Source organism: Vigna angularis, chromosome 3 (assembly GCF_016808095.1).
Source record: "Vigna angularis cultivar LongXiaoDou No.4 chromosome 3, ASM1680809v1, whole genome shotgun sequence".
NCBI lineage: Eukaryota > Viridiplantae > Streptophyta > Magnoliopsida > Fabales > Fabaceae > Vigna > Vigna angularis.
Window position 1 is genome coordinate 14,153,837 of NC_068972.1, and position 72,089 is coordinate 14,225,925.

The 72,089-nt window shown below is 34.7% G+C and overlaps 4 protein-coding genes across 10 annotated transcripts in view; 2 read left to right on the top strand and 2 right to left on the bottom strand.

Annotated features, from left to right (window-relative positions):
- Nucleotides 1–10,289: 10,289 nt before the first annotated feature.
- LOC108323112 (probable inactive ATP-dependent zinc metalloprotease FTSHI 5, chloroplastic) lies at nucleotides 10,290–38,864 on the top strand. Of its 2 annotated transcripts, XM_017555459.2 has the most exons (19): nucleotides 10,291–11,331; nucleotides 13,890–14,361; nucleotides 16,971–17,171; nucleotides 17,269–17,562; nucleotides 17,651–17,932; nucleotides 19,158–19,247; nucleotides 19,338–19,469; nucleotides 20,808–20,981; nucleotides 21,654–21,775; nucleotides 21,867–22,068; nucleotides 22,979–23,107; nucleotides 33,618–33,800; nucleotides 34,006–34,125; nucleotides 35,022–35,207; nucleotides 35,340–35,414; nucleotides 36,995–37,054; nucleotides 37,125–37,232; nucleotides 37,974–38,054; nucleotides 38,507–38,864. In XM_017555459.2, the coding sequence occupies exons 1-19, from the start codon at nucleotides 10,451–10,453 to the stop codon at nucleotides 38,567–38,569; spliced, it is 3,855 nt and encodes a 1,284-aa protein (XP_017410948.1). In that variant the 5' UTR covers nucleotides 10,291–10,450; the 3' UTR covers nucleotides 38,570–38,864. The 2 variants fall into 2 exon arrangements, with proteins under 2 accessions (XP_052730352.1, XP_017410948.1); XM_052874392.1 differs by lacking the exon at nucleotides 33,618–33,800 and having other exon boundaries at nucleotides 10,290–11,331.
- Nucleotides 38,865–39,523: 659 nt separating this feature from the next.
- Nucleotides 39,524–43,903, bottom strand: LOC108323074 (leucine-rich repeat receptor-like protein kinase PXL1). Its single transcript, XM_017555416.2, has 2 exons — nucleotides 40,111–43,903; nucleotides 39,524–39,975 (listed from the first exon to the last, which is right to left on the bottom strand). Exons 1-2 carry the CDS (start codon nucleotides 42,797–42,799, stop codon nucleotides 39,563–39,565), a joined length of 3,102 nt encoding a protein of 1,033 aa, XP_017410905.1. The 5' UTR covers nucleotides 42,800–43,903; the 3' UTR covers nucleotides 39,524–39,562.
- A 7,872-nt stretch (nucleotides 43,904–51,775) lies between these two features.
- Nucleotides 51,776–66,592, top strand: LOC108323072 (inositol phosphorylceramide glucuronosyltransferase 1). 4 transcript variants are annotated; one of them, XM_017555409.2, is made up of 11 exons: nucleotides 51,776–52,114; nucleotides 52,334–52,454; nucleotides 52,615–52,800; nucleotides 52,933–53,096; nucleotides 60,335–60,442; nucleotides 60,601–60,738; nucleotides 60,815–60,946; nucleotides 61,143–61,428; nucleotides 61,554–61,677; nucleotides 62,415–62,564; nucleotides 64,558–66,592. In XM_017555409.2, the coding sequence occupies exons 1-10, from the start codon at nucleotides 51,860–51,862 to the stop codon at nucleotides 62,548–62,550; spliced, it is 1,650 nt and encodes a 549-aa protein (XP_017410898.1). In that variant the 5' UTR covers nucleotides 51,776–51,859; the 3' UTR covers nucleotides 62,551–62,564; nucleotides 64,558–66,592. The 4 variants fall into 4 exon arrangements, with proteins under 4 accessions (XP_017410898.1, XP_017410897.1, XP_017410896.1 ...); XM_017555408.2 differs by having other exon boundaries at nucleotides 64,562–66,592; XM_017555407.2 differs by lacking the exon at nucleotides 64,558–66,592 and adding an exon at nucleotides 62,639–63,006.
- Nucleotides 66,593–70,170: 3,578 nt separating this feature from the next.
- The window catches only part of LOC108323119 (bifunctional TH2 protein, mitochondrial), a 4,683-nt gene continuing 2,764 nt past the window's right edge, over nucleotides 70,171–72,089 (bottom strand). For 2 of the 3 annotated variants that reach the window (XM_017555467.2, XM_052874685.1), the window contains exons 5-6: nucleotides 72,001–72,089; nucleotides 70,171–71,074 (exon numbers count right to left, since the gene is read on the bottom strand). The exon at nucleotides 72,001–72,089 is cut by the window's right edge and continues 178 nt beyond it. In XM_017555467.2, coding sequence (XP_017410956.1) covers nucleotides 70,662–71,074; nucleotides 72,001–72,089 — 502 coding nt within the window. In that variant the 3' untranslated portion in view covers nucleotides 70,171–70,661. The remainder of the gene's footprint in view (nucleotides 71,075–72,000) is intronic. The other variant, XR_001831646.2, reaches the window with a different exon arrangement.

Here is a 72,089-nt window from a genome sequence, read left to right on the forward strand (position 1 = left end):
AGTTGTTTACATTGAAAATTTTATATTCACCTTATACTAAATCTTTAAATGTTTTCAGTCTATTTTAAATAAGGTAAAATTAATATTTTAATAGCCTGTTGTTTTGATTTAATGGTTAAAAAAACGTTGTATTAAAAAAATATTATTTATCAATATGAATATTTTAAAGTATAATATTTAATGATAAAATACATATGCCTTGATTTCATATCATTAAAAAAATAAAGTTGCTAGTAACTTATAAATTGATTTTAAAACTTGATGTGTTTATGATAATTGTATTGTTTAAAAAATGACTGTTTTATCTATATTGCTAAGATAACAATGATGAAGATAAATATTGTATTTCAAATATTATATGTTTTAGAATGTGATATTTCCTTCGTGTTTTCTTTTAAAGACACATCAACAAAGAAATGGTGTTTACAAATTATCTTTATCAACCTGTGAACAATATGAAACTTTTTAGAATGTTAGAAATTTATTGTATTAATAAATTACTTGTTTTAGCTTAGTATTAATAATGCAGCTATCTGTAGGCTAGAAGAAGTACAAAGCAAGCTTAACATTTTAAGTAATAGTTTAGATTGACTTGCCCTTTGTAATAGGTAGCCCATACAGGCTGGCCACTAACGAGTTTGGAGAAGACGAGTTAATTCACATAACCCATAACAGAAACAAACGTTTCAACCATTCAATGTTTTTTTTCTTCTTTTGACCAAAATACTAATTTAGTTTATATTTTTATTGAGTCCCATTTAATATTTTTTTATCAATAAAAAATAATTTTCATTATTTTTTATTAATTTAGTATTTTTTTAATATTATTTAAATAGTTAAGAGTATGTAAGTATATTCTATCATGTGTCAGTTTAATTTTTTTAATTTATAAAAATACTGTATATGTATTAAGTCAACATTATAACAACAATAATTATTATTAACATTCTCTTAAATTCAATTTAATACGTATATTTATTATTTTTCAGTCAATACAATCTTAAACTTCTTTTAAAAAGAATTATAGAATTATTGAACATTCACTTCAGAGTCTCAGACACTATAAAAATATTTTATTTTAATAAAGATTTATTAAATTTAATTTATTTTTTATATTTATTATTTTATTCAATTCAATCTTAAAGTTTTTAAAAACAACTCTAAAATCATTAAAACTTGACAAAAAATCTCAAACATTATAAAAATACTTTTTATTTTAATAAAAGTTCATTAAATTTAATTTAATTCCTATATTTATTATTTTCATTTGATTCAATCTTATATTTTTTTAAAAACAACTATAGAATCATTGAAAGGAGTCTCCAACACTATTAAAATATTTCATTTTGACGAACGTTTAGAGGTTAATAAACTCGGTAAAAAGTAAAACATAATGAACATGTTGAATTGTTGAGTTTTTGGTAACTATCTATCCACTTGTATAAATTTTAGTTTTCTTGATTATAATTTAATTATTTTTTAGTTATTTTGGTAAAACCTTCATTTTCACTTTGTTTACAGTTAGATTTATCTAAAATTTTAATATATGAATTATAATACTTATTGTTTCATTTTGACCGTTTGGATCATAAATTATATGTTTATATTTAGAGGAGATTAATTATATGTTTATATTTAGAGAAATAAATTCTTCATGTTTAAGTAAATTAAATACCACTTTATAACTGCTACTAAACCCTATCGGTAAAAACTAAAATCTCACCTATTTAACCATTAGATCAACCTAAAATTTGGATATATGATCCCTAAGATATATTAATACACTTTGACCAATTGGATTTTAAATTTGAGGTTTGTTTTTAGAGTAATTAATTTCGCAATTTTGAAAAAACTGATGAACATTGTATTTCTATCCTTAAGTACCTCGGTAAAAACTTCAAATTTCACTTCATTTACCATTAGATTGACCTTAAATTTTTATATGTTGTTCATAAGGTATATTGATTCATCTTGGTCGTTTGGATTTTTAATTAGATGTTTATGCTTAGATGATTTAATTTCTCATTTTGAGTAGAGTTAAATTCCACTTAAATTTTTTCTTTAAGTTACCTCGGTAAAATTTCAATTTAACTTCAATCTAGTTAACCGTTAGATTAACCCGAAATTTGAATATGTAGTTTCTAAGACATGTGTCATTTTACGGTTGGGATTTTTAATTGGATTTTTATTTTGGGAGAAATTATTTTCGTGTTTTCTAGGAAACTCAATATACTTAAATTTTGATTTTTATCACCTATAAAAAGAATTACGATTTATGTTTTATTAACCGTTTAATCGAATTAAAAATTTTACTGTAGGTTCTAAACATGTAGTTATTTACTTTGATCGATCATGTCTTTAACTAAATGTATGTATTTAGAACAATCTTTCCACGAAATATTCAAATTGATTAGTATTGGTTGAAATATTGAGTAATTGTGTTATGGATTTGTATGTGTAGTTGTATGATGATAGTTCTGGATTGGCATATGAGTTATATGATCTAGTCTATACGAGATATTAAATTATAATTGAGCATGACTATGTTTGTAATCATTAGTTGAGTTAATTCATGAACTGGAAATCAGTTGATGCTAAGTTTGGATGTGTATGATATGCATTTTTGCTGTAACTGTAAAATTGAGTTTCAGTTATTTTCTTCTCATGCAGCGTTGGTAAGTCAGGAAAAAGGGGGTGGTTCAGAGCTAGACACTGCTTTGGTAAGTAAGACTACATTGATAAGTATGGATGAGTCTAAATGGACAATGCTTTGGTAAGTAGGACAGCATGGCATGCATGGATAATTACTGAGTTTGGACTCTGCTTTGGTAAACAATACTACTTTGTTAAGCAAGGATAATGAATCAAACAGGATTACTTTGATAAGCAGGATTTGTATGATGGTAGGTTACGGAAGAATGACATAACTGGTATGAGATTGAGATTCGTGAATGATGTTGTTTTGATTGAGTTGTGTAGGTGAGTAGATTGTGATATATGCTTTCATTGTATTTGGTTAGCTCACTCTTGCTTGTTATGCATGTGACTACAATGATCGTATAATATACGAGAGCATGTGATATTTCAGGTAATGTATCAGGTGATGTAGGTGATGTTTACATGTGAGAAGACGAACACAAAAAACTTTTGGGGATTTTGAAATGTATTAAAAAAATAAAATAATAATATTGTTGTAGTACTGTAATTTTAAACTGCTTTTCAATTTGATTTGAAGTGAAACATTATGTATTTTGAAAATTTGAATTTAGTATGCTATCAAATGTTTTCATTGTGAATGTTTTGAAAAAATAAATTGTTATCGTGATACTCTAAGAAAATGAGTGTTACAACTATGGATGGTATTGCAAGCCCTCACGTCTTTAACCTTCTTTAACGTTGTTGCAACTACAAATGGAGGATCTCGTCGGCCACAACTACTCATGCCATCACTGTCTTTGCCTTGTTGATGCCAAATAGAGTCGTCATAGGTTCCCTTCTTCCATGCGTAATGTCTTCCCATTTCAAATCTAGTTGTGCATCAACACTCATTTTAAGTGACGAGAGTCAAAGGAATTTCATGTTTAAGACTTACTTAATACATTCTAAATTGTTATAATTTATATATTTATAGACTCACAAGAGTGTGAGAAAGCATTCCATTTAATAGACGAGATTATTATCTCATACAAAATAAGTACCCCATAAAGTGTATTACATTGATATTAACCCATCATAAGAAAAATGGGCAAAATAACAAAGAAAAAAAGTGTTCACTAACAAAGCCAGGTGCATAATGACTTACAACCATAAACACTTACGACCACGAATGCAAGCGCTTTAAAAAAGTGTTCCACTTTCATATAATTCTTTCTTACTCAGCAAAAGGAGAGAAAAAATGCAGTCAAAAGGAGAATGAAGCAACTAAAAGTGATGAAATAAAAAATTATTAAACAAAACCACAAGTTGCTCACCATACAATATTTATGCAACAAAACAGGACAACACAACAATTTAAATTAGATGTTGAGATTTAAATATGTGTTAGGGCGAAATATAATCAAGTAAGTATTAAAGATGAAGAATAATAAACAATTCATAATACTAGAGTCAGAGATATGAGTGATAAACTTACCAAACCTAAAGGCCACAATGTTGAAAAGATGAAACCAATGAGAAAGAGAGATGAATTTAAGGGAGACAAAGTTGATGGTTTTAAAGTAAGTGAGTATGGATTTAAAAGTAAAATTTGTAAAAAATTAATGTTAGATTTGACTGATAAAAAAATGTTGAAATTTATAGAAAATAAAAATCACCAAAATACAAGTAATAAAAATAATATAAATGATATTTATTAATAATATACTTATTGATAAAAAAAATATTACAAAAGAGGAAAAAAATAAAAAATAATTTTTTAAATAAAATAATTAAAACAATATACTTTTAGGATTATTATTATTATTATTAACCACACGCACTTGAAGTTCAGTATTATTAAAGACTATTTTGTAATTTTGTTTTTTCATTTTTATCTTAGTAGGGATTGTTTTTAATTTTCATCTTTCAAATTCTGATCCACAAATCCATGCAAATCATATGAGGTGAACAACATGAATTCACCCTTTTTCTTCCTTTTCTTTCCTCACCAACAATGCATTCCTCCAAAGTGAACACATCATAAGTATGCAACGATAGAAGTGATAAGAAAACCATTCATGAGAAAGAAGACGAAGACAACATTGTGGTATGGTGAAAAGGAAATTGATGGTGAGGAAAAATACAAGATTGTACCTATGCAATTACAAACCTGCATTAAGACTCTCAATTGGCAGAAAAGAGAGAGATGTGGATAAAGGGAGGAGAGAGACAGGGAAAGATAAAGAAAGGAGCGTAGAGAAAGAAAGAATGAGAGAGTAAGAGAGAGGAAGGGAAAAAAGATATAGAGAGAGAATGGGAGAGGGGAAAAAAGAGGGGGAGGGAGAGAGAAATGTGTATATATATATATATATATATATATATATGATGTTTATTTAGTGTTGTCAAAATGAGTTGTAACCTGCGGGCCAACCCGGCTTACCACGGGTTTGAGCCGGGTTGGGTTTGAAAAATATGTAATTTTTTTATGCGGGCTAGTTTTCAACCCAGCTCACTTAGAACTCGGCTCACCAGGTTGAACCCGTGGTGAACCGGGTTGGCTCGCCAACCCATCTAATTTAATTTAATTATTTATTATTTTATGTTTTAATAATATTTGTTAGCATTTTTATTATTATACTGTAGATGATGATAAAGAAGATGTTTCAAGAGAGAAAAACATTATAGATTTATCTATTCAAGACTCTAATATTATAAATGGATAAGTGATACAAAAATCATCAATATAAAAAACTTATCTATTCGTCTTTTTTACATATTTTTAGATTACGCTTGGATTGTATGATAATGTTTTATTTATTTTGAATTATTTTTGGAGTTTAACATCATTTTAGTGTGACATTTATTTAGATTTGAATTTAAAAAAAATGTATTTATTTTAAAAAAAACTAATAATTAAATGAGCCAATAAGTCAACCCATTTAACCCACCAACTCGTGATGGGTCGAGCCGGATTACCCGATTTGACAACTCTATATTTATTATTGCTTAATTTCGAATTAGATTATTGCATACAAATTGGGTTATTATATATATATATATATATAACCAAAAATATAATTAACTCTTTTTTTTTCAACTTTAATCTTATTTTTTCTCTAATAAGAGATATTTCCATAAATTGATTTTGAGATAAATTCATCCTTTATGAAAAAAAATTGTATAATTATCTTTAGAAGAAATTTTTTTCTTTAAATCCTCTTAATTGGTCCAAAGTAATATAATGATAACAAGCATAATACATAAAAAAAAAAAAACTTTCAAATTTATTTAATAAGGTTGTTATTGACATGATCAAATAAATACTATTAAATTATAATAATTTCAGTATTATTAACATAACAACTTTATTATAACAACCTAAAAAATAGAGTATTAGAGTTGGATAGATATTTTTAAATAATGAAATCGATTATTTTATTTTAAAATAATTGAATATTATAAATAGAAATTTTTAAACTAGTCTCATTACTTAAAACACTGTTTATCTCTCTAAAATTATTTCTCTTTGTTTCCTTCCACATCTCTCTAAGATTTATCATCCCTTGATTATATGTTTGATGATGAGGAAGTTCCTAGAAGATCACAAATGAGTTATCTTCACATCTAGCCGATCAATTTAAAGAACAGAGTAAGTAAGTTTCAATTCCTTTTCCTCTTTTGTTCCTAATATGTTTTTAGAAGAATCAAATCTCGTTGCATGTGTGATCATGTTTTTCTTACTCATTATTGGTTAATCTAAAGTTCTAAGGATTTTATCCGCTTCCAATTTGGTGTTTCATATTTTCTTGCGTTTCAAGCAATCGGCGAAACCTTTTAGAATCGAGCAGTTCCTGTGAGGTAAGGGAAGCTAGACTTTGTAGATTATGTTTGTAGTGTGAAATTTGTGGTCTGGTTGAATGATAAATTGATTTGAGTAATAATTACTAAGTTGATGTCCATGTTATTTTTCCTTCATGATGATAAATGACTGGATGATGTTTAAATGCTTGGTTTGGAGTGTTTAAAGGTTTTTGCTGCCTTGTTTATGTATGATGAAGATGTTTGATGGTTTGAAATGGAAATCAAAGGGGTTGAATTGAAAAAGAGTCGGTTACTTGAGTTTTAAGCATAAAAGGGGATGTTGATAAGTGAATTTTTTAGGAACTGGTTGGTTGAAGGGAACAACAGTTTGATGTCATTTGGGAAGTCATTTGGAACTTGTGTAAGCTTTCAAACTAGTAAAAAATCTGGTGTAGGAGGTTGTGAATGGTTTTTTAGTGAGTTTTTACATGTTTTTGGTTCAAACTTGGGGTTTTCGGTAGTGAAATATTGAGGGAAGGGTTGTGAACTATTTTGGAGAATTTAAAGTATGTTATGATATCAATTAGGACTTGTCTAGAGGTTTATATCATAAAAATTTGTCATAAAGTGATAATTGCTTCATAGGTTAAGTTTCTAGTCCATTTTGGAGATTTTAGGTGTTTGATATTGAGAGTAGGATGGTTGAAGGTGTTGGAGGGTGATAATAAATGTATTTAAACTTGGTTATCTAGTTTGTAAACTGAAAAGGGGGTTAAAAATGTAGAATTGAGTTTGGGTAGCTTATAGGAGTGAAGTTGAATTTTAATGGGTCATTTTGAGTTACAATTGTGTTTTAAGAGTTTTCTCAATATCTGAATGGTCTTTAGAAGTTGTGGGGTAAGTGAGAGAAAGAATTTAAGAAGAGTTAAAATCTGCTGATAATGCCCAAACAGAGCGTTGAACGCCCCATTCCAAGGGCCATGGCGCTAAGCGCCACTGTACCAATTTTGTTTTCTTTTTTTCAAGTTTTGGAAATCTCAAATTTGGGGTTCCAGATATCAGTTTTGAACGTTCTTTAGGTTGTTTTAGAGGTTTTAGACCCTTCCAGAGTTGTTGTGAGGGTTTCAAATCTGTTTTCCTTGGCTAATGTGAGTATCAAGTTGCTATGATTTTGTTTTGTTATTGTGTGATTTCCAATGACTTGCAAGGGTGTTTCTATTTCTTTAATACATGGTCAATAGTCTTGTGTATTGGTATACTATGTAAGTGTGAATTGATCTCAATGGTTTCAAGGTTTGGATGGTTAATTCCAAGGTGAAACTTCTTGGTTTGATTTAAGTGTATAATAATGAATGCAAATAACTCAGTCTTGAGTTTTCCTAACACTCTAATGATCATACATTCTCACACGGAGAGGTTTGACACATGTGGTGAGAGTAGCAGGAGGTCTTAGTCTTGGGTATTTCTAGTATGATCCAAGGTGTGGAACAGATTAATTTTGCGAGCGTGGTAAAATTAAATCCATTAACAATGGCTTTACAAAGCAGTAGAAGCTACCACAAGTGCATAACCCGCCATAACTCGACATTTATTTTAAGTCCGAACAGTCCATTCATAATAGTGTCTTGTATAAAGTTGTTTGGTGATTGTGTTGTGATAGGTTTGTCTCATGTGTGTGTATATATATATACACAAATATCATTAATTATTTTGTAAACTAACTTACCCTTTTACTTTGTGACTGTGTTTGTATGTTTTTGTGTCTATCTTCTTTGCTATGATCATCGGATGAGTGTGAACCAAGGGAGATGATGTCTCTTTGGAGCAGACGTTGGACGGGGGAGCTGTAGATGTGTAGTTGGCTTTATATTAGTTTTTGTAAATAATTTTGTTTAGTTTCCTTGTATATAAAGTGTAAAATTTATGGTTATTTTAGATGATATAAATCTTACTTTATACTATTGTCTATAACTAATCTATTATATTAAATATGTGATGACTATTATATAGTTAAATGTTATATTTTGGAATGTTACATTCACAATTGCCAACAAATTAAAAAGAGCAAATTCAGCTATAAATTATCTCCCAACGAATATATAATTAATTATTAAGAAATTAGTTTTTATGAAAACTATATAAAACGGTTAATAAAATAAAAATAATAAAAAATATAAAGATAAATAAAAAATTTAAATAATGATAAATAAAATAGGTTGATTTCATTGTTTTTTTAAATAAGATCTACGATTGATTATTTAAATATTATTGTTCAAATAATTATTATCTTATATTTTTAAATTAATTAATATAACTTTTTAATTAATTTATTGAAGCAAAAACATTCAGATTAATTATATTCTTAATTAAATATTATGTCTAATAATGTGTATTTCTTTAATCAAAATACATATCAATTCCAAAAAAAACATTCAATTATATGAAAGTTTATAACTATAATCAAAATAAATTTTCAATTAAAACTAAAAAACGCTTAAACTCGTATGATTGACGTTGTGTAAATTTAATACTATATTAACTTATTATAATGTAAAAATCACTACTTCTACTTATTTAAAAAGAAAAAATATAAACAAAAATAAATCATAAAAAAATTATTTATTTAATCTCATAATCCAATTAAAAAATTATAGCAAAACACTCTATCAATGAAATATATAAATAACATAAAAATAAAAAAAAGTATGAAAAACATGAGAGAATGTAATGATTTTTATTAAGAGACAAATTCTGATGATTTTTTTGTTCTTTCGTTTTGTTTAGTTCAGGATGTGGAAAACGAATAATTGATTTTGCGTGATTTGAAGAAGAAATGACATCACTTTAATAAAAATATTTTTGGCTTCGAGAAGAAAAATGATTGGAAATGTAATCGATTTAATTAAATAGATGAATATTATAGGTTGTTTTATAGTCATAAAATTGTCTTTAGAGTGTGATTTTTTTAAAGATTAATTTTTTTTTGAATTTTAACACGAAATTAAAATTTATTTATATTCAAAATTTTAATATATATTATTCGAAAGCTTAAAAATAAATATATATAATCATTTTATTTTAACTGTGTTATTATTTTTACATGTCAAATACATTTTAACGTATAAAAAAGAATTAACATATTTAATAATTTTAAAAATTTTAATTTTATTAAAATTTGAGGATAAATTTTAATTTTGTATTAGAATTTATGAGTTAAAAATATATTTAATATTGTTTTAAAATTTAATTTTATCAAAAAATATTAATAATTTAATAATATATTTATTAATTGACTATAATAATTATACAAAATTAAAGGAAAAACCATTCAATATAATTATTTGTAAATCTTTGACATTAAAAAATACCACGATTCCTATTGAGAGTAATCTCAAGTGCATAATATTATGTGGTGTGAAAATGAGTCATAATCAAATACATACTTATAAGTATTTAAATTATGAACTATAACACTAAAAAGGTAAATTGATGTTTAACTCATCCACAACTAAAATTTCATACGAACGTCTTGCAATTGCAAGTTGAAATACAGATTCGTTTTATTAACGATAATAAATTATTAAGAGGAATTACTTTGCCAACTTGTGTATTTCACATGCATGTATTATTGAAGTTAGAAATGTAATTAGCAACAATCCACACAAATCCTTCATCTTCTCATTATCTCAATCACTCACTTAAGAATTTCCAACAAATCATCCATATCAAACACATAATTTTCACAATTCAAATCAAATCCATCATTCTAAATGATAAACTACTCCAAATAAAAAATTTTACTCGCTAGATAGTATTCGTTTTATTTTATCCAATAGCTACATATTTTTGTCTTAAGCCTGGGAACGGAAATATTGGCTAAAACCCAATAACCAATTCATCAATCCCTTTCGCTGTTCCTGCAGCTATGGCAGGATAGCGCATTTTTCACTTCATTGAATTCAATGTCTATATCATCCTCCCTCGTTCCTCTTTTTTAAACTCAACCACATTCATGGACTCCATTATCGCTTCTTCGCCACTTCAATTTCCCCACCGCCCTCTCTTCACTTCCATTCGGCCCATTCATATCCGAACTCTTATCTCCAATTCCCGCCGAACACCACGAACCCCACTCTCACTCGCTCCCATCGCTTTTACTCCACCAATCACTTCTGCCGCCAAGTCCACCACACTCGCACCCTCTCCGACCGACGACGTTTTCTTGAAGCAACTCGTTCGTGCGCTCTTCTGCTTCGCGGTTGGTTTCTCCGCGCTCGGCGCATTCCGCGCTACTCCTCCCGCACTTGCAATTGCAGTTCCGTGGAATGTATTCGGAACGAGAGGCGCCGAGACAGAGAAAGAGAAAGCGAAGAGTCACAAGTATTCGGACTGTACCGATAAGTTGTTGGAGACGGTGTCGTTTTTGTTGGGAGCCGTAGATGAAGCTAGGAAGGGGAATGGTGACACGAGCGAGGTGGAGGAGGCGTTGAAGGCCGTGAAATTGAAGAAGCAAGAGATGAAGAAAGATATTGACAGGAGGCTCTACCCGGCGTTGAAGAAACTGAGGAACGAAAAGAAGGCGTTGTGGAAACGGTCCGGGGAGATTCTTGGCGATATATTGAAGGCGACGGCGGAGTACGATAGATTGAAGGCGAAGGTGGCGGCAAATGAGAAAGAGAAGGCAAGAATGATGGAGTTGGAGGTGATTGTTGAAGATATGGAGAATGAGTACAATGGGTTATGGGAGAGAGTTGGGGAAATCGAGGACCAGATTTCGAGGGAGGAGACGGTGGCGTTGAGTTATGGGGTGAGGGAAATCAATTTCATAGAGAGAGAGTGTGAACAGCTGGTGGAGAGGTTTAAACAGGAAATTAGGCGCAAGGACTTCGAAAGGTCACATCTCTTGATAACTTGAATGAATGCGTTTTGTATTGTGATGTTTTTGTACGTTTATTCGTTAATTCTGAGAGCGATTTTATGTTCTGGTTTTGTCTTCATAGAGGAGATCAAGGTAGGATGCGGGTGAGGTTTTTTGTGTTACTTGTGCAACTTCTGTACGTTTGAAGATTTTGGGTTGTTTGCCGATTCTTCATGCTCCTGCTGCTAAAACTAACATTATTATTATTGTTGTTGTTTTCTTTTCTATATTTGATTTTACTTGGCTGATGAACTCAATAGAAGAGGGGATGCCGATAAATTTTGACAATGATGGGATTTTATCTCTTGAATTTTTTTTTGAATTGGCAAATCTGCTTAAAGCATATAACAATGTTGTCAGCTTAATCTATTCGATTGTGCTGGAATTTGTTGTCAATTTTGGATGGAACAACTTTATTAGTTGCATAATGTTCTTGTTGAGTATTATCAATTATTGTAATTATTTCAATAAATATATTGTACGGCTATGAAAGGCATTTATTAATTCTTGTTATTATTTATAGGGTGTTGGAGTTGTATATAATGTACTCCCTTGTACTGGTTTAGTATCAATTAACTTGAATAATTTTTCTTCTTCTTAGTGATCAAGTATTATCAACTTAGTATAAAAGCTTCGTATTTTGGGACTATGCTTCTCCTTAAACCCTTGGTGCCTTAGTTGTCCGAACAAGTTGTTTGTCATTGTTTTTCTATCACTGTTGCCACTTTTGCTGCCATAGTGTTTATGTTATGGCCAATGACTGTACCAAGAGGTTCATCTTCCCCAAATCGGCTTGTTCCTGAGTTGCACAGCTGGAGGACGTCCCATGCCCACTCACGCACATCCTTTTCCTGAGCATGCCAGTTTCACGTGCCACTGTTTGATGGTGCGTTAGGGCACATTCAACTGCTGTTCTTGCCCCTGTTTATGTTGTCAAAGTTACCTTGAGATGGTGGTTTCTGATCTGCCTCTGTTTAGTCTATTTGACTTGATTTGAGTGCCTCGTCTTTGTTCATGCTATTGATCACGCCACAATTGACACCATTGTTCACGTGGCTGATACTTTTCTTTTTCTTGTGAGTTGTTTTATTTCCTTTTAGGCTCCTGATTTATTAGGCTCTTGTTTTTTTCTTTTATACACACACACACACGTGTGTGTGTATGTATTAATCTTCTAGCATGACATTTAGTTCCTCCTTTAAAATTTCCGTGTGTGTGTATGTATTAATCTTCTAGCATGACATTTAGTTCCTCCTTTAAAATTTCCCTAAGAAGTAACGCTGATCTTCTGCATCTACTTGAAGATAATCATCTCAATGGACGAAACTACCTCTAATGGGTCCTCTTCATTAGGAGCACATTGAAGGGTATGGGGATGCTTAATTGTATCGAAGGAGGGGTAATATCCTAGAATAATCATTATTTTCCAACTTGGGACAATGATGACTCTTGCATCATAACATGGCAATGGGGTTCCATGACCACAAAGATCAGTAAAAACTACATGTTCTACTCTAGTTCCTGAGACATTTGGGATAATCTTTTAGATACTTACTCTGACACAAGATATCTCTTCATGTTATGACTTAGATGGTAAGATCTTCAATGTGAACTAGTATCAGGAAAGAAGGGATTTTCTCTTGTTTTTAGTCTTGTGCTAGTTCTTACCCTTTCAAATTTGGTTTCTCCTTTATCATCTTGGAAGTCTGTCATTTCATGTCCTTAAAATAGATATAATTTTTCCCATCCTTTAAGTTGAAAAGTTTATACCTATGTGGATGTTGCTTTTCAAGAAACAAAATCTTTTGACATGTGTGCTGAGCTTTTGGGAAAGAATTCTAGAGAAGCTAAGTCGCTTGAGTCACTTGAGTTGTCTTTTGTCTCTATGTTGCAAAAATCTTATCATATTGATACTACTCTTGTACACCTCACAAAGATGCTTCTATTAAGGACAAATATGTTACTGTGTCAGGATTAACGCTAAGTATTAGTGGTTTAGGGAGTCTCTTCTATGCTTAATACCAGAGGAAACAAAAGGAATCTAACTTGATCCAAGTATAACTCCAATCGTCTAATGTTGAATGTAAGTGTTCATAACCTTTAGAAAATTCCTTGAATAATAACTACGAGCCTAACCTTGATAGCTTATTGCCTTAAGAAAAGGAAAATGGTTTTGTGCCACATTTTCTATTTTTCTATTTGTGTCCACTAAATACCTTTGTGGGCAACACTTAATTTTCTCTTTGCTATCAATGCAATTATAGTTTACACATCAATGCAAGAGGCATTGAAGGTTAAAATTTTGGTTCAAGCCATGAGTGACAAGAGATATTAATCTCATACATAATTTTTCACTATATTCAACATATATAATACACTCTCTTGTACTGGTTTTTTATTATCAATGGAAATGAATAATTTTTCTTCTTCTCAGTGTTAAAGTATTATCAATTGTATGTCCTGTGAGTTAGTTTTAGCATAATACCATTGAATTTGTATGTCATTATGCAAACATCTTGTCATGTGGTTGCAGTTTGCCTACTGGCTCAGTTACCAGGCTCTCAAAAGCTGTCATTCAAAAAGATTTGGAAACTGTGCATAGAAAACATGCTGAACAAATAATTCTTCCTAGCATTTTGGATGTTGAAGATCTTGAACCATTCTTTCACCAAGAGTCTATTTATTTTGCCCAACGTTTGAAAAGAGTTCTTAAAGATTCCAGGGAGAAGCAAAGGAATTTAGAGGCTCAGATAAGAAAGAAAATGAAGAAGTTTGGCAAGGAAAAGCGTAGTATTATTTACTCACCACACGAAGATGTGGTTAAGGGCTTTCCTGAAGTTGAGTTAAAGTGGATGTTTGGAAATAAGGAGGTTGTGCTTCCCAAAGCTGTTGGTCTCCATCTATACCATGGTTGGAAGAAATGGCGTGAAGAAGCTAAGGCAAATTTAAAACAGAATTTGATAAAAGATGCTGAGTTTGGTAGACAATATGTGGCTGAAAGACAGGTTCGGAGGTTCCATTTCACTTTTTCACTGTATTTCTTTATTGATGCAATAGAATACCAAATAAAGTGATGTTTGTTATTATTGAACAGAGTTACAAAAACTACAGCAAGAATTATGTCCCAGGGTTGAGAAACTCCAACAAAAATTCACCCTTTCCAAACTACACTGCCTTGTGATCCTACTCAGACCATATATTAGGATACATAGCTGCTACATAACTACACTGCATTAGACAAACATGCTAAATAACTGTCTGGCAGAGTTAAATATAGCTATTATGCTGCCATTCTGCATAACTAAATGCATAACTGTCCTACAGAACAACCACACGATCTTATTTCTACATCCTATGCCTCCTCATAGAGTATACCTTCCATATAGATGGATTATTAGACTCTGTAATCCCATCAATATGTTTATTATGCATGCTTGCCAATTTCTGTTTTTTTATCTGGTAACTTAAATGGTAAAATAGACCTTATCATGGGTTCAAACTTTAAATAATCAAGTCAGTTATTTTAAGATTTGATGTCTGTTCTCTTCAAGGACATCTTGAGTAATATTATTGGCATACATTATTTTAGGAAAGCTACGTGTGAAAGTTCACTCAAAATGTCAATAATACTAAGGGTTAATTGTTTTTGTATCTTTGAATTATTCACTAGAATTGTAGAAACATACGTGTATCATATACCAATGTTTCTAAAATCAGGCAAGTCATTGAACCAGTCAAGGCACTGAATCAAGGTTCAATGGTTCAACCAAGGTAGAATTAGAGTTGGAAAAATATTAATGAAATTATTATCATAATTAAATAATATATACAGTAAGATTAGAAAATATAGCATCATAATGATGCTAAAAGCTAAAATAAAACATAAATTTATAGGTTCCCAGAATTTTAAAAAAATATAAAAATTAAAATAAAATATATTGTCATGCTTAAATTACAATTTCAATAGTATTACTCATCGATATATATTGATAAAAGTAAGTTATATGTAGAATAAAAAGAAAAGGACAAATATTTTTGGTTGTTTTTTATTTTTAAAAAAGTTAAAACAATTTATTATTAAATAATTTTAAATGAATTGCTTTAGACCGATTTTCAAAACTCAGATAAATACTTTTGATTCAATAGAATGGAATTGAACATCTCTAATTGAGACGTGATTCATTCACTTGTTTATTAATTATCAGGAGTCATTATCCTTTCCTAAATAAGAAGTAAAGAATGTTATTGCATCATTATAGAAGTTGCAATCCTAACCTGGTTAACACTCCAACTTGAGTCGATCAAATGCAACATAGTTAGTAGAATTAAAAGAAAAAGAAAGACAGTAGTGGCAGACCAAACCAAAGCCAACTATAAAAATCTGTAATGTGGGAGACCACTATCACTAAAAAGATTGATGACAAAATAAGGAGGCACTCCATCCCACGGAGTGAAATCTAAAGTTTTAGGACCAAAAGCAGTTAACCTCTTAAAAAGTAGACTTTAAGTCTAACTCAATCTCACATAATTGACTTATAAAGTTAGGTTTGCATTTATTTATATACTGTAAACCGGATTTATCTCTATTTGATGTGAGACTTCTAACATAACCTATTTGCACACCTATTTCCCTCTCTAAAAATGTGTGAAAGTGTAAACTTCCTACCCATAATAGACTTCAAAACATTATTCCATCTATTCATTAATTTCCAACTAACTAAAGAACTATTAGACAAAGCTTTCACTGTAATCAAATAATCCTTCTCCATCCAAAGAACTCTCCAACCTTTTTGAATTGCAATGTCAATAGCTTGAATAACACCCATCAAAAGCTTAATTTGCTTGTATAAATTTCGCATAACAACCCACGTTCTCACCTTTTTATTTCATAAAATTTCACATGGTGCTTTTTTACCATTACCGGTGTAAGCTCCATATGTATTACATTTGATCCAACCTGCATCTGGAGGAGACCAATATCTGCTTTCCTTGACATGCAAGTGATAGTAAAAGCTTTAAGAATTTTAAACTCAACTATGTTAGATTTCAAATTACCTGCTGCTATTGATCCAGAAGGATTTACAAGAGTAATATTTATTCTTAATATGTTGATACTGTATATGAAGCCCCTCAATTTTAATCATGTTAATGCTATTCCAAATTTTTGAAGCTGTATGAGTAACAAAAAATAGCATCATTTCTGCTACCAAATTACTCTAATTCCTATTGGGTTGTATAATTGTCTTAATTGTTGAAGTGTCCAGCTGCTGGTCCGTGATACTTTTTGAAGCTAAGTCCATAATATAATTGCAAAAGGGCAAGCTAAAAAAATAGATGATTTGCAGTTTGAGGATCATATTGTTTAATAATTATCTTGTATGTTGCAGTGGTTCTTTTCATGTGACTTTTCTCTAGTCATATCAACGGAGTAACATAAAGCAGAAGTGTGTATTTTTGTGAGGTGTTAATGATGGATAAGTTATTGTTCATATAATTTTGTGCAAGATGTTGATTTGAACTTATTTTTGGCTTTTTGTTATTAGGCATTAAGTGGGAAAATGCTTGATTGTCATCTGGCATTGACTAGTTCCTACTTCCTACTTCTCTATTGCAGGAACGGATTCTTTTGGACCGCGACAGAGTAGTTTCAAGGACTTGGTATAATGAAGAGAAGAAGAGATGGGAGATTGATCCAGTGGCTGTTCCTTATGCTGTCTCAAAAAAGCTAATAGAATATGTTCGCATTAGGCATGATTGGGGTGCCATGTATATCGAATTAAAGGGGGAGGACAAACAATTTTATGTAGACATAAAGGTAATTATTGTATATATTCTCTTTCTTATTGTTAAGTTTTTTTTTTTGGCTTTATTTCTTGTATGGTGATTATTAAATATGTTTTTTTTTTTTTCAGGAATTTGAAATGCTTTTTGAAGATTTGGGGGGATTTGATGGGCTGTATATGAAAATGCTTGCATGTGATATTCCAACAGCTGTTCATCTCATGTGGATTCCTTTCTCTGAATTGAATATTCGCCAACAGCTTCTCTTGATATTAAGAGTGTGTAATGGGATTGTTAGTGGCTTATGGAATTCTAGAATTGTCACACAGGCAAAAAATTGGATCTTTACCCAAATTAAGGATACCACTGATGACATAATGGTGGTGATGGTGTTTCCTATTGTGGAATTTTTAGTCCCATACCCGGTATTGTTGAACTCAGTGATTGTCATTTGCAATTGAGGTTATTAGTTTTAACTAATAAATTTAAGCCATTGTTGTCATTATGTTACAGGTGAGGATACAATTGGGAATGGCTTGGCCAGAGGAAATATACCAGACGGTTGACACCACATGGTACTTGAAATGGCAATCAGAGGCAGAATCAAATTTTAAATCCCGACAATCAACAGACGAAGATGAAGAAAGTTCATGGTCTTTTTGGTTTTTAGTCAGAGCTTCTATATATGGATTTGTTTTGTTTCATGTGGTCAAATTTATGAGGAGAAAACTTCCTAGACTTCTCGGGTTTGGGCCTTTGCGAAGAGATCCAAATAGGCGGAAGTTGCGGCGAGTGGTATAAGTTTGTTCTTGCATCCTGTGTATGTTATTTTTTAGATTTCTGCATAATTTTCTGATGGTTATCTTATCACTGTTTGGAGAATCCCTAAAACCCTGCTCCTAGTTTATGTGCCTATCACTAATTCCTAGTTTATATTATACTCTATTTATGTATCACTTATAGTATACTCTATTTAAACCTATCACTTTTTGTGGAAAATCAAAGTCTTAAAAAGTTCTGCAGAAGCCACTATCATTTTGGAGTCTATTTCAATTTTTCTGAGTGGACTGATAAAAAAAATTATTTACTAGGTATTCAACTGACCTATCGCTCTCCCAAAAGTTTATTTCCCAATTGCTCTCCACTTTTCACACATCTTCCCAAACCTATATTCCCCCATGCAGTCCAGAGCAGAATCAATATTTCCTTACACTCCCTCTCTAACTTTGCCATTTCGTAAAGTTAGTCACAGAAGCAGCTGCTATCATTCATGCCATACATGGAACCCAAGTCATTTCTCTTTTTCTTATTCTTTCTCATGTACACCTTAGCATGTGATGAAATTCTATTTTACACACACACACCTCAGATATATATATATATATATATATATATATATATATATATATATATATATATATATATATTGGTGCATAAAATTTGTACGTTCTAATTTGAGGCGGAATGTCAGGAAAAGTTCTTTTGCTAATTATTGTACAACTTCATAAAATCTTATCTTTGTTGCATCTCAGTCTATAGGGTCCTCGTGGAGTTTGGGTTTTTACCCCTTTTGTATTTTTGCTTAGTACACAAATACAAACATGCACACACACACACAAACCAAGTGAGTTTGATCTAGATTACCCTTATCTATTGAATTAAAGTTTCAGAAGGTAAAATTGGGTTTAGTTGTTCGCACTTTAATTCATATGAACTCGTGTGACTGGGCCTGTTACAGCTTAAGCTTTTCGGAGAATTGGTTCTTGACAATTTCATTTTTAGCAAGTTCTCTAATCTGGAAAACATGTGGTTGTTAGATCATCAAATATGATAATAATTTTTCTTGTTCCAAACACACCTAAAAAATAAAATTTGGGTGGGCCAAAGCCAGTATAGTTTGTAGTTGTCGGTTTTGTTAATGTACCTATATTAGATGGAATGAGGACCAGTACACAAATTTATGTTACCATGGTGCAAGATTTAACAAAGTATTATTTCTCTGTTTTTGGCTATCTTGCAGAAGTATTACATTGGTCAAAAATTAAAAAAAATCAAGCAGAGGAGAAAGGATGGCGTTGATCCCATAAAGACCGCATTTGAACAGATGAAGGTTAAAACTCTTGACAACTTTTTATTCTCTGTTTTATTACTGGATAATACCTCATCAAGGAAATGACTAAAACTTATAGCTGTTATGCAGAGGGTGAAGAAACCGCCGATACCATTGAAGAACTTTGCTAGCGTCGAGTCTATGAAAGAGGAAATCAATGAAGTTGTGGCATTTTTGCAGAATCCACGGGCATTCCAGGAAATGGGTGCACAGGCGCCTCGGGTATGATATTTCATGAAGATTCTTTTTTCTCATTCTATATATTCTTTCAAAATTGTGATGTGACAACTCTCTTTATCAGATTTTAGGTTCTTGCTACTCCCTTGTAAATTGATGCACAAAAAGAACTTGTTTTGAATAAAAGCAACCTTGAAATTACTTAAACCTGCTTAAGTTAACCTTATTTATTTAGTTCAAATGGTGAGAAAAAAAAGCTATGAGATTTTAAGTAAATAATTACACCCTTGAGTACTCTTATTGATAATGAAAAAGATATACAATAATAAGGAACAAAATCAATTCTTAATAAGGGGAAATATTTAGTAAGATATTTCCCTACTTGAGGACTGGATATCTCCAACATAAAGGTTGCACAATAGCACATATTTGAAGGGTTTGACAACAATTCAATAAAGATGATCCGATAGGCTAACAACAATCACTTATATCGACTCTAATGTTATCTTAGAATTTGAGTGAAACTCAACGCAAAAGATGAGTTATGGGGTGAGAATTGTCCTTACGTATAAACACAATTTTTGTCATATCTATAGTTGATGTAAAGCTTATAAGTCTCCAAGAAATAATGTTTCCATGAGAGTTTAATATTTACCTTTTTTTTTTAAAAAAAATCACACCATTATTCTGATTTTTTTCTTCAAAGAGTAAAAGTGCAACCTAAAGAAATTTCTCATTTTCTTTTTTGTTCTAAATGAAAACTAGTCATTCTTAATAGATATTATTGTGTATTGTTGATACTTAGACGCAAACATTATGATATATTTGATATGAACTTTCGTCTATACTTTGAATGTTAAGAACCTATAAAATTATCTTTCATTTCAAGTTTTTAGCTTATAAATTTATGCTAATATATTTTTTATACTATTTTATTTATACCTATTCAAGTTCAGCTATAGTCAAACCATTGAACTTTGAATTTGTTTCTTGACTGGTTAGGTTTTAAAATATTTGTATTTACTCCTCTCCCTTGGTCTAGCTTTTGGCTTTTAATTGAATCGTTTTGTTCTCAATTAAACTTAGACATGCTATCTTAGCTCACACTGTTATTGCTATTACGCCACGTATATAGTTGTCTAATCCTTCAAATCTCATTCTTGATGTCCAGTCTTTGGCCGTCCTCCACTTTTCAGCTAGCTTTTGGGTTGAATTAGACATAATTTGTTCTGAATTCTAATAATCATATTTGTAGCAATATAAATTTGTAGTTGACTGCCTTTCCAACATTTTTGCTTACCCTTTCATTATATAACTAAAGTCTCATACACTTTGGTTTGAAATGCCCATGTCAACTACTGGGAACTGTTTTCTGTATTGCAGGGTGTTCTTATTGTAGGTGAGAGGGGTACCGGTAAGACATCTCTAGCATTGGCTATTGCTGCTGAGGCTAAGGTGCCCGTTGTTGAAATTAAGGCCCAGCAATTGGAGGCTGGGCTGTGGGTTGGACAAAGTGCCTCCAATGTTCGTGAATTGTTTCAGACAGCAAGAGATCTGGTTATCCTCTTTAAACCACAATATCTATTTTCTATTTTCTTATCTTTCACTATTTTTAACTCTATAATTATGAACCAAATAAGTTATTAATTAGTAAATCTATATGAACATCACATGGTTCAGTTTCATTTGGCCTTTGACTGTGCCTTGATACACTTGATTCAGTCAATTTATGCGTCATACATTTGTTGTGATAGTTATCTTAGTCAAATTATGTTTATATGTTCATTCCAGCAATCTTGATACATTTGGCCTTTGACTGTGCCTTTATATGTTCCTTCCATCAACTGGCCCCACCTCTGGTTTGGTTTCCTCCAAACCTGAGGTGACTCAAAACCTTGTCATAGACAGGAATTGGAAATAATAGTAAAATATTTATATTTTGAACTCTTTCTCAAATTATGCATGTAATCTTTATTTTCAAAATGTGAGTTTGTATGCTAAAAAAATTAACATTGTTACAAACACGTTTTCCTACCTTATAAATGTATGATAATGTTTTACAACTTCTCGTCCACTTTTTCTCCCTGTATTGATGTCCCTTTTTTGTAACTTATTTTCCATTTATGCATGCTATATACTTGTATAGTTGTCTGGTTGAATGAGTTTGTTGATCTTTTAATTCCTAGATTGTGTTTCTTCATATCCTGATTTATTTGTTGCTTTTTGTAGGCTCCTGTGATAATATTTGTGGAAGATTTTGATCTGTTTGCTGGTGTACGTGGTACATATATTCATACCAAAAATCAAGACCATGAAACTTTCATCAATCAACTGCTCGTGGAACTTGATGGGTAACCATTAGTCTTTGTTTCTTTTGACTGTCTGAGAATGAAGTTATGCTCATATGTAAGGAGTAACTAACAACCGGTTGATACAATGCAGATTTGAGAAACAAGATGGAGTTGTTTTGATGGCTACAACAAGAAATCTCAAGCAAATTGACGAGGCCTTGCAGAGGCCAGGTCGCATGGATAGAATATTTCATCTTCAAAGACCGACACAAGCTGAGAGAGAAAAAATATTGTACTTGGCAGCAAAGGAAACCATGGATGATCAGCTTATCGATTATGTTGACTGGAAAAAGGTTTATCCTGCCTTCTCTTTTTCAAATACAACCCTGCTCTACCAAAAATATGGTGGAAGTTTCAACTAGGGGGATGGTAAGATATCCAACAAAGGGTGAAAGCAAGGTACAACAAAGAACAAGAAACATGTTTTATGTTGCAAGACTGAGTTAGTCTCTGCGAAGGAAATGGTGATTCTACTGAAACAGCCAGGAGTAGAGCACAAAAAGTCATATAAGTAATAAATAAAATTCTATACTGTAACAAGTTAAAGGAACAAGGACATTGTTGGAGGTTTGAACAGTTTTCTCCAACTTACTACACCAAAAGATTTGATCCTCATTGTTCTTACTGAACCTTTATCAAATAATAAACCAATGAAGAGGGACACTGCCCGGACTCCAGTGCCAACCAAGAAACCCGAAATTCTTTTCAATAAGAAAATAACTTCCTCACATTATTAAAATAACTAGTCTTCTGTTTCTGAACTAGAAACACTCATAATGTATTTTGGGAGAGTGTGTTTGATGCCACTGAATCTACAATAACTGTCATTTATAATTGATAGGGATCCGGTGTTATGAGGTGCTTAAGTCTCATTGACTAGTATGAGATGTTTGGTGGAGTATTTAAGTGGTTGGTTTCCCCCCTTAAAATATATAGGATTAGTGGTAAAGCTAATAAATGATGGGCAGAAAGAGAGGTGGGGATTTGGTGATAGCTTATTGGATGATAATGCTTTATGTGAGCCTAAAAATGCAATTATATATTGGAAATGAACAATTACAATGGAAATGGAGGATACCAAGAGTAGTGAAACCAGATAACTTAACGAGGTTCTTAATTGATAACTAGTTTGTTAAAGTCTCCTATTATAATTACTGTTTGTTTCTACCTTTGGACTTAAAAAACTGTTCACTAAATTTTCAGGTTGCTGAGAAGACAGCTCTTTTACGGCCTATTGAATTAAAAATTGTTCCAATGGCTTTGGAGGGAAGCGCCTTCCGGGGCAAAGTTCTTGACACAGATGAATTGATGGGCTACTGTGGTTTCTTTGCGGTAAGTATTTGCAAATCGGGGTACTTAATTTTCACAATAGCTTAAATAGGAAAAGGTTAACTTTCCTTTGTTGCCTCTTAATAGAGTTTATATGTAAAGAGAAGTGAGTGAAAATGTGATATGAGTATTCTTTATCCATATATTTTCAAGAGCAATGACATAGTATTTATAGTGTAGATGTCTTATGTTACGTATCCGAGTAGGAGATGTAACGAGATCACCCTCTCACACACTCAAACCAAGCAACGGAACAATGAACAATAGAAAATGGATGAATAAACCTCTTTTATTGATAAGAATAACTGAATCAAATAGAGCAAACAATAATTGGGAGCATAACCTGTGTCAATTATTCTGGAGCATAACCTCCTTCACAAAACTCTCAAATCAAAAGCATAAACCTAACAATAGCCTCTACCTTTATTTATACTAATTATTTCCCTAGAATATAATTCTATTTACTATAATTAACTTATACTGAATATTTCCCTAGGATATAATTCTATTTACTATAATTAACTTATACTGAATATTTCCCTAGGATATATCCTTATTTACAGTAAATATCTTATACAAAATATTTTCCTAGGATATATTCTTATTTACTATAATTATTTTCCTAGGATAGTCACTCTTCACCGCCTTGCACCGTTTGGCTAGACCTCTCCATGCCTTCCACCGTTCGGCTACCGTTCGGCCTTTAAGGTCAATACCGTTCGGCCTCACTTCCCTCCTACCTCTCTTCTCCTTCTCATATACTTTCCAACCCCTATCATTACCTCCCACCTTATACCCTAACATCTTATGTAACAAATTGGACAGGCTAACTACTCAGTATAACAAATTGAGAGTCTTATCTGAGTGACTAACATAATTGGCCTAGAGCATAGTAGTCCACAACGCATAGCGGCAACCATAAATATATATATATATATATATATATATATATATATATATATATATATATATATATATATTGTTGGAAGTCCCACATCGACTAGAGATAAGGTCAATTCATAGTTTATAAGTGTGTGCAAACCTCACCCTACAAGCCGGTTTTGTGGAGTTGAGTTAGGCTTAAAGTCCACTTCTAACATGGTATCAGAGCCATGGTTAGAGCCTATCCTAGCGATATTTGTTGTTTGCTGGGCATATTGTTCCACCCGCTATCAGGCCGCTATCGGACCACCCATTAAAAATGTCTAATCCCACGCTCGAGATGTATATACCTCGGCGTGAGGGGGGTGTGTTGGAAGTTCTACATCGACTAGAAATAAGGTCAATTCATAGTTTATAAGTGGGTGCAAACCTCACCCTACAAGCCGGTTTTGTGGAGTTGAGTTAAGCTTAAAGTCCACTTCTAACATATATATATATATATATATATAGTTTTTTATATTATTTTTTTTCTCATTATTTATACATTTCTTATTATTATATTTTTATATTTATATATAACATGTTTCATTTATTTTTTATTAAAATTATTTAGTTTATTTTATCATACATTATGCTTTTATTACTATTATTATTATTATTATTGTTATTCTTTCACTTATATTATATTATAAAATAAATAAAGTTCGCAATTAACAAGTTATGCTCTTCCAATTTTCTCTTTTGTTCAACAAACATGTTACTAGGATATTAAATGCATTACTAAAAGTTGTGAGTATAATATTAAATGTATTACTAGAAGGTGATAGAAGTTATTAGAAGATTCTAGAGATCTCTTTGGAATTATTACTTCAGGGTTAGAGTTCTCTATATATAGAGGTTGATGTACGGTTTCAAATTAATAAATTTGAAAAAAAATCTTCTTTTTCATATTAATCCTTTCAAGTTGGTATCAAAGCTCTTGTTCTTAGGAGCCCTGCTTCGACATTTCTTCTTTACCATCTTAGTTACAGTTTCTTTCAGGGTTGCCTGAAAGGCACCCATGTCGCACCCAACTTGTGGTTCTATCACTGCTGCCACACCCTGCTGTCCAGCAGAGCTGCTGCTAGACCTTTGTTGGAACCGCCACCAGAGCTGTTGCCTGACCTTCATCAGAGTTGTCGTCAGACCTTTGTTGGAGCTGTCGTCAGATATATTGTCGGAGTTGTCTTCTGATCTTTTGTAGGAGTTGTTGTTGGAGCTCCTCGGATTGCCATTGTGGGAATTGTATTGTTGGTGTTGCCACTAGCACTTTGTCTTATTGTTCTCTTTTAATTAAGAGGAAGCTAAGGAATCTCTATTTTTATTTAAACATGACAGCTCCACTAAGCTATAAAGTGATACACTCAATAGATGTATCGCAGAGGAAGATTTTTGAATCAATTCACGATTCGAGTCGAAGAATTCAATTGATTCTAACTACTATGAATCTGCTACGTGTGTCCTAAGCGTATCATAAGGGTTGACCGCGTCACCGTTGCCGCATCAAAAGAGTGGACTGTGTCTGGATTGATGCACTGTGTCAGACCATATTGTACACGTATCGTATGCATGTCCGTGTTGGAGACGCTTCCGAAGTGGAGAAGCGGAGGACTAGAGCTGTATTCAGGCTTCATAGGATGGAGTTTATGAGCCTTGCTAACAGGTTCAACTTGTTGCTTCCATTGAAGATAATCAGAATCATCAAGCTTTTCAGCAACAGTGGTGGAAAAATGTTGGGAGGGAGAAGGGAGGGAATTGGGACTGGGAGTGGCCATTGGAGATCATGAACTAGCTCTGATACCATAATAGAATTTTATGATGAACTGAAGAATTAGAGAATAGAAAAGGCAGTCATGTGACTGGAAAGGTGCAGGCTGTATTAGCAGTCTCTAAAAGATTATTACAGTTCTGTTCTGTAGCAGAACATATAAAAGAGGAGAGGAAGTTACATAGCAGTTGAGAGAGGGTTGGAGCAGTTACAGACCAATGTGATTTCCTAGAACTGTAACTAATCTATGAAATAAAATAGACAAAGACTCCTGAAAAATAACTAAAAACAGAGTACAAAAAATTACAACACTATAGACAAACATATAATACTAATAAATTGCAAGACCATTGGATTTCCTATAGAACAAAACCATAGAATAGGGAGTGATAAAGGTAGCTCTACGGTGAATAAAGGTCAATATCAAAGACTTGTTGGGAAACTCTTTTACATAGCTCAACGGATCGGACATAACCTATGCTCTGAGGGTCATTAGTCCGATCATGCATGATGCAAGGGAGAGACATTTAAAGGCTGACATTTGAAGACAAGTTCAGGAAGGGAATTATTATTCAAAAGAAATGAAAAATAAAAAATGGAAGTGTATATTGATGCAAATCATGCAGGGTCTGTCACAGATAGGAAATCCATCACATGATACTGCATGTCCTTGGGTATAAATTTGGTGACTTGGAGAAGTAAGAAACAAAATGTTGTTGCAAGGTCTAGTGTAGAGGTTGAATTCCAATCCATGGCACAAGGGGTGTGTGAATTGTTATGGTTGAGAAGTATTCTATATGATCTTAAAGTGACATGTGAAGAACCTATGATCCTTTATTGTGATAATAAGCCAACTATTAGCATTGCTTACAATCCATCTCAACATGATATAGTACCAAACACAAATAGATTGACACTTTATTAAAGAGAAATTGGATAGTGGCCTCATAACTACTTCTTACGTCCTATTTGGACTTCAATTAGCAAATCTATATACAGAAGATCTTCCCACTGAGCAATTTCATGATCTCACATGCAAGATGGGAATGATGGATACCAGTCACCAACTTGAGGGGAAGTGATGTTAGTAGGATATTAAATGCATTACTTGAAGTTGATATAAGTTGTTAGAAGATTCTAGAGATCTCTTTGTAATTATTACTTTAGGGTTAAAGTTCTTTATATATAGAGGTTAATATACTATTTCAAAATAATAAATTTGAATAAAAATTTTCTTTCTTTCATATTAATCCGTTTAAGTAAACCCACCATAAAATGTTGGACTCAAATAGGAATAACTCCAGGAAATAAAAAAAGAGAAAAACTACTTGAACCCTAACTAGGACTGGATCCACCATTTCTATGTTAGCTAGCACCACAAGTGAAATGCTCCCTAAAAAGCAACATTTTTTTAAGAGTTTTATTTTTAAGTTCGACTTGAAGATAGCTTTAGCAGCCATGTAAATCCAAATTTGGCGTGAAATTTGAAGAGATATCCACCACTAATTGCAATGTGATGGCTGCTACTTGGAGACACAACATGTTCTTCAAGATTGGGCTTTTCTTCCACTCTATCCCTTGATTGTATCAAAATAGTTTTCAGTTGAGGGTTGACATCACTTGAGAATTAAACTGTAAAATAATTCTTGAGGGCTTAATTGATCCCTCTCATAATCTTCTATTTATAAAAATAAATTGATACACGAGCACATGATAATTAGGGTAATTTTAGACACAATATAATCATGATAAATAAGGTAACCCTAGACACAATATACTCATGATAAATAGGATAACCCTAGACACAATATAATCATGATAAATAGGGTAATCCTAGACATAATATAATCATGATAAATAGGGTAAATATTCTAACACTCCCCCTCAAGCTGGAGCATACAAATTGTATGTGCCAAGCTTGGAATAAATAAACTCAATCCAACAAAATCAACTTGTCTAAAATGTCGAGACAATAGACGTGGTAACTTTGGCTTCGAACAAGATGCACATATGCTTCAGACTATCGAGAGAATGTCTATAAACCAAATTGGATTCACAAACTAGCGTAACCAAAGAGACTCCTCATAAGCTTATGGAGAATAATATTGGACAACCACGAAACTTCATCTAGCACCATGAACCTTCAAGTAGGATGACTTTGACAAAGTTGATTTCCATCAAAAGTGAATGACGAGTGGTAGACAACGACAAACTGCAGAGACTGGATTGCCATCAAGTAAGGATGGGGCCTGCATGGCTAAAAGTGACAAAAATGCAGGGACTGCTATCTCTTACTAGTTGGGGCCTGCAGTGGCTGAAAGCGACAAAACTGCAGGGACTGCCATCTCTGACTAATTGGGGCCTACAGTGGCTGAAAGCAGGGACTGTCATCTCTGACTAGTTGGGGCCTCTGACTAGTGGCTGGAAACACACTCCCCCTCACTGCAGGGACTAAATTGCCATTACTGACTGATGGGGCTTGCAAGGACTAAAATGCCATCACTGACTGACGGGGCCTGTAGTGGCTGGAAGCGACAAAACTACAGGGACTGCCATCACTGACTGACGAGGTGATGGGGGCCTGCAGTGGCTGAAAGGACAAAACTACAGGGACTGCCATCACTGACTGATGGGACATGTAGTGGCTGGAAACATATTGCAGTGGCTGGAAACATACTCCCCCTCACGGCAAACGACGGAAATGACGACGGACCGATGACAAATCGTGAAGGTGGAAGATCATAATGGTCTCCTTTATTCATCAAAGCATCCAAAAACAGATCTGACAAGGGACTGGTGAAATTGTTTGACTAAGATTCTGAATCTTGATAGAAATAGACTCCCCTCATGCCATGAGGAACCTTCAACCTATGATTTTGGTGTTGAAATTCCTTGGTGTTAATTCCTTGGAGACTAGACAGAAACTAGAACAAGACTGCTCATTGAGGTATTTCATAAAAGATGAAATTTTTAAGGCGGTTGGTGGCGGCAGCCACAGGCCACTGGCGGCAACAAAGACAGTAGGAAGAGACTCAGACAACCTGCTCTAATACCAACTTGAGAATTAAACTGTAAAATAATTCTTGAGGGCTTAATTGATCCCTCTCATAATCTTCTATTTATAAAAATAAATTGATACGAGTACATGATAATTAGGGTAACCTTAGACACAATATAATCATGATAAATAAGGTAACCCTAGACATAATATAATCATGATAAATAGGGTAACCCTAGACACAATATAATCATGATAAATAGGGTAACCCTAGACACAATATAATCATGATAAATAGGGTAACCCTAGACACAATATAATCATGATAAATAGGGTAAATATTCTAACAACATCTATCGTCAAAAAGGCTCTATTAGAGATATATGATATACCTTGTGGTTTGGATTTTAACTTAACTCATCCCCAGTTAAACTAGCTAAAGCGATGAGAGTTGTCTTTTATTTATATACACTATTTTGGTTATATTACTAGTCAATGTCAGATTTTAATACCCGATGATTGGACATCTTGAGCATAAGATGTTAGTATTGGACATTTGTGGCTGTGTTGGGTCGATAGGCCCAATAATAATTGCATAGATTGACTTCGATTCCAGTTTATAGTTTGGGCTTGGAGCCAAATCAACTTCAAAATCTAACTTAAAATGGTAGGTTTAGCTACCACTTATACTATTTTGTTATATCTCCAATCAATGTGAGATCTCTAACAATATGAATGAAAAATGTATGGTACTGAGCGTTCTAAATATTGTTTTGGTTATCACCTATTTATGTATATTATTCCTACCTCAAACTCGGTGGATGAAGTTGTAGGGGATTCTGAGCCCTCTGAATTTGTCTGCAAGAAAGCAGAATCTGGTCTTTGAAAGCTATATGGTTAGCACTCACTGATCTCGTCTTAGGCAGCAATACCAAAAACTTGAAGAGGCTTAATCATGTTTGGTGCATGCATGCATGCATGTAACACAGGAGCTCATGGAGTAGAGATTTCACCATTAGAGTTCAGCAGCAGCTATGGTCAAATTGCTCTTCGGACCACCATGAAATAAAGGTTAGCTCCAGAAAGACACAGGCACTAAATGTGAAACGTTTATCATCAATATCTAATTTCCAATCAGCATTACAGTTTGCTTTAGATGCCTTGATTGGACTTGTCGATTGAGAAGAAACTTATGAAGCTTGTGGCCATGAAGCACAGGTTTCTTCTGCTGCTTTCACACAGGATAGTTCTTGTCATCCAATGCTTCTGTAATTGGATAGAAGTGAATTTGAAGTTATAACAGGGTTCAATGATCCTAACAAATTGTTAGAACTTTGTGGTGGGCTCTGAGGTTAGCCTAAGGTCAAAGCATGAGGCTTAAAAAGTATGGCTCTTCCTATAGAGGTGATGTTGGCAGAAAAGTTGGCTTGTTTACAATGTCAACAGCGAGCTTGGAGGCATAGGATTGATAGCCATGTGAAACTTTCTCAAGCTCTAGATACTATAATATGGAAAGAATTCAGAGAGAAAAAGTGGTCGTAATACTATTCATTCATGTCTAAAAAGAAATGATACAATACAATATTTATAGAGTACATATGACTAGTGTAACAAGCTGGGCAGTCTAGCAAACTGACAGCTGTCAGAATTACTGGCAGTTATATCTAACTAACAATGGAAATGGTAGTCTTTATCGAATTCCAAGAGAGACATCTGGTTACACACTACTTGGGTCCATCAGTACAGGTTACAAGCAGGAGTTTATTCTCCTGAATTTCCTTATCTAGCTAAGAGGAGACAAATCTTAAATTTTAGCTATTAGATTTTGTCACATTAACATAATATTTATTTGATAGGATATAAGGTAATAGGAAATAATGGGTTTAGGATAGAAGGAAGAGGAAATGAGAGGACGGTTGGGAGGGAAGAGTTGTGTGACAGTGGGTTAGTCAGTAGGAAGTGGAAGGGAGACTTTATAAATAGTGGGTGTGTCTGTATAGGGGGATTATTGAGTTTTTGTATTCTTTGAGGAAAGACAGGACATTAGCCTGTGGAGGGGGGTTAAACTCCCGGTTACTGGTTGTACATGACATTTGTTAATGTGAATACATACATTCATTCTTTTTTTACCATTTGGGTGCAATTGTGTGAGTGTGTGCTATGAGAGAGTTAGGTTTCATATCCAGAAACCTAACTAATTGGTCCGACCCGTCGGATCATCAAGAGAGCGCTGCCGGATCATCAAGAGAGTGCTGCCGGATCATCAAGAGAGTGTTGCCGGATCATCAAGAGAGTGTTGTCGAATCATCAAGAGAGTGTTGATGATCATCAAGGGAGCGCTGCCGGTTTTCTTAGGAGAGGAGTGCCGAATCAAGAAGCGATCAAGAAGTGATCAAGAAAGGGTGGAAGCATAGAAGGAAGAGACAATACCTTGGAGAGGAGGACCAACGAACGAAAAATGAGCAGGACAGAACCAAAAATGAGCATGGCGGAATGGAGAAAAAATATGCAAGAAATGCGGCAAGAAACTAGGGAACTCTTGCGAGGTTTTAGAGGAAGGGTGTGGAACCAGGAAAAAGGATTGGAAGGCAGTCCAGGGTTTGTAGATGAAGATCAACATTATGTTAACGGGAATCGGAGTAGGAGAAGAGAGAGCTCTAAGGAGGAACTGGATGAAGACCGAGGAGATGCCCAACCTAATTGGGTAAAAAGGGTAGAACTACCCACTTTCGAAGGGTTTGCTCCTATGGGGTGGATTAATAGGGCGGAGAAAGTTTTAGACCAAAGGGGTGATAGAGGAAGAAAAAGTGCGCCTGACATATATTAGCATGGAGGGAAGTGCTAGGTATTGGATCCAGGCCTGGAAGGCTAAAGCCAAGAATCGTTCTTGGGAAGGACTGAAGGAAGCTATGGTGGTGCGATTTGGAGGAAGGAACAGGGGTACAACCTTTGAAAGGATGGCAGCCATTAAGCAGTCGGGCACCGCAGAAGAATACGTCCAGGAACCGAACGGGAGAGGACTACAGGATCCAAACGGGAGAGGACTACCGGATCCAAACGGGAGAGGAAAGTCGTATCCGAACGGGAGAGGATTGCCAGATCTGCGCGGAAGAGGACAGCCGAATCCAAACGTGAGCGGATAGCCGGAATCGAACGAGAGAGGACTGCCGGATCTGGACGTGAGAGGACGGCCGAAACCGAACGGGCGAGGACTGCTAGATTCGAACGGGAGAGAACTACTGAATATCCTTAGGAGAGGAGTGCTGGATCAATGGGAGCAAAGAAGAGAAGCAAATGCCATTCACAATAATGGATCGGGGAAGGGCGAGAAAAAATCAGTTTTTTCGTGGGTGAAAAGAGAAGAGGTTGAGCACAACGTGGTGAGTGTTGAAGAGAAAAATAATAATAATAATAAAAGTAATAGTGAAGGTGTTGCGTTGCAAGCGATTAGTGGTGTTGAAACAGTAAAGGTGGTGGATGTGGCCACCGAGAGTCAAGGGGAGCAAAGGGGGCTTGCAGTTCGTGATACACCTGCAGAAGGGAGAGAGCTGCTTGAAGCACTGAAAGACGTCGAAGACCATTTTCTCAGGGCTTATGATTCTAGAAAAGTGGTGACTAGAATGCTCGACGTTAATAGAATCCAAGAAGAATGGAAGACATTGGAGGAGGATTTGCCACCACCGAAACCTCCAGACCTGAATGTGAGGGCAGCAGCCAATGGGTACCCTTCATATGATAAGAGGATGATGAAGAAGAGCTCGAAGATCAAGTTTCACGGTTCCAACCTTGAGGACAAGGTTGTTTTGCAGCTGGGTGTAACGATAAGATATAAGGTAATAGGAAATAATGGGTTTAGGATAGAAGGAAGAGGAAATGAGAGGACAGTTGGGAGGGAAGAGTTGTGTGACAGTGGGTTAGTCAGTATAGGGGAATTATTGAGTTTTTGTATTCTTTGAGTAAAGACATGACATTGGCCTGTGGAGGGGGGTTAGGCTCCCGGTTACTGGTTGTACATGACATTTGTTGATGTGAATACATACGTTCATTCTTTTCTCACCATTTGGGTGCAGTTGTGTGAGTGTGTGCTGTGAGACAGTTAGGTTTCATATCCAGAAACCTAACAAATAATGATAGGATATAAGGTAATAGGAAATAGTGGGTTTAGGATAGAAGGAAGAGGAAATGAGAGGACGGTTGGGAGGGAAGAGTTGTGTGACAGTGAGTTAGTCAGTGGGAAGTGGAAGGGAGACTTTATAAATAATGGGTGTGTGTGTACATGGGGATTATTGAGTTTTTGTATTCTTTGAGCAAAGACAGGACATTGGCCTGTGGAGGGGGGTTAGGCTCCCGGTTACTGGTTTGTACATGACATTTGTTGATGTGAATACATACATTCATTCTTTTCTTACCATTTGGGTGCAATTGTGTGAGTGTGTGCTGTGAGACAGTTAGGTCTCATATCCAGGAACCTAACATTATCTGTATCATCCCTAATTAGTTTTTGATTATCAATTTTGCAATCACATTTGTTTATAGTTTTTCTAAAAATACTACAGATACAGAGGTGTGTGATCTGCTTTAAAGATACTGAATTCAAACTTAATAATAGCAATAATAAGATAATGAATAATACAATTCATTTGACGTGTTATTGTCTCTTTCTTTGTTGCAAATTTTCATATAGTTCATTTTTATCAAGAGATAAAATGAACAAGCAAATTGAAAACATTATTGCATCACTCCATATTGATCACTTTCTTTTTATAGTCATAGTGTGTGATAGTTTTTCCTGTATGAAGTGAAATATATTTATTATTTTTTCTTAGACTTTCAGCTCTATGGTTCCCTCATGGTTGCGGAAGACCAAAGTTTTCAATAAGTTTAGCAAAGCGATGGTGAATCATCTTGGACTGACATTGACAAAACAAGATCTGCAGAATGTTGTTGATTTGATGGAACCATATGGCCAAATAAGCAATGGGATAGAGTTTTTGAGCCCTCCACTTGATGTACGAAACTGTCATCTCCACATAATGGCTATTATGATGTCAAAGCAAGGCTTTGCCTTGTACATATTTTCATTTGTATTATCACCGAGTTTCTTCTTCCACTTATTTACAAGTAGTTGCAGTCTGAGTTTTTCTCTATTTTAGAAGATGAAAAATAATTGACTTGCTACAAATATATCTAAAATGATGTTTCTTTGTTATTCAGTGGACAAGGGAAACGAAGTTTCCACATGCTGTCTGGGCAGCTGGTCGTGGTCTCACTGCTCTTTTATTACCCAATTTTGATGTTGTTGATAATCTTTGGCTTGAACCTCAATCATGGCAGGTTAGTCTCACTTATTAGACTGGTATATATTACCTGTCAATATCATAGCAATGCTTTTTAGTTATCAAACTTTCTAATCTGGGTTTCAAAGGCCATTTCAACTGCTGTTGTAGCAAGGCTTTCTAGTTATCTAATGTTGGCTTCTGTTATTTGCCAAGTATGACGACTGGATGTATACAAGGCCATGAGTTTTACATTATATGTGTATAATCTGGACAACCAGCCTAGAGAACTACTGCCAAACACACTGATTATTGGGTAAAATTCATCTGAGGTGTTCTAATCTTGAGCCACCCTCTATTTTATTATTTTTTTAGAGGGGCTGCATGGATTTCACACAATAATAAGAATGTATAAAGAATGTTTAGTAGCATTCCTTGACTGAACAATGCTTTGAAAGTAAATATGATTGATTTTGGAAGACTGAATTTCTAGGTAGAATTTTAAAGAAGTTAAGTATTTCTGATAAAGAGTTGTCTTATGGATTCCTATACTGACCTTTAAATTTAAAGATTCCCAAAGAGAGTTTCTCTCAAATTCTACGTTTTTCTCCATTCCTCTTATGCTTCTATAACATTTCTAATGTGTATATGTGTGTGTTTCAAATGTAAAATATGGTTTCTTGACTCGGGCCTAGTATGTTTACTTTGGCTTGTCTAGCCTGCCATCTGTTGCTGTATACCAACACAGTCAAGACTGCAGTAACCTGATTTTTGATGAATATGAAGCCAACTCTTGGTAGCTTGTATTTTTCGAACTTGCTTCCTAGTCATTGTTGTAGTTACAATTCTGTTAGGAAAGGCCAATAGAGGAAAATTAGCTGACTTATTTTATTACTAAAAAAACTGACTTGTCATATATATTTGTTTAATGATAGATTATTGACAATTATTCAGGGAATTGGATGTACAAAAATCACAAAAGCAAGAAATGAGGGCTCCATCAATGGGAACTCAGAATCAAGATCATATCTCGAAAAGAAGCTTGTATTTTGTTTTGGTTCTTATGTTGCATCCCAAATGTTACTTCCTTTTGGGGAAGAAAACTTACTTTCTATTTCTGAGATACAGCAGGCGCAAGAGGTTGGTTTATATTTGACTTAATTCAGTCAGCTAAAATATCCCATTATTTTTTATATTTTAATTTCTGGGAAAATGATAATATTAACGAAAGGATGTGAGTATAAACTCTGACCATTCTTTTCTTTACAACAGATAGCTACTCGAATGGTCATTCAGTATGGGTGGGGACCCGACGACAGTCCTGCAATTTACTACCACAGTAATGCGGTATAGACCTTTCTTATGTGCATTTCAACTACTATTGTTGAATTAATTTTTCTTTCTTGATGTTGATTGTGTGATCGTTGAAAAGTTAGATTGAATTATTTTGTAGGTGTGGCTTGAAGCTTAGTTTTAACATAGCACACCATTAATATATCTTTCTTTCTCAAATGGGGTTAATAATATTCAATATGGTCATTGATATGTCCTCCTTTCTTTCTCAACAGCATCAATAATATTAAGTATGGTTAAGAAGATTATTATATCTTTAATGAAAATAATTATTGATCTGCTAATAGAGCAAGTACTGCCCGGCTGTATAAATGGGGAAAATTAACGTAATGTTGGATAGATAATCTCCCAAAAGAGCTATGAGATGTGGAATCTGAGATATAGAATGTGGATCAATTACGAACATTAGGATTTTATAATTCAAAATAAATTATGGATATATGAGTAAATTAGGAAAGTTATACCTGTCCTGATTTGTATGGTCAAGTTGTGGGGAATATCTGAATCAGATTAGATTTATATTTTTGAAATATCTCTCTGTTACTTTGTTTCCAGTTAATGTGTGATTTATTTTCCTTATTTATAGCAGATTTGAAATATCTCCATATGTATAAGTTGTGTTCTTTGTTATTGGTATCAATTAAATGAGAGTATTTTTCTTCATATAATAGAAGTATAATTGAATTTGTTGGAAGTCTTACATCAACTAGAGATAAGACCAATTTATAGTATATATGTAGGTGCAAAACCTCAAGCCTGTTTTGTGGGATCGAGTTAGAATTAAAGTTCATTTTTTAATATGGTATCAGAGCTATTGTTAGAACTTACTCTAGTGAGATTTGTTATTTGTTGGACATATCATTCCACCCCCTATCGGGCTGCTATCGAACTATCCATTAATGTCTAGTTCCATGCACGAGATATATATACCTCGGCTTGAGGGAGGTGTGTTGGAAGTCTCACATTGATTAGAGATAAGACTAATTTAGAGTATATAAGTAGGGGTAAACTTTACATTATAAATCAGTTTTGTAGGGTTGAGTTAAACTTATAAGCCGATTTATAGTATATATCATGCATTAATTGCCCAACAAATTTCTTATATTAATCCTATATTTTTCATGTGCCATCAAGTCGTCTTTTCAAATTGCACACTCTTTGTTTTCATTTATATTTTCCATAATTTGGTGTAAGATGGTCATGAATGAATAATGATAGCCCATTATAACTCAATGGTTCTACTATATTTTCCATAATTTGGTGTAAGATGGTACACATTTTTCATAATTTATTCCAGTGTCAACCGGTTCCCTCAAAGACATATTTAACAATTATCTGCAAACTGGTATTTTAAGAATCCTGGTGGAGGTTGTGATTTGATAATCTGTTCCTCTCATGAATGGAGAGCATTGCCCTTTGAATCTGATAAACAAATGTATTGCTTGAGGGGCTTTGATCAAATGAACAAATGGAAGATTTCAGTAGCTGCGTAGCAAAGGATTACATGTTTATTGACCTTGGTTTTTAATATTAGTATATTATAGACTATTTCTTATGTTTTTCTACTGGCATAGGTCACGGCATTAAGTATGGGGGATGACCATGAATATGTGATGGCAGCTAAAGTTGAAAAGGTATCATGCATTAGCAGAAGTTTAACTTATATAAAAAAATATCTAATATAATCTTTTGTGATGTTCCTAGATGTTTGATTTGGCATATCTCAAAGCAAGAGAAATGCTGCTGAAAAATCGCCCAGTACTAGAAAAGATAGTGGAGGAGTTGCTTGAGTTTGAAATTTTGACTGGGAAGGTAATACAGTGTTTGAGATGCTCTATCTAGTATTTTGTCTACTTGCCTATCATACAGTGTCTTTTAATACCTAAACTAACCTGACTATATATTTTCTAAATTTTGATTAAAGTGCACTTTTTTTTTTGTTGTAAATTCAGTATGTCATTCCAAATGTAGAGAATACAATGTAAAACTCACGTTAGGCATCACTATCTTCCAAATACACAGAATACAGTGGCTGAATCTTTTACCGCTAACTGTGATTCATTCTGATTTCTATGAAGGTCAATTTTTGTGAATTTAGGATAGATACCCATCTGAAAGCCTAAATTCATCTTATGTGTTTTTTTGCATTCTCTTACCCCTTTTAAAATCTATTAATGTGGTTTTAAGCTTGCATTTATTTATTTATTTATTTTTGCTAAATGTAATTTTTTATATTTGGTGGGAGTGTTACCAACCTATGATACTCATTGGAGATATTCTTTTCATTTAGTAAAGAAGGTATTAAAATTTTTGTTTAATGAACTCACTTTGTTCCATTTTTGTGGTTATCGTTAAAATTTGTGTGCATATCTTCATTTAGTATCTATTATGTTGTGTTGTGCATGAAATACTGAAAGTGGAAGTGACATCAGATAAAAAATTCCAGTTTTGTATTGAAGTGCCTATGCAACGAGTTCACTTTATATTTCATGTTGGACGTGGTGGAAGGTATTTCTGAATTGTTCATAACACTTTTAATCTTCCCTCTAGCAGGACTTAGAAAGAATTACTAAAGATAATGGTGTAATCAGGGAGAAAGAGCCATTTACGCTTGGTGAAATCCGAGTTAGTGAGGTATATATTATTATCTCTTAAGTTGAAAAATATTATTCTTACAGAGGATACGAATAAAACGTCAAAACTCATTTTGGAGAACTTTATTCCGAATACTCTTGATCTTCCTACTATTCTGGCAACCTTAGTGCAGTGGTTTTTACCCCTGCAAGTCACTTTATACGAAAGGGAGCCAATATTAACGTTGTAAAGGTTTTGCTTTTATTGGTAATGAGTAGCTTTAGCCTCTGGTTCTTCGGATGTATTGTAGTCTTATGGATTGAAATTCATGTCAACTTGAGTTTCAAACCAACATCCACAGTACAAGGGGGCTTTAATTTTTGTTTTTGTTTGCATCATGTAATATTATTTCTAAAGAGTGGTATTACATGTATAATTTAGTCAATATCCGAATTGCTGTGTTCATCTAGCAATGGACTAATCTCACTATTGTTTCCATCAATGTTTTCCAGCCAACATCTGTCAGCTTACTTGAAAGAGGAAATGCACCAGGAAGTGCTCTACTAGCATCCTAGATTAGTGGGATACTGTAGGGTACGGAACAATTTGAGGTGCGGCTACTGTTCTTTTTATGACTGATGTTTTTTGAGGGCAATCTGTCATTTTGTACTTCGATAAATGTATACAGTTTAGGATACAAAATACACTAATATCATGCCTATTCGTCTGAATGAGAAGAGATAACAGTTTTCCTTCTCGGCCTTCTTTTCTTGATGTCAACTGGATCACAATATTTTTTTCGTTACCATTGTAACATTAATTGTTTATTTTAAAGTTATTGGACTTCCTATCCAATACACTTCTGCTTGATTAACATTTCTTTATTGCTTTGAATACTAGAACGAATCAGCAGAACTGGAACGTGTACTGGTTGTGATTGTATTTTCTTTCAAATTGCTTGGATTAACTCGAAATATCTATGATGACACATTCATAATTGTGGAAAACAAAGTAGATCATTTGTCACTTTTTTTATTTAGAGACAATTTGAGTGCAGCATAAATTTTACGGAATAGTTTCTAACTTGTCAAGCTGCGACATTGACATTATGGGCACTGAAGTTCTTCCTTAATTTACTATGCGACTGCTGAACTAGTGAAAATGAAGGCATAACTGGAAAGAACCAGTGAAAGAATTTGGAGTTGATAAACGATCGGCGTGCATTAAGACAATAATGAAAGTTAATAGGGGAAAATGGCCAGAAAAAGTTTGCAAATGCTATACATGTCTTTGATGAGATGGTGAACTGTAATTAAAATGGTGTCAGAGTCGACGACTCAGTATACAGACTTTAAGCACATTTTACTATGCTGTTGATAATCTGATTGCGATTCTGAAATCGTCGCCCTTCCTTCCTCAATTGAAAAGGAGTAAACGAATCAATATCTTACCGAAAATACATGTATTTACTATATGATAGAAATTTGGTCGACGCAGGCAAAGCATACATAAAAAGTTCACAGGCCACAAAATTCAAAATATATTTCTCATTAGTAAAAAACTTGTTGCTACAAAAGACTTATAGCAGGGGAGGTGGTAAGGACAATGCACTTTTCCATGCTACTGCTTTCTTGACCCCCATTATGGCAAACACTTTTCCTTCTTGGCTTTGCCTCACCAAGCATTGTGATGATGTCTCTCATGTGTGGTCTTTCCTTGGGAAGCTTTGCGGTACATAGAAGTGCAATCCGGAGTACAAGCAACATTTCTTCTTGGACATGTTTGCATTGACTAGCTATGGCAGGATCCAGTGCTTCTAACAAGGATTTGTTGCTTTTCTTCTTCCGTATCCATTCGACTATGTCAATAGATTCTTCAAACGAAGGGTCTAAAGGCATTTTGCCAGTTAGAAGTTCCAAAAGCACCACCCCATAGCTGTATATGTCAATCTTCTCGTCAACCTTCAGAGTGTATCCATATTCTAAAACCATAACCCAATCATTAAGTTAATCATCTATTGTCTCTCACTTTCACTTGTTTGAGATAGAAGTTACGAAAACAGAAATCAGGGCATAAACTGCCACGCTAGATCAGATAAGAAGAGCTAAGTACTAACCTGGTGCGATGTATCCATATGATCCAGCCACCATGGAAACTGTCTCGTTCTTTTGAATCATCATCCTTGCCAACCCGAAGTCTGCTATTCTCGCCTCTAAATTTGCGTCAAGGAGTATGTTGTTAGACTTGATATCCCTGTGAATAACTGGTGGGTGGCAATCATGATGGAGGTAGTTAAGCCCTTGTGCAACTCCTAGAGCTATGTTGTACCTTGAGACCCAGTCAACAAGCAACCTCGCAGATTCTTCACCATGTAGTGCTGTTCCAAGATTCCCGTTAGGCATGTATTCGTAAACCATCATCACATTTCTTTCGTTGTGTACATACCCCAACAGCCTTACTATATTCCTGTGCCTAAGTCTCCCTAGGAGTTCCACTTCTCTCAACACATCATTTCCATCTTCTATGTCTGTTCGTGACCTCCACAATTTCTTCACTGCTACGGTTACGTGAGGTCTATGGATTTCAGCTTTGTAAACGATACCAGTGCTCCCCATTCCTATAACATTTGATTCCTTCATGCAAGTCAGAATCTCACTACTAGTGAAGCTGATCCTCTGGAATGCTACTAGTCTCCAGGGCCAATCTTCATTGTTCTGTTTGAACCAATCATAGAAGAAGTTGTTATATAAGTGCCATCTATTGTACAAACATCTACCACCAAAATATGCTGCACCAAAAGCTAAAATCACTGAAATGCCAGCCACAAAACCTATTATGATGTGTCTGACATGTGAGCTCCTTCGATGGCTTGTCACAGCCATACTTGGAGAACATGGAGGGAGAATGCCTCCACAAAGACCTTCATTGCCAATAAGATCGTTAGGATTTATGGTCACCAGCATCCCATTTGAGGGTACTGGACCCTCAAGTTTGTTATAGGACAAGTTCAGCAATTCCAGAGCAGGGCAATTGCCAATGTTGTCAGGAATCCTACCGGTCAATGAGTTGTTGGAAAGATCAAGAACAGATAAAGTGGGCATGCTTGTGATTGATTTTGGGATTTTTCCTGTCAAGTGGTTATTTCGAAGGTTAAGGTTGACTAATTTTTGACAAGAAGCAATACTTTCAGGGATTGTGCCAGAAATATGAGTGTTTGAAAGGTCCAATACAGAGAGAGATGGACAGTCCTGGAACTCATCTGGGATATCTCCTCCAAAATTGTTATGAGAGGCAATGAAGGTTTGAAGGGTTGGAATAGAAAGAATATCTGACGGAAGAGATGACTCAAAGTTGTTCCAAGATACATCAATGAAAGAGAGCGATGTGGATGAGGTAATATCAGAGGGAATTTTCCCAGTGAGGTTGTTCTTTGCGAATTCTAGCCGTTGAAGGCCAAGGAGGTTTCCAAAGCCAACTGGAATAGTTCCAGAAATAAGATTGTTCTGAATCCGAACACGTACCAAAGACAAACAGTTCGCAAGTCCACTTGGAATGGAGCCAGTGAAGGAATTATTGAAGAGGATTAATTTAGTGAGATTTCCAGTTGTACACAAACCTGGAGGGATATCCCCAGATAGTGCGTTAGAGGATACATCCAACCACTGTAAAGGAGAGTTCTGCCCAAGGTTTGGTGGCAAAGGACCATGTAAGGAATTTTTCCAGAGCTCAAGCACCTGTAAATTTTTCAATTCACCAAGCTTCTCTGGTACTCGTCCAGTTAGTTTGTTCGTCATCAGGTTTAAGAGCTTCAGGTTTTCCAATTTAACAAGTTCTTCCGGAATCTCTCCGGAGATCTGATTGTCAGAGAGGTCCAAAAATGCCAGTGAAGTTACGTCTCCAAGTTCAGGAGGAATTTTTCCTGTGAAGTTGTTATGGTACAAGTAAATTGTGTTGAGTTTTGTCAGCTTACCCAATTCAGCTGGAATTTGTCCACTGAGACTTCCTACAGCCAAGTCAAGGTATTGAAGAGTGATCAGGTTCCCAAACTCTGCAGGGATCTCACCTTCAAATAAATTGTATCCGATAATCAATGTCTCCAGAGAAGTTAGATCACCGAGATATCCTGGAATCCTCCCCGTGAAGTTATTGCCTGAAAGGCCCAGAAATTTGAGTTTCTGCAAATTCTTAAAGCTCTTGGGGATTGGACTCACGAAGTAGCTCCCTCGAAAATCAAGGCTCTCAAGCATGGTTGCATTTCCAATATCCTCAGGAAGAAAACCTGAAAAATCATTGCTCGATGCATTGATTAATCTCAAGCCTGCAGCTCTTCCAAGACCAGTGGGGAAGCTGCCAGTGAAGTAGTTCTGGCTCACATCAAAGTTCTCGAGAGAGGTGAGGTTGGACAGTGACTTGGGCAGTGATGAAGCAAAGTTGTTACAGCTTATGTTGAAATAAGACAGACTTGAAAGAGATTGAACGTGGTCCGAAACACGACCGCTGAGGTTCATGTTGGAGAGGTCAAGACTCTCTACATAGCCTTTAAAGTTGCAACCAACTCCAGTCCAGTTACAATGGGGTGATCCTGATTGTGTCACATTGCTTGGAATTTGCCAATCCTTCAGATGCCTCATTGGGTCAATGAGAGTGGCTTTGATTGAGAGAAGACTTGACAGTTCATCATCTGCTGCAGCTTCAGTAAAAGCCAGTGAGAGGCCAATGTAACAACAGAAGAACAGCAGGTGGGTTTGCATTTTGGTGGTTGCTCTCTTGGTGTTGGATCCTCTTAATCTTGTTGCATTTTGCATAGCAGGGAACAAGGAGCGAAGGGAAGGAGAAGGAAGTTCTGAGAGACAAATTAGTTTATAGTTAATCTAATGAGTGACAGATAAATGATAAGCCAAAAGGCAATTATTTTATTGGATATACGTGGGTACTTGGGATCTTAACCACCTAATCATGTGCAACTGATCACTGTCAATCTTTGGACTCATTTGAAATCCCCTAGACATCATAACATGCACAGAATGTGTTCCAGAATTGCTTATAATGTCAACCCAAGCGAGTAGTTTAACTGATCCAAGTCTTCTTTATTTTAATGGTAACACCACCACTTTTGCTTTTAATCAAACATTGGACCTGGGGTCTCATTCTGTACCTAGGTAAACGATCTATATAACTAAGGTAGCTATATAGCGTCTGGTGTTGAATCACCTACTCACAATAACGTAGGATTTGAACCTAAGACATCGGATTTTGGAGTTGAATTTAGTATATTTTCACCACTTAGCATAAGTGGTCACACATACCAGAAGTGCAAGTAATTAAGAATCATGTTGCTTTATTATGCCAAATTGTATGATTAAGCACTTCCAAAGTAGGTATTGAGTATGCAAAACCAGGGCAGAAAGAAGAGAGTTTGGAAGTTTGTGGTGTGGAGTGTGTAAAGAAGGTAGAGAAGTGTATTTTAGTAGGGAATGTGTTATGTGACAATGATTGTCTGCACCTACCAAACCCCATTCCCTTTGATAAAGCAATTGTGTCCCATTCTATGGCCACCACATGGGTACATCTGGCTCTATGCTAATTATTATAGATGGTGATAGATATAAAATTTAATGAAGCTATAAGATGAAAGATTAATAATTGGAGCCATAAACAATAAAAGGGAAAGGGCTGGAAGGCATGTGAATTGGGGAACTTCCTGGGGGAAGAGAAACAGTACTTGATTCCTCATTATTGGAAGTGATTCAACCACGAGAAAAAAGAAGCTGCTTAATGCTTACAACTACGTCACACACTATTATCTTTTGTACCCAATTTCGAATCTTGAAAGGGTGAAAGATTAGGTTCCCCACATGGCTCCACGACCAAGACACAGGCCCACCACCGCCATTAATCATATTTCAGACCCAACAATTTATTATTTATGGGCACCCAATACATTTCCATAATTCTAACAAAATATTTAATTTAATCTTTCCAAACTTTATTTTCTTTTTTTATTATTTATTTAATTTAGTTTGGTATATCTACTTACATAGCTGGGATGTTCTATTTGGATCCACTAAAATGTAATTTTAGGGTTTGAATGGAGTATCTAGATTTACTATATTTACCCTTTCTGCCAAAAAAAATAGGCATTCTAATCTAAATTCTTCGATCATTACTTTTATCAATTCGGGTGATGATAGTTTGGAGTGATTGCAAAGATACTCTAACGTTCAGAATGATAGTATATAAGACAAACACAATAAAAGTAAATAATTAATTAACAATGTATACTTCTTAATATCTAGATGGGCCAAAATTAGTTATATCCATAGTGTCTTAATACCTGATTAGTGTATTATTTTGTTTTAACCCGATTTTCACTTAAATAATCGTTTTGAAATTATATTATTCTAAATGATGACTTTATCTCATTCTTATACTATATATAATTTAAATGATAAAAGATTAAAAGTACTCTCTCTCTTTTAAATAGAATGATGTCATTTTTTAAGATTAAATTTAAGTTTCTCAAATTTTTTAAAAATGTATTAAGTTTTACAAACTTTTACTTTACAGTTTTTTAAATCTAAATAAAAATGTCTTTACATAGTTATTGTAACATCCCAATTATATACGTCATGCATATAATAAAGACGTCATTATGCATATAATAAAGACGTCATTATGCATAATATAGGAAAGCAGTCAAGAGTTAATTAAGGATTACAGTCATCCTTAGAGTAGTGCGAAATTTTCGACTAAAGTATTAGAATTTCTCTCTGGAAATTTCGGAGAATTTAAAACTTTAAACACTCATAAGTTCTCCCAAATAATATGAAATTGATGAATAAAACTAGCAAATCTAAGTTGCAACACTGCCGTCTCCATCAAGAGCTGCTCTCAAAGTATCCTCCCCGCCATCTGCTCCCATCCAAGTGGATGATCATTGCCAAAGAAACATACACAAGCAATACAAACAAGCAAGGGTGAGCTAACATGCAACCAATCATTTATAAAACATGCATGCAAACCTCATATAATAATTATGTCAAACATACTCATACCATCATACAACAATCACACTACACATACTCATCCATTACTTTGATACACATGGTAAAGTGACATCACAAGACTTGTTACTTTATACCCCGACTCGTCCGGACTAGAATGATTACCGAGCTATGGCGGGTCTTGCACTCGTGGTGGCTTTATGAAACTTGGGCACTACCGCCCTGGCACTACCGCCTTGTGAAACTTGGGCACTACCGCCCGGTGGAACTTTGGGCACTACCGCCCGGCCACAGTCACGAGGTTAATCCGTTATCACTCACCTTGGATCATATGGAAGCACCCAAGACTAGGACCTCCTGCTACTCCTCACCACATGGTTCAATCCTCTCTACATGAGAAGAAAGACCATTGGAGTTTCAGGATGACCCCCAAAACTGAGCTACCATGTAATCATTCTATACAACCCCAAAACACCACCATGTATCCTCTCCTTGAGGATCATGGAATTACGTCAAACTAACATACTCTTAACCACATATCCTTTTTCTTTAACCATACATACATCCTGGCAGTCAAACAACATCAAACAGCTCAAACAGATGTGGAAAAATATGAAACTCAATGAACCAGGTCTCTCAACGCACCAAGATACATGGCAAGACAGCAAAAATTCGCATAGCGCACCACCCTTGGTGCGCTGAGCTAATTTTCCTGACGGGAAGAGTGTTTTTCAGTTAAAATTCGCATAGCGCACCCCCCTTGATGCGCTGGGTGAATTTTCCTGACAAAAGGATAGCTAAAATTCGCATAGCGCACCCTATTTCGCATGGCAAATTAATTCGCAGCATACATCACACCTCAAACCTCTCGCTATGCACCCTACTCGCTCTTCGAATTAAATGGGCAGTGATCCCATACTACCACCAGTCGTATAGCGACAGGATTCACCATGGCGAGTCCATAAACAGTGAGCATCACCCTCTGATAATTCGCACAGCGCACCAACTCACATAGCGAATTACCAAGACAGTGAGCACCCTCTACAGGGTCTCGCTATGCGAGACAACTCGCATAGCGACACTGCATAATCTGCAGAACGTGAATTTTGCAGAATCACACACTCACACTAATCCTTACCATTTCCAGTTATTTTCCCCAACTTCTAACCCTCCTAATTCTTGTATCACGCCTAATTAAACTTGTCTAGATGATTATGAACGTTCTTAGCATGATTCTAAAGTGATTACTACCAAGTTTTCAACTTAAATTTCCAAGTTCATCAACCCAAGGACCCAATTTTGATTCTACCATTTTAAACATGACTTTACTCAGTTTTATGACTCTAACCTGTTCTAATTGACTCATACAAGCTAGCCACACTGTCCAATTGCACTCAAGACCACCTATGCTCAAACTCCCTACCTCAGTTCCTCTCAAAGGACCAAAAACAATACTCTCTTAACCTTTTACTCATCTAACATGACTAACACAGGATTTCCACCTCAACCACATCTCCCTAACCCAATTGGTCATCGGAGAAGAATTAGATGTCTGAACGCATCAGTCTCACCTTCGACGCCAGCACATATGACTAGTCACAACTGACTGGACCAGGCCAGGGCTGTTCTATGATCAGGGATGTGCCAACTCAGGTTTTTAAGATTCTTTTATCCTACCAACACAGTGCCCTCAACCTGTCCCAATTTACCACTCTACACTATCTCAGTACTTCAATCACACTCCCAATCATAGTAACTAAAATTCCTACCTCAGTTTACTTAGTCCCTTCCAAAATGACCATCATAACAGTATTAACGCTCTCCACCATATTTAATCACCACCACATGGTTAATCCCAAATTCAGTCGCAACCTCAATTCATGGTTCACACAACATTCACATACAAGGCAGTGTCATATAACATAATTTACAATTTCACATAAGAACATGTCAGCACATATTATTCTACACATTCGATCTTAAAACTCAACTTTAACAGCACATACAATAAAATCATAAGAAAACGTCTAGCTCCCCTTACTTGGAAGTTGAGCAGTACAGCTTGCTAGAATACTTTAAACAGGGCTCCACAGAGCGGAGAACCAAACAGGACCTACAAATCACCGCATTGGTGACAGCCAACAACTCTTAGAGCTAGAACAGGGCAAGGAATGAAAAGAAGAATACACAAGGCACATGCAAGAGCAAAATCGCATGCCCTAATTTCAAGAACAGTGGAGGAAAAGGGCAAAACCACTTACCGGCTATAGAACGTGTAACCGATCGGTTCAAGTCGAAGCTCTCGACTCCGGAAACGCAGAATCACCACCTAAATGACATTGCACCGGTCAAATTTCAAGATTTGGTAGAGAGAGGGCAGAGGAAGTTAGGGCTTGAAATTTTTAGAGAGAGAAGCTCAGAAAATTAGAATCTGCTGAGCTCTTTCCTAAGGTCAGATTAACTTAGAGAGATGGGCCAACTGCCCCACATAGGGCCCAATGGCCCTTTTTATAAATTTACAGGCCCTTACAGTTATAATTTAATTACTTACACTAGAGCTGTCAAAATAGGTCACAATCCGTCAACCCAGCCCATGGATTTGAGTCGGATTGGATTTAAAAAATTGTATTATTTTTATGCGGGTCAGATTTCAATTCGGCTCATTTAAACCTGACTCATGCGAGTTGAATCTGTGATGGGCTGGGTTGGGCCACCAAGCCACCTACCTAATTTTATTTTATTAAAATTTAATTTTAATTTTACAAATTATTTTTTTTTCTTGAAAAAATTATTTAAGTTCCTTATTTTCAAAATTAATTAAATGTTGGGAGTGAAATTTAGGAGTGAAATTTGTTTAGATTTGAATTATAGAAAGTTTGTAATTTTTTTTATTTTAAAAAAATTGTAATTAAGTGAATCAGTGAGCTAACCCGTTTACCCACCAACCCGTGGTGGATCAGGCCGGGTTCGAATTTTTCTGGCTCATTAATAAATGAGCTGGGTTGGGTTGGTTCACTAAGTGACCAACCCGTGTTGGGCCGAGACGGGTCGGACTGGGTGACTCGTTTTGACAGCTCTAGTTAGCACTACAACATCAATTATATACAACATCTATTGAAAGTCCCGTATTAATCCTCTCACGCTCGAGATGATGTCTATAACTTGGGAGGAGTGTATTGAATATTAAATAGAATTTCATCTTTTTTAACTTGCTACCTTTCATTCATATATCTCTCCCACAAGATCTTGAAGATGACTATAGAAACAACCCCTAATCTCTACCTTAGAGTTTCTAAAAATATCACTAATGATATTTCAGCCATCTAGTACTGGGAGGGAGGGACCAGTTAAATTGGATGACTTTTTTTTTCATTGTTCATAAAGTTTATAAATTTCGAGCGGTTAGAATTATCTTCTACACTGTCTCATAATAAAAATCAATTATTATATGTAGAATGAAAGAAGGTATGTTCTGCACTGGTGAATGAGAGTTTTGCATTTAGTTAACTAATTCACCCTTACACACATTAAATATTTTATAAAAATATAAAAATATAAAAATATAAAATTTTTACATATTTGACAAGCCTAAATTCACATAATTTAAAATTTACCGAGTGTAAAAAATATAATAATTAAAAAGAGTAAATACTAAACAACTTTTAATTTAAGTCATCATGACTGGATGAGTTAGATTACATTTTTTATTTTTTTAAAGTAAAATCATACTAAGGAATATATTTCTATAATAAATAAATAGATAGAATAAAAAAAAACAGGTTAGGAAAAAGTCGTAGTCCTTAAGCAAGGATAAAATCGATTTGGAGAGGATACGGCTAAGGGTAAGACTTGTTCAAAATTTTGCTTCATTTATCGCACATAACAAGAAATTTTTGTTAAAATTGACGTCTTCTAAGTGAAGAAAAAGTAATGTATTTTATTTATTCCTTATACATAACTACTTTTTAACTAATTTTCATAGCAAAAAGAGATAGAATAGAGAACTCTACGAGAACTTATATTAACTAAATAAATATGGTAGGAAGTTAATTTTAAATCAAATTTAATTTGTAATATTAAATTTATATTTGTATAATATAACTTTTTAGAAGACCGGATGATATTATTAATCTGGAATTAAAAAAGAACTGTTTGATTAACCGGTCGACTCTTCTTAAATTCTAAATTAATAATACTGTTCGGTTTTCTGTTGATCGAATAATCATACTAATTTATATATTATAATTTATAATTTAGATTTATTGTTAAGAAATGAATTTTAAAAATTTTAAATTTAATTTAATCATATAAAACCGGTTTTTAATGTGTGTTTATTTATATTCTAAATTAATATTATTATTTAATTGACTGAGACTTTCAACATTATCTCTATTTTATATAAAATATTAAAAAATGTATAAGTTAATTTATAAATTTTATGAAAAAATATTTAAATAGAATTTAAATATGAATTAAGATGGAGATTCCCAACTGGACATACATATGATTTATCTCTTTAAAGAAGTTCCAAAGCATGGAGATAGGTATGTATTTTAAAGAGTAGATGTTGGTAAAAGATAGAGGAAAAGCGTGGCGAACTTATCCATATTGGTAAACAAGGTGACAGCTGAGTTTCATATGATTTTAAATTCTAGTAGCTTTGGACAGGGACACTATGTTAGAGATTATATAGATCAATGTTTATATAACCCGTAATTAATTATTACTTTCTATAAACGAAAATAGTAAACTAAATATCAATTAAAATACTAAATTTTCTCAAATAATTTTGTTGTAAAACTTAACGCAGCTCATTCCATTATGTGAAAGATCCGATTCGTTCTGTCTGAGATGAAGATTATAGAGCTTGGTGGGTGATTATCTTCTCTCCATGGAATATGCAACAAGAGTGAAATTAAGTAGATGAATACAAGTTATAACTAGAGAAACATCTGATGTACATAAAAAGTAGCCAACAACGAAGGTATATTTATTCTTACAACATGGTATCGAACAACAATGTAAGATATATTTATGTAATCATTGTTACAACATGGTATCGAAATTTGATTAAAAAGAGCCAAGAAGCAGACTTGCCGTGTGTTTGGGAATGAATGAATTTCAGGGACATGCATTTTGAGGCATGAGGAATATGAATTCCTTCATATTCATAGTTTGATATTTAAAACGTTGTAATGAGTAAAGCATGGAGAGTGAGAGAAACAAACCAAAGAAAGGATAAGAAGGATGAGTGGAAGTTCACAAAAAGATAACCTCTATTTATACAAAAGATAACATTTCATTTTTCTTAATCACCTGTCAGTTTTTTTAATCAAACATAATCTATAAGTTTTAAATATTATAGAAATAATGTATGTATGATATAGAAAAGATTAAAAAAAACATGTATAGAATGATTTTTAAGTATATATAAATTAAAAGAACTAAATGAATGATCAAATTTTATATTTAGTAAAGCTACATTATATGCTTTTATTGTATATAATTATTTTTGGTTTATACTATGGTTTGTAGTTCTTCAACGGTGAAGAAAGGTCACTTATACCACTCGCCAGCAGATTTTCGATGAGTTGAAAATTCATTATGGTTTTGTTCCTTTCAAACATATTAGAAAGCCAAACTACACAATAGTTATAATTTATCATGAAGCAACCTTTGGTATACATGATTTGAAATTTTGTATTTAATCATAATTCACTACTTATGTATCACTGTCTGCATATCAAACACTTACATTAATCATCATCGTTATTCTTATTATATTTCCCATTTATATTAAAAAGAGTGTAATATCCTTTATTTACATATTAATTATTAATTATATTTCAATTCTATATTAAATATTTAATACAAAATAAATTATATTTTTGATGAATATTTAAATAAAAGTATGTTTTCTTTTATTTTAATTAATGAACTTATATTTATATAAACAGTTGATTGTCTTATAAGAAAAATAATTTATAATATTTAAATATGTTTTTATAAGTAAATTGAGAAATTATAAAAGAGGATTTGTAGAAATTAAAAGATGATTTTGAAACTAATTTATACTTTTAAGTTATTTTAAATAAGATTATGATTACAATCTCATAAACTTATCAAATTGTGTAAATAACTCAGTTTGAAATTTCGTTTAATACCATAAAATTATTTCATACAATTATATTAAAATAATTGTATTTATTTATTTTTAGTGCTTAAATTCTAAATTATATTAAAGTTTGAAACATAAAAAGATTATAATTTTTCAACCAAAGTTCAAAATTAAAAACATTTTTAATTAAAAAAGATATAATTGATCATATTTTAAGTAAAATTAAATTATAAGTGCACTGAATTTTCATTTTGTACAACTAAACTTCTTAACATAACATATCTTCAATATTATAATGTCAATTAACAATATATTTAATTATTTTATTTTCTTACAATAAATAAAATCACATAAAATAAAAAATCATATATATTTATTTATAAATAATTATTAGAGAATATAATAAAAAAAATGCGAACATACAATGTAATCCGGATTGTGTTTCTGCTAGTTATAATATTAAGTATAACAAGTTTAATTATTCTTATTATGAATTATTATTATTATATTATTACAAGGAAATGTGGACATGCAGTTTCCACCAGTAATAATTAAATTAAATAACTGTAATACTTTATCTGTTTTAATTAAAAATGTGTGTAATGTGGTAATTTTTTTTTCTGGCCCACGATGTCATGCAAACTCGGTATCAAAACAAAACACAGTAGGCCACAGCATGCACAGAAAATTCAAATCCCTTCAACGGTTCGAATTCTAAGCGAGAAGGGATTTTTACGGAGAAAATGTTTAACGTGAAAAATCGAGTTAGAATGAAATCGTGTACAAGTATATGGTTATGGCTCGCAGTTTTGTTGTTTTCAGTTCAATCTTTGGGATCTGAGAGGACTGACGTGGCATACGTGACTCTATTGTACGGAGATGAATTCTTGTTGGGCATTCGAGTTCTGGGAAAATCTATACGGGACACTGGATCCAACAAAGACATGGTCGTTTTGGTCTCTGATGGTGTCTCTGATTATGCCAATAATGTTCTCGAGGTACTGCTTTCCTATGCGAATTGTATTAGCGCCGAACGAGAAATGAAATCTTTTATTCAGTTTTACTTAGACTGCCACTTTATATTAAATTTGATATTACTGTTTCATTTGACGTGAATCGTAAATTTTGGCGGTTATGAATGGTTTTGTTGATTTTGAAACTCTTCATTCACGTATGGTGGGTATGGTTTATGCAGTGTTTTTTTTTTTTGTGTGTAGGCTGATGGGTGGATAATTGAGAAGATTAGTTTGCTGGCCAATCCTAATCAAGTACGTCCAACGAGATTTTGGGGTGTCTATACAAAGCTCAAAATATTTAACTTGACTGACTACAAGAAAGGTCTAGTGTTTATGATTCTTGTGTTGTTTCTTGAGTCTGGTTATGGAAGTTGTAGAGGACACTATACACTTTCCTTTTGGGGTTTTGCATTTCCTATAGGATGTAGTTTGCCATGTTTATGAAGTATGATTTATTGGGTTTCTTGAATGTGTGCGTGCAGTTGTTTATCTTGATGCTGACACTATTGTGGTTAAGAATATTGAAGACCTATTCAAATGTGGGAAATTCTGTGCTAATTTAAAACATTCTGAGAGGTTGAATTCAGGAGTCATGGTGGTCCAGCCATCTGCTGCCGTTTTCAATGACATGATGAGTAAAGTAAACACTCTGCCATCTTACACTGGAGGTATTAGATTTTTCTTTTTTAACTAATTATGTGCAATTATTTTATTCCTTTCTTGAAGAAACTTGTATCAGATATGGATTTGGACCTACTAGGGTTGAACAATTGTCTTTATCTATATTCCTGCTTTCACAGGGGATCAGGGATTTCTCAATTCATATTACTCTGGATTTCCCAACGCACATATTTTTGAGCCAAATTTGACCCCCGAAATGTTGGAAAATAGACCCGTTCCTGAAATGGAGCGACTTTCCACTCTTTATAATGCAGATGTTGGTCTTTACATGCTGGCTAACAAGGTACTGGAATATAGGTAAATAAGAGGATGGTTCCTTCCTATAAGTATTTAGGGGCAAGACATAAGTGATACATCTCCCGATTTGTTTTTTCCCTTCGTAACTTAAGTATGATGCTTTACCTCCTTATTCGAGTTTTGAGTTCAGATGGACGCCTGCTAGATTCAGTTGCCTTATTTGCTTCATATTTAACTTGTAAAAGTTTTACATGTTCATGTATTGATGTTTAGTTAATGTTCCAATTCACATGATGCAATTAGTTTAACACCTACTGTCTGAACAACATATATTCGTCGTGGGAATAGTACATTTTTAATTAATGTACCAATAATTAAAGCCTTTCTGGATATGTTAAAGGAAGAATTAAATAAATCTTTTGTAACAATTGCATGTAAATTGATGGAATGAACGAGAAGATGAAACTGCCAACCCAATGATGGCAGGGAATTTATTTTGTGACGAATTCCTTTTTGCTGGCTTAGGAGCTTATTGTTTAGAAATTGGAATGAGTGCTGATGTCGATCTTTAATAGTTATGGCATTGCGGTGTGACCGATATTAATATATTAGAAGACTGCTTAAAGGAATTATTTAGTGCTGTGATACTGCTGTTGTATTTACATTTTACTGTTGGCATATGGAAATTTTGGCAGTTAGAATCTGCACTTGTTAATTTTGATATATAGATGGGTCAAGGTGATGATGTAGAAGGAAGGCCTAGGAATTTTCCATGATGTTAACATTTTAAACTTCTTTAATTCCTGTTAGAATCTGGGTTTTGGGGCATGTTTGGCGATGGGAATTGAGTTAGGGGTACTTATGACAATTATTGGCAGAAAGTAGGATCTGTTGCATTTCAAGATAGGTGAAATACTCACTGTCATTAGCATCAATGCATTTTTAAGTTGAATAATAACTATAATTTGATAACTTAGGGTTAGAAAGTTAGGTGAAGTTACATATTAAAATGTGCGTAACAGGGAGACACTTGTGTATTATTTTATAGTATTTTGAACAGAAAACTCTTCTCTGTAGAAGTCAATGACTTTAGGATATCAAATTCTGCTGTACTATTGTGTATTCTATGTGATTTAATATTACCCTTCTCCAATATGTCAATTGGTATTTTATCATTTTTGGTGTCCAACGTGCCAGATTAAAAGGAGGGAATTCTTCTGACCAGTTAAGAGTAATATCATGATGCATTTGATAGGGAGGTAGAATGAATTGAAAGAGAAATTTGGAGGGGATGGAAGCCAGAACTGAGGCTTCGGTCTGTGTTGACAAGACATTGGCAAATTTTGAGTAGATTTAGAGATTTTTTTTAGTAGATTACAGAAGAGAAGGGATCAAATTCAATAAAAATGTCAGGATGACAATCGTAGTCTGTTTGGTTGTTAAGAACGTAGATTTGCCATCTTTCAACGGAGATGACATTATTGGCTGGTGATAGGCATAAGAATAATAAGTAGGGGTGAATTGTATATGAGAGAAGGAATAAGAGAGCGAGTTAGCTGTCATCATTTAACTGTTCGACAGTTAAAGGGGGGGAGGATGAGGTAGTTATAAATAAAGGGTTGGTTAGTGGGAGAGGGACTTTTGGAGAGTTAGTTGTTGATAGGTATTGACCTGTGAAGAGAGTTAAGCCTCTGTTCTCACTGTACAAACATTGGTTCTGTGAATATCATTCTATATTCTTTCGTCCTTTCTTGTGTTCTTGTGTGAGGAAGAGCATTCTTGATTAGGTTCCCAATTTAGGAACCTATCAATTGGTCCGACCTGTCAGATCCCAATTGGAGAGGAGAAGCTAGTGCATAATGGAGGGGAGAGTGGTGGCTGTTGAAGGGTACTTGGAGGCGGTCGAGATTGCAATAGCCGAGACGAAAGCAGACACGGGGGCTCTGCGACAAGAGACGGCAGCGATACGACAGGACATTCAAGCAATCTTGAAAGCGCTTGGAGAACGTAATCACAATCACAAAGGCCAACATCAGAATGAGAGTCAATCGTCGATGAATGATAATGGGGGTGGACCCAACGGCGAAAAGGGAAGAGGCGGAGAAGGTAACCAAGGAGGAATGGTCAATTGGAGGAAACGGGTCGAGTTACCCGTGTTTGAAGGGGGCAAGCCATGGGTATGGATAGGCAGAGCAGAGAAGTTTTTCGAGGTCCAAAGGGTGGTGGCTGAGGAGGAGAAGCTACAATTGGCTTTTATTAGCATGGAGGGACGTGGAGAAGTTGTGTACGACTTCGAAAGCGGGAGGAGGATGGGTGTCCAAGAATCAAGGTTCTTGGGGAAAAATGTCAGGTGCGATGACACGGGTGGAATCTAATCGTGACATGACGGTACGAGGAGGGCCGGCTGAAAGTGTTGGGTCTGTTAGGAAAGACGCGACCCAGGGGCGAAATAACGAGAGAATCAACAGCGGTGGAAGTGATCGGAATGTCCGCAATCTACCATACTCGGAGTATATCAAACAGAGAGAGGAGGGGAGATGTTTCAGGTGCGGCGGATCCTTCAGCCCCGGCCATCGCTGCCCAGAGAGGGGTCTAAGGATGCTAATTTTAGCGGAAGAGGAGGAAGAAACTGAAAGCGATGTGGGAACTGAGTTGAATATCGCTAAGATGGAGTTATCGGCTCTATCAGCCGGCGGACTCACGTCACCCAAGACGATGAAGTTACGAGGACGAATTGGGCGACGAGAGGTACTGGTTTTGATTGACAGTGGCGCGAGCCACAACTTTATCGATCGAAGGGTGGTGGAGGAACTGAAGATGGCGGTGGTGGATACTCGACCATATATGGTGAGTCTGGGAGACGGCTAGAAGAAGAGAATCAGTGGTTGCTGTGAGCAGGTAGCACTGGAGTTGGGGGATGCTAAGATTGTTGAACGATTTTACCTGTTCGAACTCGGGGGAGTAGAAGTGACTCTCGGGGTGGAGTGGTTGGAGAAACTGGGGGAAGTGACGGTGGATTGGGGGAAGCTGACAATGGTGTATCAACAAGGAGGGAAGGAGATAACGGTGAAGGGGGACCCTACGTTGGGAACGTAAAGGGGTGGGACCCAGTGCTTTGTTAAAAATTGATAAAGCAGAGGCTTGGTTCATGGTTTGGGAATTGGGCTCAATGGAGGCCCATAATGACGCACAGAGGTATTTGGGCCTCACCGAAAAACAGAAAGAAGAAATGGAGATACTTCTGGACAAACATGACGTGGTTTTTGCAGAGCCTACGGGGCTGCCACCTAACAGAGAGATGGAGCACCACATACAGCTTAAAGAAGGCGTTGATCCCATTAACATCCGGCCATACCGGTACCCACACGCGATGAAAGCCGAGATAGAACAGCAGGTCGCCGAGATGCTCCGGATGGGGGTGATCCGACCAAGCCACAACCCCTACTTGAGTCCGGTAATTCTGGTGAAAAAGAAGGACGGCAGCTGGCGCTTCTGCATAGACTACCGGGCACTCAACCGAGCGACGGTGCCGGACAAGTTCCCCATACCGGTGATCGAGGAGTTGCTGGACGAGTTGAAGGGAGCGTCCTATTTTTCTAAAGTGGACCTGAAGGCTGGGTACCACCAGATTCGTATGAGTGAAAAGGATGTTGAGAAGACGGCGCTCAGAACGCACCAGGGGCACTATGAGTTCGTAGTGATGCTGTTCGGGCTCACCAACGCGCCGGCGACGTTCCAGAGCGCAATGAACAGCCTTTTTCAGCTCTATCTACGAAAGTACGTCCTTGTATTCTTTGACGACATCCTAGTCTACAGTCGCACTTGGGGGGAACATCTCGAGCATGTCGAACGCGTTCTTTCGACTCTGCAGCGAGATCAGTTGGTGGCTAACCGAAGAAAGTGCGAATTCGGACAAACCCAAGTTAAGTACTTGGGACATGTTTCAAGCAGGGGTGTGGAGATTGATGATGAGAAGATAAAGGCCATCGTCGAATGGGAAAGGCCAAAAACGGTGAAGAGCTTGAGGGGATTTTTGGGATTAACGGGGTATTACCGGAGGTTCGTCAAAGATTACGACAAGATTGCCCGACCTCTGACGGAGCTGCTGAAGACGGGAGGTTTCGCTTGGAACGAGAAGGCAGAGGAGGCGTGGAAAACACTGAAGAGGGCGATGACTACGGCCCTAGTACTGTCATTGCCAGATTTCAAGCAACCTTTCCACATCGAATCTGACACTTCGGGACGTGGCGTGGGAGCGGTCCTGATGCAGGGGAGAAAACCGATAGCATTCTTTAGCAAGGCTCTATCCGAGGGAAAGTTAAGCAAGTCCATCTACGAAAAGGAGCTGATGGCCCTAGTGCTGGCCATTCAACATTGGAGGCCGTACCTCGTAGGGCAGCGATTTGTAGTCCATACAGATCAAAAGAGCCTCCGACATTTGCTGGAACAGCGTATCACCACACAAAACCAACAGGATTGGATTGCTAAGCTGCTGGGCTACGACTTCGAGATAATCTATAAGGCGGGTGCTGCGAATAAAGCTGCGGATGCCCTGTCAAGGCAGTGTGAGGGGGAAGACGAAGAGGAAAAAGAATTGGGCATGGTAGCCAGGTCCTTCTGGCAAGATTTCGGGGAGTTAGTGCGGGCAGTGGAGGCGGATGAGTTTTTACAGAGAGCAATGGAGGAAATTAGGAGAGATCCTAACACCCACCCCGCTTACACCCTGGAACACGAGAGGCTTCACCACAAAGGCAGGCTGGTGTTGTCAGCACAGTCAACGTGGATTCCCAAGTTGATAGCGGAATTCCATGTAACGTAGACTGGGGGCCACTCCGGGGTGTACCGAACGTATAGGCGCATAGCCCAGTCCTTGTATTGGACCGGAATGAAGAAAGACGTGACGGAATTCGTGGCAGATGTGTTGTGTGCCAACAACACAAATATCTCTCTTCTTCTGGCTGTTGCAGCCGTTGCCAATTCCTAATGCAGTATGGGAGGAATTAAGCATGGATTTCATAGTGCGACTACCAAAATCGCAGGGGCACGATGCTATATTGGTGGTAGTGGACAGCTTGAGTAAGCACGCCCATTTCCTACCCCTTAAGCATCAATACTCAGCCTTGCGGAAGTATTCATCAGGGAAGTCATCCGATTGCATGGGATTCCCCAATCCATAGTGAGTGATCGGGATCCATTATTCCTGAGCATTTTCTGGAGGGAGTTCAAGGGTCAGGGGACGAAGCTGAATATGAGTACCGCTTACCACCCTGAAACAGACGGGCAAACAGAGGTCTTGAATCGGGTATTGGAAGGTTATCTAAGATACTTTTGTTCGGAGTAGCCAAAAGGGTGGATGGCAGTCTTGCCTTGGGCGGAATACTGGTATAATACCAGTTATCAGGGAGCTATACGGTGCACTCCTTTTGAGACAGCTTATGGGAGACCACCCCCCTCTTTGCACAGATTTATTCCAGGCGAAACACTGGTAGAGGCCGTAAGTCAAGAGCTTCAGACACGAGATGAAGCCTTGAAACAATTGAGGTTCCATTTGGAGAGAGCACAGGAAGTGATGGTGCGTCAGACAAATAAAAGAAGAAAACCAGCAAATGTTGAAGTTGGAGATTGGGTTTATTTGAAGATAAGACCCCATAGGCAGTCTTCAATGCCAACTAGGCTTCATTCAAAATTGGCGGCCAGATATTTTGGACCGTATCAGATCATTCAGAAGGTTGGGGAGGTGGCATACAGGCTGCAGCTGCCGGAGACCGCGAGGATACATCCCGTCTTCCACGTGTCACAGTTAAAAAAGGCTATAGGCGCACAAGGAGTGGAGAAGGAACTACCGCAGGATCTACAAGTGGAAGGGCCATCGTTTTGGCCAATGGGCGTGCTAGGCAAAAGGCAGACGCAACAAGGAGGAGAGGAAGTGCCACAGTTGCTGATAGAGTGGCAAGAGGGAGGCCTAGATGGTGCAACCTGGGAGGACGAAGTGACCATCAGGGAACAATACCCCGACTTCAACCTTGGGGACAAGGTTGGACTTCAGGAGGAGGGTATTGATAGGCATAAGAATAATAAGCAGGGGTGGATTGTATATGAGAGAAGGAATAAGAGAGCGAGTTAGCTGTCATCATTTAACTGTTTGACAGTTAAGGGGGGAGGATGAGGTAGTTATAAATAAAGGGTTGGTTAGTGGGAGAGGGACTTTTGGAGAGTTAGTTGTTGACAGGTATTGACCTGTGAAGAGGGTTAAGCCTCTGTTCTCAGTGTACAAACATTGGTTATGTGAATATCATTCTATATTCTTTCGTCCTTTCTTGTGTTCTTGTGTGAGGAAGAGCATTCTTGATTAGGTTAGTGAAGATTAAATTGGCAGAATTAAGCATAGAGTGAAATCAAGTGGACAAAGATAGTGCGGAAAAAACAATTTCTACATTCAAGGATGATTTTTCAGTAGGTGGTAAATGATGGGAACTGAGACAGTTATTGGCTGAAAGTAGCAGCAGTTGTATATTAAAATAGGTGTAATAATAATTGTCATTAGCAATTATAGTGAAATCACAAGCGTAATATGTACGAGTTCGTTAAAATATATTTTTATTGTTCTTCTCTGTTTGTTCGATGCAAGAGATATTGAAAAAAAAAAATTGAAAGAACAACGACAGGAAAGATAACAGTTATGTAGCTTGTATACAAAGGAAATAATTATACTTAAAAGTAATTTTGAAGAAAAGAAAGTTGTGTAGAATCCCCCAATTGTTATAGATTGTAGATGTATTATTACAATATCGTGAACAGTAGCCGTAATGCTGACTGTTTTTAAGGCAAAAGGTTTGTAGAAGTTACATATTTTTTAAATATGTATCTAATTTGGGGATACTTGTGTATCGTTTTCCAGTAATTTGGACAGAGAACACTTCTCTGAAGGAGTCTATGACCCCGGGACAGAAAATTCGGCCGTGTTTTGCGTATTCTGTGTGATTTAATGTTACTCCTTTCAAATACTTTGGTGTTCTACCATTTGGTCTGTTGGAAACCTTTTCCTTTCAATCAATTCAAAATTATTTTAAAAATGGTGGGAGGTGAATGAACATTTCAGCATTTCAGCTTTTGCAACTCATATTGGTTGTAGACTTGTACTTATTTTCCTAGTTTGCGTTAGCTGCTATTAATATTTCATGCATCCTCTCACGTACACCAAATATATGCATTTAAATATGTCGGTGTTCCTTTACATTGCATCTTTTACTTCAGTTATATAACTATTCATGCTGACTTGTCCAGTGGATGGTAGATGAGAATGAACTCCGCGTGATTCACTATACACTTGGCCCTCTTAAACCTTGGGACTGGTGGACATCTTGGCTAGTGAAACCTGTTGATGTCTGGCAGGTACTTGTGCTACTTATTATCGTATTTTATCAATATCTCAAATGTTTTTTCCTGTAAATTTTTGAAAGGCCATCTTGCTTAAGTAGTCATGTGACTATGTTGAAGTTTGTGACAAAAAGTAATGCAAACAATTTGCTGTTACCTTGTTTGTGCTGCAGAATGTAAGGGAACAACTGCAGGAATCCCTTCCTGGAACTAAAGGGGGCCAAAATCCTAAAGATTATTTTCTTGTAAACTTTCTTTTTCTGTTACCATTTTGTGCTGTGCTGTTCTTCAGCTATCGTTCATTTCTAAAGGTCAGCTATCGTGGATTGATTTTATTCTTTATGCATTAGGAATTCCATGCGCCTCATAATATTGTATTTTCTGCAGAATCAAGGGTACTATGGTTCCTGTTATAGAAACTCACGTGATCATATCAGGCAACTTTATTACAGGATTAAATCAGGCGGGCCAATTGTATATGCTCCTATTTCTTCCTCAACTATCAGTTCCACTCATCAGGTCAGTTTTTAATTCTATACCTCAACCATCATTTCTACCTCGACTAAGAATTTGAATCCTCTTATGTGAGGTGTCCTTGCATACTCATCTGATGACTGGGTTGGATATGCATGGTGCTTGTGTATTTGGATTTTTAAAATACCATGTATTATTTTTTCTATAAGCAATACTGACTATTAATTGTGGTGTTAAACAGCTCATAGAAGGTGCTCAGAACAAGGTGCCTGCATATTTGGACATTATTTCTGTCTGTGTCTGTTTGTTGGCTGCAGTGGCGTCTCTTGGACTAGCTTTCTTGATAGTACCTCGGCAAGTGGCTCCATGGACTGGTTTTCTTTTGGTGTATGAATGGATATTCACAATCTTCATTACATTATTTGGGAGTTATCTCAATTTGATTTATCAATGGGGAAAAATTCTGGCATCCCATACGCCTTCCTCGTTTACTCATCCCGAATCTTCTGATGAGGATTCTGGAAAAGGTAAGTTCTGGCGGAGTAGAGCCCATTCGGGGATTGTCTTTCATCTGTGTCCTGAGGACTTTTTATTTTTATATTTACTTTTTTAGTTATCATCCTTTGTTTTATCTCATTTATATTATTAACAGGTCACCAGCGTCAGATGTCATCATGTAATGCTGCTACGTGGTTCTATGGTTTAGGGATGGCCCTCTTGGCCATTGCTGCTCCCTGTTTGCCTTTTATTTTTGGGATCACTGCATTGTTTTTACGGTAGTTTTCTTTATTAGTAAAGATATCATTAAATATATACTGTTGCTATCGTGCTTGATCTTGTTCGACTTTCTATTTATTTTCTGTATAATTCTATTGGCCCTATTTTTCGTTTAAATTTTAAAAATAACACTTTCTTCTCTGTATGTTTTTGTGATAATTGACTATAGTCGAATATTAAATGTCAAAAACTAAAAACTTTCAAAGAACACACTGTTTGCGGCTGGCCTCTTTCGAGTGGTAACTTGTAATCACGGTCAAAGCGCATCTGATATGCTTTGTGAGTTGTGATTTTATCCTCCCCAAGACATGGAGGGGGGATCATGAAATATAGAATTATTTGACGATTATATTGGTCATTCTATACTTTATTTTTGGCTTGGATATTAATAAAGTCCCTCTTCTACACATCAAGCTAGAATGGCAGTTTAGAAACTATTAGGTGTGTTGATAACTTTGTCTGCTGTTATTTTCATGCTTCTTTAAGAGAGAGGGAGGAAGAAGTGAAGTAAATTTTTAACAAACGGTATGGGTTTCTGGTCAAAAAGCAACATGCTTGTTGCTCTTTTTCGGCACACACAATGCCACCAAAATTATCTTCCCTTTTTCTTATACATTCAGCTTGAGGTGAAGTTAACTATATTTCGGTTTTGTAAATTTCAAGTAGTTAAGAGGAAAAAACAGCATTTTTCTCTTCGAATTTCCACTTACGTTTTTTTTTTTTATATTTCTAACAGGTTAGGTTTGATGGTTGTCGGTGGCGTAATATTAGTATCTTTCATGACATACTCTTCGGAACATCTTGCTATCAGATCATTTGTGAAAGGGTTTGAAGAGAGGGATGTCGCACGCAAAGCAAGCTTCTGCTGTTGATTGAATTCTTTGAGGTGATGCAAATTGCGTTAGATTGTTTCTTTATTCACCTCTATTTCATTAAAATATGGATCATGGATCCATGCAGGACTTGGATACGTTGCCATACACCGACCCTCACATTTTATCTGAGCTTGGACTGCTCATGCAAAAATTACAACAAAGCGTGGCATTGCGCTGAAGAAATTCTTAGGAAAACCTCTAAGTTTGGTTTTTGATAAAACTAAAAAACTTTTTAATCAACTGGTAGTGTGATTGTTATTGTATTCATCTAGCTTATCTAATATTTGAGAGTTAGTGTGGTTATTATTGTATTCAACCAACGGGAAGCATTTTTTGACAGCTACCCTATAGTCCTATAGTTGAACACAATAATAACGGGTAGCGTTGTTCCCTTGACAAATGTAAAACTAATTTTGTCAACTTAGCATAATGTATTTTTCCTAGTTATCATAATTGCATTGCTTCATTAGTCTTCTTTTAAGAGATTAGGTGGCTCCTTCAAGAGTACAATCTAGTCTCAAATAAGATAAACATTTTTTTAAGAAAAACCTGCATGTGTAGTTGCTTGGGAAATGACTACAAAAAAAAAAGAGTAAACAAGTTGGCATATGTGATTAATGAAACTTATATTTTTGTTCTTAAAACACATTTGCATAATTGTTTACAAATGGTGCATTTTTGCTCATGTTAATTTCATTTTTATTAAAGATTATCAGTGCTCGTAGTTTACTTTAATCACTTTATGTTTTTACCAAGTCTGAACCCCTAAACACTGAGAGCATTGGTTTAAAACATTAAATATTGGTTGGTTGTGTAAATTAATTCCAATCAGTTACATGAGTAAAACATGTGAATATTAGTCCATATTTGGATAAATATTCGTAATTTTAGTGAACATATTTAAGATTTTTTTTTATCTTTCACCTTCAGAGTGGTTTTGGCAGTACTTCAGCCTTAATTCGAACACACTTGACAGGTTTAACGAACAAAAAAAAAGTTAATTGTATCTTCATATATTACACCAACCTTTTGTTTGTTTGAAAATCTGTGTATCAGTGTATGAAAGTTGTTTGCAATTTTATGGAACCACAGTGAGAGTACCTTTAATTTACTAAATGAACAACTGTGATTATATTAACTAGTCTTAACCAACTACTGAGTGGTGCACATCGGGTACAACCCAGAACCTGTTTTATACATTATCCGTATCTTATACGATAAGAGAGGAAGAGATATAAAGTTCAAGTTTTGTCACTTTCTTCCTTTTCATCTCTCATCTCTGCTTTTCTTAATAAAGAGAACCAATTTGTATCTTTCAGTATACTTTTGTTTTCGTCCTTGTCCTCCATATGGGATCCACTTCTATGCGAGGTGGCAATAACTAGCATAGCATAATATCTTTACTGTGTTCTGTGTTTTATGTTAGCTTTGTTATGAGATAGGTAAAAACATCCTATAAACTTCTTATGTGGCACATACACTGTTACTCCGACAGTGCAAAGCCTCACTCAAGACCAATTTCTATACTAGATTCATAGCAATCTTGACTTGCCATACTTGTTCCCCGTGATAGTGGAACTCGCACAAGAAAATCTAGTTATGATTTTATTCATACAAGATCTCTTTTCTGTTCTAGTGTAAGTAGCACTTATAGAGAGTCAAATTATTAAATTCTTAGTCTATATCTTTTTAAAAATCATGAAGTTCAAAAATGGTACAGGCATGGCAACCCAAGTGGTTAATTACTCAAAAAATTCATAATGGGTATCAATATTAGTCACTTGAAGTCAAAATAGAGTGGAAAGTATAAAAAAAGTTAGAAAAAGAGTCCTTGTTTGTATTGTTTCTGGATGTTGTATTGGTGCTGCTCTATTGGTTCTGGTTTTGTTCAGTAAGAACTAAGAACTACCCTATATCTAATCAAAGTATCAAAGTTAATCATATTTGGCTTGTCAGTTTTTCCTTGATGACTCACAGGCCAATAATAAAAACTTATTTATTCAGACAGGTTATAGTTTTGTTGGTGCGCATCACTTTCCACCAGGTGGGACACATGGCAACCAACTCATATATTTAATAAAGAAAAAACGTAGATAATGGACAAATTGAAGGTGAGTTGACGGGAATTATTATGCTTATCCTGAAGTAAAAGTGTGGCAGATGAAATTTACTGATTAATTATTGGAGAAAACTATAGATATGTGCCTTTTATTTGTCTTTACTCGGAAAGAGAACTACTAACTTGCTGAATTTATTATTTCCCCCCAGTGCATGTAAGTTCGCAGTGGGGCTTAATCTTCATTTTCTATTGTTAATCCGATTATAAAGTTTGATGAAGATTTACCTCAGATCGTTCAGGGCCATTTATTATGAACTCAAGTGATATAATTGTTAGAAGTTTGACCAGATCAACCAGTTTGATTTGTTCTCTTAATTAGCATTTTGAAAATAAAAAGTAATAAGAATATGATAATTGCAAAGACTTTTATGACTTGAAGATACAAAAATACCATTTTTGTACGGCATGATTGTTCATCAGAAGCGAACGTGAAACACTCTTAACCGTAGCTTTATGAAGTAATTTGAAGTATCAAATTATTCAAATCAGACATCATGAATTTTCAACTTGCGCCAAAATACAAAATAGAATTTATCACAGCAATATGAGTTGCAGCTAACTTTCATAGAACTCAAAAGCCTCTCTGCAGATGCTGCTAATTGTAACAGATGTTTAATACATTTCAGGCCAGATAGAAATTTTATAGCAAAAACAATTCTAGGAAAGAATATTTTTTTCTGTAAGTTAAAATTAAAGTTAAAAACATTTTAGAGAAGCTAATACGAGTTGGTTAATAATAATTATTCTATATATAAACTAATTTTAACCAATGAAAAGTTGATTTTATTTTTTTATTTGTACAAAATTTTATCTAGATAGATTCTACCTTCCACAAGAAAAAAAGTCTAATACTTCCTTTTGAACTTAGAATCATCAGATTATTTCATTAGATCTGAAGCAAGGGGTAGATGCATGATACATGCTTTACATTCATACTTAACGTATCTGTGCGTGCTCAAGAATCTGCCATTGGAATTGCATGGTTTTGAACCAAAATACATACAGGTCGTGGCCAGATGCTTGTGTAATTTATTGATTCTTTTCTTCTTCTGCAAAGCATGCTCTCATTTTATTACTTAGCTCAAGTCAGTAATCATTCTAGGTTGTACAATTGTGCACTACTCCCTAGCCATTGCATGTGTGCACACACTGCAACTGCAATATCTCATAAAGGGAGTGACTGTTTCTTTCAATAATACAAAGACATAAAGGATCATGTCATGTGATTATATTCTCATTGGAAGAGCTTTGATAAATCCAGCAAATAGTATATCTGATTAATTAATTTAGAGAAAACAGTAAGCTTTTTTGTTCTTTTTATTACCAGGCCTTTGCCGGTTGTACATAATCAATACAACAAAGTAAGAATCCAAACTAAACGAACAGAAAAAAAAAACTGAGGTATGATAAAAGTTTCATACAAGTAGTAGTATAAATGCAACTGCTGTGGAGCAGAGAAGGATATACATAACATATTGGCCCAGATGGGTACTAATTAAACAGAAAGTTCATGACATGATCCATGCCTTATTTGATTCTCAGCAAACCCAACAGCAGAGAGAGAGAGAGAGATGAAAAGCCAAGCAGCAGACTTGCCTAGAGGGCAGATTTTCTCAGGTCAAATGTCCTGATCAGGTTTCTACTTCCTTTCTTGTGGCATCATTTGGCCATGGCTCCAACAACAGCAGAAATCCCAGAAGCATATTGGAAAAAAGTGGTGGATTTCTCAACCCTCTCGTCATGATCTTCTTCTGAGGACAATTCTGACGGAGGAGGGGGTAAGGAGATGAAGAGAAAACAGGGTAGAGTTTCTAGTTATTCTTTCACTGAGTTATATATTTCCTAGAACAGGGGAATGGATGAAACAATATTCTCTATATTCTATATAAATACATAAATGCCAAGGCTCTATCTAGTTCACCCATGTCTTGGAATTATTCACCATTTCTTGTACGAATGTTGACAAAGAAGGAATATTCTATTGAGTAAAAATATCTTAAACGAATTACAATGGGAATCCGGTGTCAACTAAAGATAAAATAAATTATTAATACTGAAGAATAATATTGTAGTAGAGTGCATAGAGCGTTGAATTGAATGCAGACAAGTTGACAGAGGGGTTTATTTATCTATATGGTGGACCTGACCAGCTGTTTTATCAATAGCAGATGAACAATCCAAAGCTATGAAGCACTAATTCTGTATACTATTGGTGTTCTTACAAAGGACCCAGGTGTCCTTATAAGATCCTCCTTTGTCTTCTAGTATCTTCAAAATTGTTAAGATCAATCACCATATATATATCATATATCTAAAGTATTTGTTTGCTTTAAAAATTGAAGTTTCGTAACGGTTTTTTCTTTAAAGAATTTCTCAAACAGTAAAAGACATAAGTATTTAAAGTGCACTTAACCTCTTAAACGATGGAAAACTATTGATTATGGTAGCACCATAATTGAACAACCTGATGCTGTTAGTTTATTTCGTGCTGCCAATTAGTTATCAGGTTATCTAAGTCTATGGAAGCATTTGGCAGTTAATGTCTGTTATTAATGTTTATAATGAGTTGTGACAGTAGAATGAGGACAAATTTGTATTAATTGCAAAGTACATGAGTATAATTATTCAACCTTGCATTAATCTTGGTTGTGGAGTTGGTGGTTTTCTCTTTAATGAAAAAGTAAAGCTTTATATAAAGTATGAACTACGGTTGTTAAATCGATGATTGTGCCCATGATTTTGGTGGATGCTTTATAGTTTCTTCTATTGTACTCAACCATATAAATCGATGTTTAGAAACAAATCATTTTCTCAATTAACCAGCCCAAATTTCATGCTAAAACTGATTTTATTTCATTTTGTCTAAAATTAGACCAATATTTCCAGTTTTCTTTAAAGTAAATTTTGTAATTTTTTACCTTTTACGGAATTGCTAAATATTTTATAATAACAGTTTATCAAATAAAAATAATGTTTTTATTTTTTATATTTATATTTTCCTTTTATTTTTATATTTATAAATAATCCAGGTAATCTTATCATAAAAAATATTATCACGTTTTGATAAATATAATTTCAATACAAGTATAGTATAATTAAAACTACAACAATCTTATATTTTGATAAAATTAAAGTTTGATTACACCCTTGATTTTAAATTATGATTCTTTTAATAAGATTTTCAAAAGAAAAAGCTGATCTTTTGGTTGTTTTTACAAGACTTCCTTTAAGTTATTTATTTATTTTTACAGAATACATTTCAAATACAGTTGTATTAACTAATTGAGTGAAATGAAACTAAGACTTTTCAATAATTCCCAGGATAACGTTGATAAGTAATAGAGTCAATTGATAAACTTAATACTATTAGCCGAATTTGTTGAATAATTTAATTCTTGTGAAGTAGTTAAAATCATTTTCATTTAACTTCCTAAAAAAATCACAATCTCCCAATGTCGAATATTTTTGGGGTCAAAGACCAATTCACAAAGGCAGTACACAATTACAAGCAAGAAACTCAAACTATGTCCTCGTCTTTTTAAGCTTCAAGGATGAAATAATTAGGTTCATTTTTTTTCACTAAAGCATAATTGATTAAAAAAATAATAAATAATAAAATTATTTATTAAACATAAAAAAGACATAGTTAACATTTGTCAAAACATAGTTTTTTGACATTATATGAGAAAATCATGATTAATATTGAGCTAGAAACAACAATGATTTGCAAGAAGAATATTAACAATGTAAATGAGAAAATAACTCATTAACATGAGAGAAAAAAAAAGTAATTCTCCAAATGTTGGGTAGGAAAATCTTTATTAACGTTAGTCAAAAAATAACTTGACTTATGTTACCTAGAAAGTTAATTTAATTAATATTGGTATGAAAATAATTTGACTTATGTAAACTAAAAATGACCTCAGTTCACATGAATATAAAAGATTGTGTTTGATATTAGTCAAAAACATCGTAATCATCAAAATGTTGGCTAGGAAAATCTTAATTAATGTTAATAAAAAAATAACCTAGCATGTATTACTTAGAAAATAACTTTAATCGATGTTGGTAGGAAAAAAAAATATCGATTGACATAAACTAAAAATAAACTCAATTCACATAAATCTAAATTAATGTGCAAGCAATTAGCCAAAAACACCATTAATGTTGACTAATAAAACCCTGACTAATGTTAGTTGGAAAAAAACTCTGACCTAAGATCAACAACAAAATAATCTTTATGATGTCAACTGAAAAATAAACATGATTAATTTTAGCCTCAAAGAAACTTTTTCACCAACGTTTGTAACAAAATCTAAAAATTATTATATTCAAACCTTAACCAAACCAATAATGTCTCGGTCTTAGTTTAGTCAATTATATTCTGGCCAAAACTAAGTTGGAGAAAGAATATAAAAAGATGATACATGAACATGGTAACACGTTACTTTTTTAGTTAAAATTTGAATCTTTAACTTTAAGAAATCCAATTTCTCCTATAAAATTATAAAATTTATTTATATTTTCAAATTCTTTACCTATACAACATATTTTTATCGTAAAACATTTTAAAAAATAATTTAAAAACTTTTGATTTATGCTATGTTCCCTGACTTTAAACTCCATCACAATCCGTCATGTTCGAAAGGACAATTTCCCTCTCAATTATTTTATTCCATTTTGTGTATACTAGGTCAACTAGTAAAGGGCAACATACTCACCAAGCAATATGTACACAAATAACTCATTACACTTTCGAAAAAATGGTTTAATAACATTTTTCATCCTTATATTTGTAATATTGTTCCCCTATTTGTAATACGATCCCATATTGTTTAAAAAGACTTAATGTAATCTTTTTTATTAATATTGTTACATTGTGGCATTTTGAGATTACACGGATATTGCATAGGTTGAGTATTAATTTACTTAGGTGAAAAATATGTGTGAAATGTTTAAATTTCTCTTATGGATTTTAATTAAGTCATACCTTTTTTTTCCCTTGTCTCTTCTCAAAATCTTCCCTTTTACTAAATCACTGGAGAATTCAAACAAAAGGGAATGAAGAATAACCTTGCCAAGGACCTGTGCAATTGCCCTCAAGATGCCAGCAACTATGGGACAGAACCATGGTTATGCAAGGAAGAGGATTTTGAGAAGAAGGGAGAAAAGAGTAGAGTTTAATTAAAATTCGTAAGGACAATTTTTTTATCAGCATATCCCTCGTCAAATATTTGTCTGCCCACATTCATTCAAAATTTCCTTTCTCTCTTTACCCAAACTTCTCTAATTCATATGCAAATTAATTCTCTCACGAGCTTGATATATTAATATTAGAAGTAAAATACATTTTTCTATATTTTAAGAACATACATAAAAGGCCCCTCTGCCATTCCATTCTTAACCTCTCCCACATATATAAGAAAAATTCCATAAATCTAGCTTAAAACTAACCAAAATTATTCGAAAAGGAATAAAATAAAATAAGTGTCCCAATATAAACATGAACATCATTTCTGCATCTGCATTCATAAAATGATCAAGGAGTCAACCCAAAATACACAGGATCTCTGCTGAATTTTTAAAATTATGGAACAGCAATAGCCTACTAAATACCAGTACAAACACTTCAAAGCCTGAATTGATGTCCTGATCTAACAAGCATTTGTATTATTGCTGTCTGAATTTTCTCATACCTGACAAGATTTAAGGGGAAAGAAGATATCAATAACAATGAGCAAACAGAAATGTCAAGGAAACATTTGAGAAAATTCCAGGTAATCGCAGATACCCTGGTTACAGCATATCCACTAATCAGAGCGACACCATATCTCTGAATTGCAACATCCTGTGAGAGAATAAGAGACAGCAGAAAATCTGTGGCCGCTTATAAAAATTAGCCACCTGCTTGTGTATTTGTATTGCACTATATATATGTTTCTTTCTTTTAGCCTAGCATGAATTTGGGTGCGAGAGACACAAAATAAGACTAGCAACCCAAAATAAAAGCATGCACTTCAGCCCAGCTAGAGACTGTGTAAAGAACGCCAGATAAACCCTTCCAATCAGAAGTAGTTCCCTCAACGTATTCTTTCTGTTTTTTAACCAAGCCAGAATACAATGGGACAAATGAAATACCAAACTGCATCCCTACTCTCCTAAGGCTTGAACTTGAACCAATGACAATTCCTACATCTGCTTCAAGTAGGCAGAGTAAATCACCCACTGAATCTCCGATGTAAACAGTCAATTTCTTCTTGTCATCGTTGCAATTTTTCAATATGCTCCGAAAAGCTTCAACCTTGTCAATGGGAGACTCCATCTTCTTAACAATTTCACCCGTGGAAACAGATCCCTCATAAGTGAACTCATTAGCATGAACATCCAACTCATTTAAATCGGCTGCTCAACAATTAGAAAAATATAATTATAAGACAATAGGAAACAACAACATAAGCAATTGCAACATTCTAATCATGTGGCAAGTTCTAAGCAAAATGTAAACATAAATAATGAAGTACTTGGGTAAACAAGAAAGACATCAACTATTATTTAAATTACACAGAAACAATGAAGGTTTGATATCGGAAATCAGAGCTAGACAACAGAAAACATGTATTTTAATACAAAATTACACATATGCTCCAAGCAAATAACAAAAAGAGATCAGGACAAACAAGAATGCGGAGTCCATATCGACCAATTCATTCTCACTAACCATAACAACGAAAAGTCCATGCTTTCCATGTAACATAGAAATGTACAACTTTAACAGATAATATCTTGTCTGGTTGCACGATCAAAGTTGAATCAGTATCTGTGGTGTTTTTTTTTTTTTTAACTGGCTATCTACTGTAGTTAAAATCACTAAAAGTTGAAAGAGAATTATATATCTAGTAGCAAAATAGAAGCTAGCTGCTAAAGTGGATCGAAATTCCAGCAGAGCTTTCCATTTTTATTGCATACCAGTAACAAAAAGTCCCTTAGCATAACCATGGGTAGAGCAGAAATGAGAAGCACTAAAAAATAGTATTCCCCAGTAAAAGTAAAGATTTAAAAACATGGAAAAATAGTTCACTCTCCAACAAACACATCAAACTTGCATAAACCTCACAATACCATTATATGCCTTATTCCGTACAACTTTAAAAGCATTGCGAGAATATCCTCAGCACTGAAGAGACACGATTGTTCATCAACAACCCAAACAACTTACTCTATGCAACATGGCTTGATAAGGACGACTCTCAGAATGAAAAATCAAGATGATAATATGATTCACTATTAGCAAGAAACAAAGATTACAGCTCATGGCAAGGGATATGTACCTGAAGAGAAAGCAGACCTGATGAGGTCAACACACCAGCAATATGAAAGAACATGCACGTTGGCATTCAAATTTTCATTCTTAACAATG

What these genes read in the sequence shown, in the direction of transcription:
- LOC108323112 (XM_017555459.2), top strand. Translation starts at nt 10,451, where the DNA reads ATGGACTCCATTATCGCTTCTTCGCCACTTCAATTTCCCCACCGCCCT. An exon ending in AGGCGCAAGGACTTCGAAAG is followed by an intron (nt 11,332 to 13,889) that starts GTCACATCTCTT and finishes ATGTGGTTGCAG; the next exon opens with TTTGCCTACTGGCTCAGTTA. An exon ending in GCTACTGTGGTTTCTTTGCG is followed by an intron (nt 23,108 to 33,617) that starts GTAAGTATTTGC and finishes ATTTTTTCTTAG; the next exon opens with ACTTTCAGCTCTATGGTTCC.
- LOC108323074 (XM_017555416.2), bottom strand. Translation starts at nt 42,799, where the DNA reads ATGCAAAATGCAACAAGATTAAGAGGATCCAACACCAAGAGAGCAACC. An exon ending in ATATGGATACATCGCACCAG is followed by an intron (nt 39,976 to 40,110) that starts GTTAGTACTTAG and finishes TTATGGTTTTAG; the next exon opens with AATATGGATACACTCTGAAG.
- LOC108323072 (XM_017555409.2), top strand. Translation starts at nt 51,860, where the DNA reads ATGTTTAACGTGAAAAATCGAGTTAGAATGAAATCGTGTACAAGTATA. An exon ending in TCTGCCATCTTACACTGGAG is followed by an intron (nt 52,801 to 52,932) that starts GTATTAGATTTT and finishes CTGCTTTCACAG; the next exon opens with GGGATCAGGGATTTCTCAAT. An exon ending in CTATCAGTTCCACTCATCAG is followed by an intron (nt 60,947 to 61,142) that starts GTCAGTTTTTAA and finishes GGTGTTAAACAG; the next exon opens with CTCATAGAAGGTGCTCAGAA.